This window comes from Lepidothrix coronata, unplaced genomic scaffold, assembly GCF_001604755.1.
Source record: "Lepidothrix coronata isolate B3197 unplaced genomic scaffold, Lepidothrix_coronata-1.0 Scaffold33, whole genome shotgun sequence".
In the NCBI taxonomy this organism is placed as follows: Eukaryota; Metazoa; Chordata; class Aves; order Passeriformes; family Pipridae; genus Lepidothrix; species Lepidothrix coronata.
Window position 1 is genome coordinate 2,507,438 of NW_016690213.1, and position 72,089 is coordinate 2,579,526.

The 72,089-nt window shown below is 41.5% G+C and overlaps 1 protein-coding gene and 1 long non-coding RNA gene across 2 annotated transcripts; both read left to right on the forward strand.

Annotated features, from left to right (window-relative positions):
* Positions 1–1,750: 1,750 nt before the first annotated feature.
* On the forward strand, positions 1,751–38,014 carry PKDCC (protein kinase domain containing, cytoplasmic). The gene is made up of 7 exons (XM_017811785.1): positions 1,751–2,634; positions 16,544–16,666; positions 19,730–20,001; positions 23,813–23,892; positions 24,734–24,841; positions 34,654–34,827; positions 36,754–38,014. The coding sequence occupies exons 1-7, from the start codon at positions 1,969–1,971 to the stop codon at positions 36,837–36,839; spliced, it is 1,509 nt and encodes a 502-aa protein (XP_017667274.1). The 5' UTR covers positions 1,751–1,968; the 3' UTR covers positions 36,840–38,014.
* Positions 38,015–59,304: 21,290 nt separating this feature from the next.
* Positions 59,305–67,459, forward strand: LOC108495658. Its single transcript, XR_001874189.1, has 3 exons — positions 59,305–59,451; positions 60,260–60,438; positions 65,786–67,459. It is a non-coding gene; the product is annotated as an uncharacterized LOC108495658 (long non-coding RNA).
* Positions 67,460–72,089: the final 4,630 nt, after the last annotated feature.

Genomic DNA, 72,089 nt, shown 5'->3' on the forward strand with positions numbered 1-72,089 from the left:
CCACATACTTTACTACTCATTAAGGACTCTCCCCAAAAAAAAAAAAAAAAAAAGGCCTCCCCCCCATGGGTTCCAGAAAGCATAAAACCCCGACTCTTCAACACCCGCAGCGTGCCTCCCCCCGACCCGTGGTCTCCGCACCCGGGGGGAGGGCAGGTGGCAGTGCCCCGGCGGGCGGAGCGAGTACCGCGGGGCGGCCCGCAGCGGGGAGCGGGAGCGGAGCGCCCGTGGAGGCTGGGCTGGGCGCCCGGGAGCCTGGTGCCCCGCCGGGTACAGACACACACCCCCAACCCCAGTTGTTATTTTTATTTTAATTGGTGATTACGCGCCCTCCCGTCACTTTTCTGCAGTGGTTAGTGTCTGCCTCGGGAGTCCCGCGGGGATGGAGCGCCCAGTCCCGCAGCAGTCCGTGCCTTTGCCACCCCGTGTGCGGGGCCGCGGGTGGGCTGTGCTCCCGGTTCCTGCGGAGGGCTCTCGGGAAGCAGCGACAGAAAGGCTCCGAGGCTGCTGGGAGAGACGGTCCGTCTCCACATCCCCTGCCGAGGCTGCCTCCGCCCGCCTCCTCTCGGTCTCGCCGCTGCCTCCGGTCCCCGGGCGCTTCCCCGCGGGTCTGGGCGCCGGCAGCGGCAGCTGAGGTTCCATGAGCTCCGTTTTCTGTCAGCACTGGAGGAAACGCTGGCGATCACAGCTCGCTGGTTCCCGTGAACCGCTGCTGGGGTTTTTTTGTTTGTTTGGGGTTTTTTTTTGTGTTTTTTTTTGTTTGTTTGTTTGTTTGTTTTCTGTTTTTTCTTTTTTTTTTTTTTTTCTGTCTGTCCGATGTGTATTACCGAAATGTCTCGTCCCTTTCCCTTATTGGCAATGATTTCCCGCTTCCATTGTGGTGAACTTTGCCTCGCCTGACTCTTTACGGCTTTTCTCTTGTTGATGGTCTCTCCTTTGTGGAAGTTTCGCGGGCTGATTGTATTTGTTAATTAGTTGCTAACAGCATCGTAATGTGGGCTTGATGGATAACCATGTCATTAGCGCTCACCCCTGCAATTCACATTTCCAACAGGGCAGGGGCTACCCCATGCCGAGCCCGTGATTTGTGGCTGTACTTTCCAATGGGTGACACGCACCCCCATCCCCTCTCTCCTCTCCTGTGCCGCGGCTGGAGGGGGCGCGACCGATGCAATTTTCACTCCGAATGACGAACCCAATAGCTCCCGGCTGCAGCCGCCTCCTTTCGCTTTATTTTGGTGGGGAAAAGGTATCGAGCCTCCCTCCTTTGTGTGGCTCTGTGGGTACGTGGGTGCTTGCACAACACACCCCCCCACACCCCGTGGCTGCCTGAAGGGAGGCGGACACAAGAGCATCCCACACAAACCGCTGCCGGGGCGACTGTCTCCGCGCTGCGCGGACACGCGTAGGAAGCACCACAGCTCCCACCCCGCCTGGCGGCAGCGCCCCGGACCCGCCCTGCCCGGCAGCCCCCGGCTGTAGCGCCCGACGGGGGGGGTCCACCCGCCTGCCCCGCCTCTCTCCGCGCCTTCCCCGCCGGGGGGCTCGGCCGAGCCTGGGAGATGTAGTCCCGGCTCCCGGGCTCGCCGGCGGCCGGCGGGACTTCTCCGGGGGACTACGTTTCCCAGGCCCCCCTGCTGCTCGGCCGGGCCGCGGGAAGGGCCGGGCTGTCAATCAGCGCGCGTCGGCGGGGGCAGCGGGACGGGGATCCCCCCCGCCCTCCCCGTGTCCCGCTAATAATAAGTGCTTCAGAGCCTTTAAAGCAGGGAGGCAAGTGTCATGCGGGCACGCCGTAAGGGGCTGAGCTCCGGCTGAGCGCCCGGGGCCGCTCTGCCGCCGGCATAGCCAGGAGTTAAAAAAAATAGGGGAGAAAAAAAAGGAGGAAAAAAAAGCCTCGGAGCTGGTTCCCGGGGAAGGGGCGAAAGGAGAGAAGCCCGAAGGGCTGGACAAGCCGTCAGCGAAGTGGCGATGAGGCGCAGGAAGACGGCGGTGGCGGCTGGCTGCTGCCTCGCCTTCCTCCTGGGCACCCTGCTCAACCTTCTCTTCATCCCCGGCTCCGAGCACCCGCCGCCGCCCCGCGATGAGGTGCCCCCCTCCCCGCCCGGCGCCCCCCTCTACCCGCCGGAGGAGGAGATCGGCGGCGGCCAGGCCGCCCTGGCGCGGCAGATCCGCGAGCGCTACGAGGAGGTGCTGCGCTACCGGCAGCACCGGGCGGCGGCGGCGGCGGGGCGGCGGCCGCTGCGGCCGCGGGAGCGGCGCCTGATGGACCTGGCGCCGCCGCGCACCTCGGCGGAGCAGCCGCGGCCGCCGGGGCCGCGGGGCCGAGCGGCGGCGGGGCCGTGGGCGGGCGCCTCGGCCGAGCTCTCGCTGGAGCCGCCGCTGCTGGGCTGCCGCGACATCCGCGATGTCAGCGGCGTCCAGTACCTGGGCTCGGGGTACACCAAGGCGGTCTACAAGGCGGTCCTCAACCGCACGCTGGCCGTAGCTCTGAAAGCTGTGGACTTCGGCGGGCACGACATCGCCCATTGCGTGCGGCAGTTCTCCGCCCTGGGGGACTGCTACCGCCTGGCCGCCTACAAGATCGTCAAAGAGATGATCCTGCTGCAGCGGCTGCGCCACGCCAACGTCCTGCAGGTACGCGGGTCGGGCGCGGGTGGGTCGCGCTGATTTTCCGCCGTTTTCTTAGTCCTGCCGCGGGCAACCTGTCGGAGCTTCCGCCACCACTCCCAGCGCGCGCGGGGAGCGGGCCGGGACCGTGATGTGGAGCTCCCGGGAATTTGCACACACCTCCCCTGCCCTGTTCCGTGGGGAGCCGCAACCCCGCCGAGAGGCGCGGTGGGGGCCGGCGGTCGCCGAGACAGATGTCCCTGTCCCTGGCACGGCGACTCCGCACCTCCTCTCCCCATCACATATCCGCGGGGAAGGCAAGAGGCGCGTCGATGGGCGCTTTCCGCTGGCAGCAGCGGTTCTCATCCCCCGTTGACAAGTGAATCGCCCTGGCCGGGTCCGGGGGCACGGTCGGGGCACGGTGCGGATGCGGCGCGTTCCCCCTGCCGCCCGCCCGGCATCCCCCCGCGGCGGCTGGCCCTGCGGCTCCCTCTCTGATCTCTCTTCCTCGTAGACAAAATGAATATTGAGGTGGGGAAAGGGGCGACGGAGAAGGCTGAGGAAGAACTGGGAGATCCAAAAGTACTCCCCAAATGCGGGAAATAAAGGCCGGCTTGAATGCGAGAACCGCAGGCTCCGGACACCCCCGGAGAGAAGGCGGCGGCAGGGTCACCCCGGCAGCCTCTGCTTGGGCTCCCGGCGGGCGCAGCCTCGGCGGCGGCGCCTGCTAATTCTACGCAGCCCCGGCACACGGGTCAGCCCACGACGTGCTCACCCAGGACAGGCCGGGTGTGAGTCTTGCTGGCCGGTGCGCCGGCACCGCAGCACTTGCCAGAAGGGGCTGCATTGTAGGACTGTTACACATCAGCATGAATCTCAGCGGGTCCATTTGGATGTAAATGCTGGTATGGAAATTCCTATTGCGTTTCGCATAGCATGAGCGTTGCAGTAGAATAAAAAATGAACGTTAGACCAGACGGTCTCACAGTAGGTGCTTTTTGAACTGAATCGGGTAAAGGAGTTTTGTGTTTCTTCTTCAGCAGCTGCAGCAGGAGTACCAGCTCCCCCACGAGAACTTCGGGTCCCAGCGATCAAAGCTCTCGAGTTTCATATACTGTTCAAAGGCTGGTCATTACTTATCCATGCCAAGAAAATAGATATTAACCAACCTTCCTTCCTTCCTTCCTTCATTCCTTCCTATTTCCATATTCTTTCCTCTGTGGTGCTAGGTCCACCTATAATGCATAGGGTGAACAACATCTTGCAATACGCAAATACCTGTGCTCTTAGGAAGGATGTTAGTTGTTCCTGTTATGCTCTGATAAATTCTTTTTGGAAAAGCCGTGCTTGGGTTCAGCCATCGTTACTGACTGTATTGACAGCAGGAAACACACCCTAATTGTAAGCTGTGAGAGGATTTTTCTTTCCCCCCAAGATTGTCTTTTTTTTTGGTCAGTGTGAGTTGGCCAGGTTGAACTCGAAGTGTGTATTTTTAAAGTCGTGAGTCATTTTGGTGGGTACTAGTGTTTCTTTCCCGTGTTATTTGTGTATAGTTTTCTTCTCTGGAAAAATTAATTTGTCATTCATTTGGAGCCAGCCCCCCCACCCCCCACCCCCCAGAATGTAAGGGGGTTGTGTTGTCTGTCTCTTGCATGTGTGGGCAAGGGGGTCCTCCAATAGTGCTGTCGAAGCTGCCCACAGCCCCGCTCCCCTCACAGAAAACCTTGGAGGAGTTGCAGTAATTCACTCCTCCATTCTGGGATGTCAGGTGGACTCTGGAGGGGGAAGCAAAGGTGAGATGTGGGGTGTCTTGTGGTGGGGGGCTGGAGCAGAAGCAGCTGGAAGATGTGCAGGCGCTTCCACCAGCGCTGGAAGAAACACGCCCAACCTCCGTGCTGGGAAAATGCTCTCATGGGCAAAAATCCTGTCTGTTAATTAGGACTTCATATTTACATGCCACCCAATTTAAAAATAGATTACATTTAAATCAGAAACATGTTTTCAATTTCGTTCTGATTTTGTGGTTGCGTTTTCTTTTGCCTGCCCTCCGGCAACATCAGCCTCGGTGGTGCTGCCAGGCTGGGAGCAGGAGCCCCTGAACATTTCTCCCCCTTGTTGTTTAACACACTGCATTCTAGGGGTGCACAGGGACGGATCACTGTGGCCTGAATGAGGGTCAAACGTATGATAAGGGACTGTAAAAATCAACCTGACAGTGTCTGTCTGGGCACTGTTGGGGCAGCACTGTGGGCCAGGAGCAAGTCTCTGGTGTCATGCGGGAGCTCTACAAGTGGTGCAGAAAATGGGCACCGGCAAACAACATGAAATGTATTGATTATGTCTCTGTTAAAATGTCAAAGGGGACAGGATTGGCCGACCTCATGATGGATTTTTAACTTGTTTTCAACGGAAGCAGACCCGGGGCTTAGAATTCACTGTCCAGGGTTTGCTGCCGAGGCAGAGGAAATCAGTTCAAAAATCAACGTCTTCTCCCCTCCCCTGCCTTTTGACAGGCGCTTCAGTTCATATTAGCTGGCGGACCGCACTAGCTACGGATGCCAAAGGCACGACACCACATCTATTGGGCCAGCAAGGGCCGGGAACTTTCCTGCTTTTGCTTCTTACCTCGTTTTTGCTCCTTTCCCCTCCCTCCCTGGCGACTCCCGGCGTACCCAAATAAGAATCGCCTGCTATAAATAGCAGGAAGGACATGCCACCCTCCTGCCACCCTGCCGTGCCGAGGGAGGGCAAGACTCGCGGGCAGCCCGCAGCAGCCCCGGCTGAGGCAGGTGGGGGGAATCGGGAGGGTTTGGGCAGGGCGGCGACACCCGCCCGGTCGCCCCTCCGGCTGCAGCCGGCGGGGTCCCCCCAGCCCCCGCCCGGGGCTGGAGGCGAACCGGGGCTGCTGGAAGCGAGTCTTCCTCCGCCTCCCCACGCTGCGGGCGTGGGAGGGAGCGGCCCCGGGGACCCATCCACGCAGGCGGCCGGCAGCCGCCCTGCCTTGAGCCCTTCCTGCCTCTCCAGAGCATCCCCGGCCCCGGTCAGGGGCTAGTCGGGGTGAGTGCATACTCGAGTTTCTTTTACTGGAAATAAAAGTTTTGTGTCGGTTCAGTCCTAGGAAAGGGGATTTTCCTGTAAATCTCTGGCAGCTGACAGCCTGAAGTGTAGTTTGTAAGATAACAGGCTTGTTCTTTACTGTCTCAGCAGTTCTCATTCTGGCCTGTCTCTTGTCAAAATCAGCTTTTTTTTTTTTTTAGCCATCCTTTTTAAAAGACTTGATTATTGTACAGAATATGATAGAAGGGAAAAGAGCTCTTTCCAGAAAGTACCAGTGCCTTCAGACAACATGCTGACATATTCACTGTGCCCTCCGCCTGGGGAAGGAGCCAGATGTGTCAGCTCTGGCAGATGTGGTGAATCAAGTCTAGCAAAAGAAACGCGGAAAACCAACAAGAGGGAGAGTGGTTTCACATTAGGCAATGCTGAGGCAAAGGCAGCTTGCCTTCCTGTTTTTATTTCTGTGCTCTGCCCATCACTTGCACGAAGGGCCAGCACTGGGCCGTTGCCCCCCTTGCCCCTGCAGTCTGGGGCTGCCCGAGGCTTCCTGGGGTGGCAGCCGCTGGAAAGGGCAGGTGCAGGCTGAAGTGGAAATATATTTGCTTTGGAGAGGGGAAGAAAGGGGTAGTTCATTAAAGTTGATTTTATAATGAAGGGCACTGGGGAAGAGGGGGAATTGGGTCACTGATTTATTGTAACAGAGGATTTAGTAGCCCGCTAATTGCTTTGCAGTCACTCTGTGTCAAATGCAGTGCCCGATCTCTTCCTTTCCCTCCATGCTGTGGTTTCTTTTCTTGCAGAGTTCAAATGCTGCTGTCAGAATCCTGGCTTTCTGTGCATTTTAGTGGGGAAGATGATTTAGTGTGCTTTAATTCCTCCCTGCCCATATTTGAGGAAGAAAAGAAAATCAAACCATTTGCAGTTAATTTCAAACAACGAGCACGATTGTAGTGACACAAAGGCAATGTTTGATTTACTGTAATAACGTAATTATAGCCCTAGAGTATCAGAATTAAGGGTGTTGCCATTCTTTCTTCCTTTGCATTGCTGAAGAGAAGGGAAGGTCTGAAACTGCAGATGTTTGGAAAAGTGCAAGCTTATTTCTGTGACAGCTATTTATCAGCACTTCCAGTGTGAGTTCACAATAATTCATTTAAGAAGGAGCTACCGCTTTCTTAAAAATACACACAAAAGCTCAGGGAAAAGGGTTGGCTTTGTCTGAGGCTGATGGAAGACACTAGCTGCTAACAGCACCATTGGCTTGCTGGCAGCCCAGACGAGGCCGGTTCATTTGGTGTAAAGTTTAAATGTGCAGATGAAATACGAAGATGGCATCAGCACTAAAAAAGTCACCATCCAAATATCAAAACAGTTTCTGTATGAATTGGTTCAGTTAGTTCTATTGTATTTTTAAGTAGTCATGATTACAGTGAGAATATTTGTTTCTTGGAAAATTATTTGAGTACAATAGTGCTGCAAATAATACATCACTTGCTGCTGACAAATAGACTTAAGATATTGTGCTAGCCAATCACAATATTTTTAAATACCTATTTTAAAATAAGATTTTCTTTTCTTTACATGTGATAATTAACAGAAGCTTTTACCCTGATGGTTTCCCTATACTTGTGCATAGCCAACAGGATAGGGCCTTTTTAATTTTAATGTGAGAATTAAAATAATAAAGCTTTTTATCCAGTTTGCTTATTCCAGGTGGAAGTAGACAATCTTTCCAAGTCTGAAGAAAGTCAATATACAATTAATTTCCGGTGCAAACACATTTGCATAGGGAGTGTATGGACTCTTGAAGATCTGGTCCTTCACCATCCTTCTTGCAGCAATCCACAATTGTTTTTGCAGAAGGCTGGGGGAAGGGGAGATCATCCTATGGTGGAAACAGCTACTCAGGGACTTCAGGGACTGCCAGCGGGTGGGCACTGAATCCCTTTTGTGATGGTAGTGGTGCAGGATTCCCAGCAATAAGTCTCGATCCCTGTCTGGCTGGACTTTGATCATCACATCTTTGAGAACTGCTAGCCTGTGAAAAGTGCTGCAATTGCTGGATGAGTACACAGAGAATTTGTGATTCTGAATTTTGGATGGGGCAGCAGAGGTTTCCAGCTCTTGGGGATCAAACCTTTCAAAACCATGTACCTAATGAGAATTAACCTTCCAGGCTGGAGCTGGGGTTGGTTGGGGTCTGACCAGGCACCCCACATATACTCATCAGTAAGGCATTGATGCAAGCAGGAGGGTCATTTTACATTGGGAATGCTTTCTAATGCTTTTCTAAAATAGCTCAGTTGAGCTTTTTCTGGGACAGGTTGGGTAAAGATGAATGAGGCCACTACACGGTGCAAGACCTGGCTGACACTGTTTAAATGGCATTTGTATCAGAGGAACTTCAGGTCTCAGACAGATGAGCCTGCCAGGTCTTGTCAGTGGCAGGAGAGGTTTGCAGCTCTTGCTGGCCACCTCTGGAAGTTGCTGCCACCACTGCTGCCTGGTGAGCAGTGATGGAGCTGCTTCTTTGTCCCAGTCAGTTCATTGCTTGACATTGCCATAGGTGCACCTTGAAGGAGATGAGACATCTAAGTCTCTTGGGCATCCTTCAAAATTGTTAGTGATGGTTTGATATAAGGTGTTGGGACTGGACATTCATGTGGGTGGAGAGAAAAAAGCAGGCAGTGCCACCTACTGATGGCTCGGTGGAGACAGCCCGCAGCTGGTAACAGATGTCCCCACAGCCCCAAGGAGCTCGGGTGGAGTGGAGAAGGGCAGTGAGAGCAGACAGATGCGGTTTGGCAAGGAAAGAAGAATTACACAAAGTGCTTCTTTATTGCAAGACTGCTTCCCAAAAGGCCCAGATGTTATCCTGCACTTTTAAGAGTGAAGAAAGGATCTGTTAACAAGAACTCCGGAGCTGCTGGAAGCATAGAGCTGATACAATTGCAAATCAGCTCTAACTGTTCGTGTCCCTGGAAGGCAAGCTGCACATCTTGATGCTGAAGTCACCAAATAACATTTTTTCCCATTGAATTGCTTGGGATGGCAGAGGGTGTTCAACTTGCAAAGCTGCTGGTGGGAAGAGATTTCCATAACGCACGTGCCATCACATAAGTTAAAAGGGCTACATTGTCCCTACTTTTGAAAGTAGTATTCATAAAACTAATCCCAGTCATTTGCTGAATGATTTCTATGGTTGCTTCTCAGTTTTATGTGCCACATAAATCATTCCAGAAGACTCTGGTTTGAATTTCTTCCTCCTTTATGGGGGCTGATGACTTGCGACCTCATCCAGTTTCTTTGAGGAGAGCCCAGCATTGCTTCTTCTATACAGTGGCTTGGAGAGATCACTGATCACCACAGGATGCTGTGGGTATGATCGACTTCTCCCTTGCTGTTTGCCTTTTTTCATGGGAGCAACAATGAATGAACAAGGCAATTCCACCCTGTCAATATCCTGGCCTGGAATTAGTTATGACCAGGACAGAATTGTACAGAGAAGCACATGGTTTTTATAACTTACCCTTTCACTCCCTGCTGCCTGCCCCCCTGCCCAGTGTGGGGTAGCTAGGTAAATCTCTTTTCCCTGGTATCTAGTGATAAGATGTGGGAATTGTTCAAAGCTGCACCCTGGAAGGTTGAGACTTGACATTAGAAAGGGTTGGCAAACACTGAAACAGGCTTCCTAGAGAGGCGGTCAATGCCCCAAGCCCATCAGTGTTTAAGAGGCATTTGGACAATGCCCTTAATAACATGCTTTAACTTTTGGTCAGCCCTGAAATGGTGAGAAGTTGGAATAGATGTCATTGCATATCTCTTCCAACTGACCAACTGAAATATCCTAGCCTATCGGACGGATCCAATCCAATCCTATCCTTGAATCATATGATTGTGGCCCTTTTGTACATACTCTGTCTTCTAGTTGCAGCTCTATTTGGAAAGGGCAGGCAGGTCTGTGGTGGTTGGCCAGGGAGACAGGAGATGACCCCTGGAAGGATATACCAAGGCTGGCATAGCTCTGCTCCTGTGGCCTTCTGCTTGCTGCCTGGATGCAGAGAGCGTTGGTGTATTCAGGCATTAGCTGGGGCCATGCTTGGAAGTGTTCCAGCCCTGGTTTGTTAAGTGTCTCTCTCAAATGTGCAAGCTGGAATTTTTAAAAGATTTTATTTGTGGAGTTTTGTTCCAAAACAGTCATCTGATGGTTCAGGTAGATGCCTTGTGGCATCTAACTTCTATTGCCATTTTTCATTTCTGTGATGGCCTGTGATGACAAAAAACTTGACAAAATCTTGTTCTCATAAGCACTGTGCTAATACTAATATTGACTCTAGACTGATTTTAAAGGAGTTGTTATTTTTCGTTGCACTTAGCTGAACTTGCTCAGTTTAGGTAATAGACACCAAATGTGGGTATTTTATATTGTTTTAGGCTGAATTTGGAGCAACTTAGTTTGTAAAGGCTTGCCTTTTTCTAAGACTATGTAGCTGCAGAGAGACTCCAAGCTTACTTTAAAGCTTACCATGATAAAGTCCAAAATGATATCACTCAGATACCTGAGAAAGAAGAATTACAGAGATGGATTTATGTTAATGAACCCAAAACAAGTTTTTCTGAATATATGATGCACAGAGGTTATTTGACAGTTTTGTAATGCAGAATCATGTAATGACAAAGGGTTGAACTTGCAGTGTGGTGGAACTGAATGCAGTGGGTGTGGATGGAGGTGAGGGGAGCTTGTGATCTGGCTATTTACAAGATAATGAATTATGCCTCCAGTGATATCAGCCTGTTTCCATTGAATTCATGGTTGTATGAGTGATCTATTTGTCTTCACTGGAAGACTTTACAAGAGTAGGCTGCTTGTCTGACTAAATATTTGCAGGGTTGGGCCTTGAGCTTGTGCAGTGCAATGCAAATTCAAAGTCCTGTAAATGTTTTTAGTAGAAGAATTTTCCACTTCAGAGTATAAGGAAAGCAGGGAGAGTAAAAGGGAGATAACATTACTAAATCATAAGATTATAGCCAACATAATCTGTGTCAGAGCAGCAGGTATGTATGGATATGTATACACACATATATATATAAAATATATGGAGATATCTGTGGGCCTCTATGGATACAATGACAGATATGGTAAGATACACATACAATTCTGTTTCTAAGTACTGCATTCCAATTTTTCTGTTAATGAAAATGTTTAATTACGTGTTCACTAACAGTGCCAGGTGTGAGGTTCTTGTACCTTCTAGTTCTTCTGGAGTTTAGTGCTAATCATAATAATACATTTATAAATAAAAGCCTAGACAGAGCTATGACTTTAGAGTTTAATATTTGAATTCCCCACTGCTTGCTCTAGGTTCCTCTATCCAGCAACCAAGGAAATCCTGCCTCACAGCTGTCAGTACACAGTTTGGGTCCTGGTCTCAAAAGGTTCTGCGTAGTGCTGGGGATACCCTGTATGAAAGTCTTTTTCCAGTGAAACTCAGCACTTTGCAGGGCTTGATTGCTGGATTTCAGTGGAGGAAAATCAATTTATTTCTTGTGTGCCATCTCTATATATTCTTAGCGGGAAAGTTGACATTGGATTGATCTTTATTAAGTTTAGACATTTCAGGGAACTCATCCTTTTTCCAGGGAGATGCATGTTATAGGTTTGCAGGTGCTTTTGGGCTGAGTAGGTGGGGCAATGTATAAAAGTATTATAGTCTATATTTTAAAAATATATAAAACACATTAAAATATAGGTGCAGATATCGTGTATACATTTGATATCAAAACACACATATGCATATATGTCATATATACATACATATATACATAGATATGTGCTTGTGTATATATGTATGTATATTTATATATGTATATACTATCAGCAATTAAGGGAAATACTTAAAACACGAGTTGCTAATAGATCTTAGTGACACAAATGTCTCAAATCATGTAGTGGTAAATCATAGCTATATCAGGCAGTGCTGGGGATTTCTGCTCTTGCAGGGACTGTTTGAGTGCTCCAGGGATGAAAGGTGAATCCAAGGACTGGTTGTGTAAAAATATTACATTCACTTAGCAATAAAGTAGCTTGTAAAATGTGCTGTTCTGGTTTTGAAACATAGCAACTCAAGCAAGTGGCTCATCAAAAGGTTACCAGTGCCAGTGGGAGCTTTTTATTTCCTCTGGGCACTGAAGCAGTTCAAAATACAGTCTTGACACAACCAGTTTTGATTAAGTAACCCTGTGTCCATATATTTTTGAAAAGAAAGGATGTGTGAAGTGTTGACTGCTGTTGCTCTTCATACGAGTGAGATTTTATTTAATTGCACTTTTCTATTGTGGACAGCACTTGTGCTGTACTGTAGTCAGTGTAGGCAAGTCCAAATTAAAAGAGAAGAGTGTTAGAATTCTGAAAATTGCTTCTGGTGTAATGCTGTTGAGCCTGTCACTTATGATGTTACAACTGGTAGTGGTGTACTTGAAGTTCTTGTTCCTGGACTCATGGAAATCTCACATTCATTAAAGAAAAAAAGGGGAAATTTCCAGTTCTTGTGATTGTAGAAGAAGAAAAATATTCACAATGTGTTGTAATTTCTAGGGAAATGGCATGGTCTGTACAGGGGCATATTGCCCTCCAGCAGCCAGGGCAGCGAGCCTGCCACAGCCTGGCAGTGGAGCCAAGCTGAGCTGACAGAGCCCCAACTGGGGAAAGTGTTTGGAGACCCTGGCTAGAAAAGGTGGGTCCTACTGTTTCTGACTGAGCAACCTCCATAAATGAAATGTAACACTTTGGCAGTGGTTCTGGCTTGACATTTATTTTTCTGAAAGTCTGGCCAGGGCACCTACGCCGATGCAGGAGGGCTCATCGTTTGCACAGACTTACCCTGCTGATGACAGCGTAATAAGCTTCATTTTGTGTTTTTATTCAGTAAGCATGTTGGCTTTTGTGTAGAGGATGACCTCTGCTTTTGCCCTCCCCCACTGCCCCAGCTCCTCTGAAAGGGGCACCTCTGTCCCCTCAATTTGTAGTAAAAGGGAATTGTAAAGGGAGGCAAACTGACCGGCTGTAGGGACATAGGCTCCTACAATTCAATATAACTTTCACAGAGGCTGACCTGTTGTGCCCAGCATGCTAAAAACTGTTGGTAGTCAGTGGGAGTTTTGGGTGCAGAAAGACTAATGCAGGATTGAGCCATTATGACCGAAAAAATCCAAACGGTGAGGGACTAATTCAGTAAACAGGACTACTCGAAATGAATTACGGCACATGATGTGAGAACAGGTCAACATTTCATATCTGGCGTACGTTTTTCTAAACAGATAGAAAGGCATCCCTGTATCATGACTGTTTGCTATTAGATTCTACACAAAAATATATTGGGATGGCATTTAAATGCAGTGACTCGAGATAGCAAAAAGATGTGGGGTTGTATTTCTTTCCATTCATTTAATTGGAACCATGCTGATAAAGCATATGAAAACCATCACTCTTGAATATGTCTGAAGTGTAGCTTTGTGATGCTGAGAATTATGTCCAACCTAATAGAATTTCAGATAGAAAAGATATTTTGGCTCATCTTTTGCTTCCAGCTATATTCAGTTTCCCCGTGTGGTTATTTTTCATGTTATTTTATGCACCAGCTATCTGTTTCTTACTTCACTGTCTGGGAATACAAACCATTCTGTCTCATTTCTGACCTTAAAATGGATTGGACAAAAACAAAAGGAAGTTAAAAAAAAAAAGTGTTTTGGGTGGTACCTCTGTACTTGTTTCTGGTGTTGTGTAAGTAATCTTCTTAAACAAATGGCCCAAGTATTACTGTCTGGGAATATTTTGCATCCACATATATATATTCTGTGTGCTGGGTGGTGGTTCATCAGGAGGGGATAAATGTAACCATTTTAGATGTTTAACTGGCTGTTGGGACTTGCCCAGTTTGTAATCATGGTAATTGCACATACAAATATGGCCATGTAATTACATGTGCATTTTTGTGTTTACTTTCAGGAGTTCATTTAGAAAAATATAAATGCATCCCAATAAATCCTTTATATCTCAAATTTCTGTGCTTTTATAACTCTATATAATTATGTAATAACACTGCATCTGGAGAGGCTTCACTTAAGTAAAAGCAATAAAGAGCTCAGGTTAGAGTATATATATTTTGAGTTAGACTTATACTAACTTGCTCGGTACTGTGTTTTTCAGCTTGTAAGGCTGATTAAGTTCAGCAGTAATTTCTTGGGAGAATGAAGAGCAATTTAGTATGAAACCAAAACTAGATCAGGTCATTTAAGCTTCCACAATGACTGAAATGATTAATGGGTCTTAATATAGTAAAATACACACTGAATACTCAGATACTCGGGCAGTGAAGACTTTTGCCAAGGTACAGATTGGACACTGAAATGAAAGATTTGCTTATGAGCAACGTTCCAACTCTCTGAGATCAAACTTAAATCATTATTATTACTATTGACATTCATGAACTGAGATAAAATAGATGCAAATAGGTACTGTAATTTCTACTTATGTGATAATATGCACATAAATAGATACTAAGAATAATTTCTCAATATTTTGTGTGCACAAACATATGTGTTTAATGTTTTTATAATCAAAAGGAATGGATAATTGTTGTTTGTCTTCTGTATTCCCCGAATTGTTTTCACAAGTGTTGAGAATGTCTCATGAAGACTGATACCTTTTTTGTATTCAGTATTACTTTGAACTAACAGTTATTGTGATACTGTTATTTCCCAGTCTGGATTGCTTGCTGATTTCCCTCATGGCTTTTTTCCCAGTGGATAGTATTACTGTGCTAAGGACAAAAGCTGAACTCTGCAGATGATAAAGAAACAGATGCTAGATTTTGACATTCAGAAGTGAGGGGTTTTCAAACCTACTGAGATTCATCCTGCCTCCTTAGTCTGCCCACACGCAAGAGACATGTGAAATAGTTGATAGGGACTGCAGAATCCAACTTGTCCCTGAGAAAATAGTATATATTGCGTTAAATATTTTATTTTAATTTAATTTATGGTTAGCTCAGAAGGCTTAAACAATTGTGCTGATGTGATCCTCTAAGATAGTTTGTAGCACGCAAAGATTTAACTCCTGTCACTAAGCTGCAGAAAAATGGTGTCACAGATGATAAGTTACAAACCCAAGTCTGGTCGGAATGGCTCTAAATTAAGAAATTATTGCTGTTGATATCTTTGTCTTAGTTGTGGCAGTAAAGACAAAGGTCTGTTTTCGTACTTCAAATGTTCATGTTGGCATCTATCACAAATTCTCTTTTTGGCATGTTTTAAAATAAAATATTCTAGCTCTTTTTTTTTTTGTTTAGGTTAATGTCCGTGTTTAAGCAGCTGTTTTGAAATACACTGCCATTTTTACACCAAAAAGAAAAATTGTTTACTTCTTTTACATTTTTTGGCACCCTTTTTTCCTTTAAATGTAGACAGCTCCAGTCAAAACTAGCAGCATGGTTCATAACAAATCCCGTATTTGCTGACTTTAGCCTGGTCTTTGCTTTTCTGCCTGGGAAGGTCACAAGCCGTAAGAATGTGCTTGATACTGGAATCTGCTCACAGCGGCTGTGTGCAGCCTCAGCCCGCTCCCTCCAGCAATGGCACTCGCTAGTCTGGCTCTGCTTTCCTCATGATTTCATGTTGGTCCCTGTTCTGGTCTGCACGAACCTGGCTTCTTCTGCAGGGCCATATCTGAGTCCTCTCAGCACAGAGGAGCCCCCTGTCACCTTTCCTGAGCTTTTTAACTAAAAGAGGTTTGAAAAATTAAATTACTCAAGGCAAGACAGTAGAGTAACAGCAACAGGGCATTTTTTAATGCTGCATTTTCACACAGGCCCTTTTATTGCATGTTTTATTTGACTGGGGGCAGAGATTACATTTAATTTTATTTCATGTGCATGCTGTTCTGGCTGGAAAGTTGCGATCAGATCCTTATCAGGCTCATTTAACAGCCTCTCTGTTAGGGTTTGGCAGGGAGTTTGTAAAAGGCTGTCCCTCAGCCCTGTCAGACATTGTCCCACTCCATATAAAGCAAGACATCTCTTCTCCACGGTCTTTAAATATTCTTCTTGTGCAACTATTTGTGCAAGTAAAAATCATTTAAATGTCCTTGGAAAGCAAATAAAAGAAGAAGCTGGAGCATAGCTGAAATTATCATTTAAATGCTTTTAAATTGTAGAAACTACTGGCAGATAGTATTTGGAGTATTTGCCCTGCTTCAAATGATACTGTACACAGAAGTCCATCAGGTATAGCAAGAGGCAATTTCTGTTTCTGCATTCATGGATATTTTAAATTATTGCTGTTTTTCTTTGTATGTGTTTGTGGTGGGTTGACCCTGTCTGGATGCAAGATATCCACCAGTGCCATACTCTCACTCCCTTCCTCAAATGGAGAGGGGAGACAAAATATAAAGAAAGGCTTGGGGGCCAAGATAAGGACAGTGAGAAGTCACTCAGCAATTACTGTCATGGGCAAAACAGACTCAACTTCGAGAAAAATTAATTTAGTTTATCACCAATCAAATCGGAGTGGAGTAATGAAAGATAAAACCAAATCTTAAAAAGACCTTCCCTCCGCTCCTCCCTTCTTCCTGGGCTCCACTTCACTCCTGCTTTCCCTATCTTCTGCTGCTCCAGTGTGTGGTGTCCCTCCCACGGGAGACAGTCCTCCATGAACTTCTCCAGTGTTGAGTCCTTTGCATAGGTTACAGTTCTTCATGAACTGTTTCAGCGTGGGCCCCTTGTAGGGTCACAAGTCCTGCCAGAAAACCTGCTCAAAACCTCCTTTGGGAATCCACATGCTGAGGTACGTTACATTGATATTACCTGGTTGTGCTTGTTTTCAGCTCTATGGCTATTGCTACCAAGACAGCAATGACATCCCAGACACACTGACAACCATCACTGAACTGGGCTCACCTTTAGAGATGATTCAGCTTTTACAGACTTCCTGGGAAGACAGATTTCGGGTGAGTAACAACTGTTTTATAAGAACTCTTAAGAGAGAGAGGAATACAAAATAATATTATGAAGCAGGAGTTATGTACTATTCAGTGCAATTCACATTTATTAAATGTTTGTTTTGCATATGATTACATCTTCATTTAGAAACAGTATTTAGTACTCCCTTTCTGCAGCATTTAAGATGTTGTGCTGTTTTGTCTGTTGATGTTATCTAGTTGTAGCCAGTTATATGGTTTTTACATAATATCTTCAAATATTTCTTTCTTGTTAAAGCTTGAGGGCCAGGATTTTTGGCATTGAGCATTGTGCTCTGCAACTGGGATTTAAACAATAGAAGGATGTTACATTTGTGTCTTGATCCTTATCACAGGTTTGTTTTATAATTGTTTTCTACTGCTTCCTGCTCTGTTCGTTTTTTTACTGGAGGAAGAGTGAAATAAATGTACACAAATCTCAAACCCAGTTTGTCCACCGCATTGGCAATTTACCAGGAGCATGAAGGTCACACTTAATTTGTCCAAAATGGAGCCAGACTGCAGCAATGCTTTGATCAAGACAGCACTGTCTTGCTTGATGTATGTTGGGATGTGTTGTTGTCTGAACTTAACTCCCTAGGACGTTGAAAGGCAGCAGCAGTCTTCATCTAAAACACTTTGGATTGCTTGGCTGCGTCTGTGCCAGAAAATTAAAAGTGCGCCTGACTGATCTCGGAGTCGAAACAGCAAGGTGCAGCCCACGTCTGTGCTATTGAATTCTTGCACTCTCTGAAGGCTGCGAGCAGGATGCCTGTCAGAAATGGTCCCTGGGCCGTGCTGCCTTCTGGATCGTGTCTGAGGACAGTGTGGGAGAACAGCCTTAGTCCCAGTCAGACCTGGCACAGAGACCCTGCTAGCCACTGTGCATGTGGGATTAAGTTCCTGTGCCCAGGAATGTTCCCTGGCAGAGTTTATTTTACTGATATAGCTGGAGCAAGTGTGTTCCCCGTGCTAAGCTTCAGGTCCCTTTTCCTGAAAGAAACATGATCTTGATAAGCAGTACAGGTACTCATCAGGGCTCCCAAAATACAGAACCACCTGCCTTTGTCTTTCTCATCCAGGGAATGCAAATAGCGGACTGTGACAGAAATTATGTACTAAGTAAATGACCAAGAGATATAGTAGATTATGGGTAATAAACAGAGAAGTTTCCTTCCAGCATGAATATTTCCGAGTGAGCAATTGCAAAGGGAGATGAAGATGCTGAGCTGATTCACAGAGGTAGAATTATAGATGAAACATTCCTGTGACCACTGTAATGAAGTCATGCTCATTAGTTTGTCTAGGATGCAACTAACTTAAAGAGGAAGGAAATAAAATTGTGTCTTCTTGATATGTGAGATTTGTTTGTGGTCCAGTCCTGTAAACGGCTGCATAAATACATGACCTTGTTCCTACAAATAGTAATTTCCTTGTATTGAGGAACTCAGCAGTAAGCTGAGTAAGCCAGGGATATGTGATACAGAGCAAAGCCTTCTTCTGTGTGCTTAAAGCTTGTCGTATGGGGGCATTTGCAGTCTCAGCCTGGCAACGGGTCTGCACAGCAGAGCCTGTTGGGATTGGTCACAGAGGTTGCTGGTGCAGGAACAGGGGCTTTTTGACATTTGAGAAAAGGCAATAATTTTGGATGACAACCTGTGTTTTTATTCAAGCTTTTTTTATTCAAGTCCCGGGTTTGTTGGCAATTGAAGATATGTATATTATAGGCTAGTTTGGGCTGGATGTGCTTTTTCTATACAGTGTAGTGAGGGATGACACATACATGAGTCCTATGTCCTTCCAGAGGGAGGAAAGCGTGGTTAAGTTTGGCATTCCATAACCAGGCCTATCTACACCTATAAGCATCTCCATGTGAACTATGGTATCCTGTAAGTAGGAGAAAAATGTTCTTGTCTGGTCAACCAGGAGCATGAGTATGTAGAAGGATGAGATAGTCCTAATGTCCCACAAGTGAGGGGTCTATGAGGGATAGTTTCAGATATGCTCATCTTTCTTATCAAGGATGTGTTTAGGTGTTCCTCTGAGTGTATCATTTATGCCCCAAGATTAAATTTGGATTTGACTCCTTTAATGCATGTGCCCTTAACATTGTATTTTAACAGAAAACAAAGATTATGTATAAACAGTAAAAAGCTTGCTAGACTGACTAAGACCTGTTATTAATTTAATACATAAAATAAAAATTCCAGCGTTTAACTGTGCTCATATTAATGCTATATTTGCATTAATAGGTTACATAGTGGATTCTAAAGGAATGTGTGAATTGAAAACAGTACTCTGGTAAGGGGGCAGAGTTCAGTGTTCATCGAATTTGCCGTCTAATAACAGTTCTTCAAGTTAAAAACCTGCAATTGAAAAGTGAAACATCAGCGCAGAGCTCCCACCACAGCCTCAAAGTGGTGCATGAGGGTCCATCAAGGCAGACCCGCCAAGGCAGACGGACATATGTGCTCTACCTTGAGGCATGCTGAAGAGTTACAGAGGAGCTGTGGAGCTCCTCTTTCTGGGAATTTACTTCCTTCTCCCCTGGAAAAAGCCAAACATCAGAGGAACCAGTGGAAAAAAATTATAAAAGCAGTCAAAAGGCATGATCAGTACAGAGGCAATACAGACACTGTCTGCAGTTGGGGCTCCAGGCGTGGGTGCAGGGCAGTCCAGCCAAAATTTCCAGACCTGGAGTTTGTAAAAGAGCAGGATCAGACTGTGTGGTCAAGGCCTATGTGTAATGTCTTATTAGAAGTTAGTGCTTTTATTTCTATTAAAAGTAAGAATAGCAACAATGAGCCCTGCTTCAAGAATAGTGTGGGAAAGCACTGGTAAAGAAGCTTATTTTTGTTTCAGGTCTCTAAGGGTTTTACAATCAGCTATGTTAATCCTGTGAAAAATACCTTGGTTGCAACACTCAGTTTTGAGGATAAATTATAATGCTTATATTAAGTCATACAATTATGAACACATCTTCAGCTAAAGTGGTTTCGTTATATACTTTCCACTGAGAAAATAATGCAAAGTACCCATGTTTTTGTGTTTTAGATATGTCTCAGCTTAGTTCGGCTTCTGCATTATTTGGCTCACTCTCCTCTTGGCTCTGTGACATTACTGGATTTTCGTCCTCGGCAGTTTGTGATTGTGGATGGGGAGCTGAAGGTGACAGATCTGGATGATGCCAGCATTGAGGAGAGCTCTTGCACCAGTAACAGTGACTGCTTCATGGAATTCCCTGCGAGAAACTTCACCCTGCCCTGTTCGGTTGAGGGACGGTGTCAGAGTATGAATGAAAAGAGGAATCTCTACAATGCCTACAGGTATGTGATTGGATAAGGTAGTAGAGAATTAAGAGTGGGCCTAAAGCTCCAGCATCCTTTACAGTTATTCACCTCAATAAGCACATGCTGTCTCAGAACCAACACCCAAGAGTCAGTGTAGCCGTGAGTAATTGTTTAATTTGTGAAAACACGTAGCATTTATAACTTTTGAAAAGTTTTGCATACTCTGAGTGTGATTTACCACTCAGTGTGTTGGCTGAAAGACAACACAGAATCAGACTGAATTCTTCACACAGGTAGAGATTTTCATGGGAGTGAAGCAGAAGCACTTGTGGAGCTGGGGGCCCACAAGCTCTGTGGTGGGATGATTCCAGCAGCTCTTCTTTGGTGTGAGTTAAGAAGGGTCATCATGTGTTTTCCACCACCAGCTCAGTAAAGGGCTGATTTCAGAGGGAGAATTAGAGCTCAGTTCACATCCTGCACTCTGGCTTAATGCTCCTCGCCTTGCCAAAGCCTACCATGGTAGGGTGATAGCAGCCCTGGTGCAGCCATGGGGCTGCCAAAACCACCCTCAGTTGCTGAAAATCTGGGGTGTAAGCCCAAACCTTACAAAGCAAGAGGTGGTCTTTTCACCCTCCCCTCCCAGCCATTGGTCTCTGTGGGCAGGAACTGGGGGACTCACTCCCAGTGTTGTGCTCACAGTGGGGGGACACATAGATGATAGGTCATGCCGGACCAGTTGGCCACACTGAAGAAAGTGTTCAGCTGATGCATCCATGTTTGAAATTTGACTTTAAAGGTGCCTCCAGATTTACAACTGAGCCCTTCTGGGCAGTGGTTTTGTGTTTGTGGTCTCAGATCTTCCCCACTGGCCATCACTCCCCTCGAAGGGGATGCTTGGGGAGCTGTGTCACTGCATTCCAGGGACTCAGTAGTGGGATGCTCAGTGCCCTGCTCCTCCTGCTGCTGCTGCTCTGTTTGAGCGCTGCTGGGACAGGCGGCTGCCTTGTCTGATCCAGATAGGAAGATGGAGATCTCAGAGCAGAGTCATAATGGTGTGCTCATTTCTTAGACTTCCCTTTCAAGTATCATGCCATTCACTTCCTGCCAGACCACAGTGAGGAGAGGCTGCTCCAAAGAGAGCCTTCCGCTTTGGTCTCAGGGCACTCACTGGCATGTGTGTTGCATTAGCTGACCACACTGAAATGGGCTGCACCACATGACAGCCATCTGCAGTTGTGCAGTGCAGTATTTAGTGTGTCCTGCAAAAGTTTCCATTTCCATTTGCTTGGCTTAAAGATCTTGCTTAGCTTGCTAGCTTTTGGTTAAGACTGTTTTACTGGTCTGGCTAAGAAACCTTTAGTAGGCACTCATCCATCTTGGTGGTAAGTGGGGATATGTCTGTGGTGTGGTGGGCTTGTGGCAGGTTGCTGGTCATGCTGAAGGAAGTGGTCTTTTTCTATTACAGTTTTTAGTATTGCCTTTGAACCACTCACCAGCATGTATTGCACACACAGTGCCCCAGTGTTTTCAACTCCTGTTTTAACATAATTTGATAGAGACAGTGGGGTTTTGTTGAACAGTGGGTGCATGTTATGGTAGGCTGTGACCACCCATGCTAGGGCATTAGGACAAACCCTATGCACTTGTCTCAGAAGGTGAAATCCTCACTTCATGAGGGGTAGGCTACTAAATTTCTTGTTTTCATGGATGCACTCTGTTGTTCTAGGCTTAGAGGCTAATCTCAGTAAAGGGTTGCTGGTGCTGTTAGGTAGAAGCAGCAATATGTCGAACAATGCATAAACCCCCTATAATTGTCAAACATAGCACGCCCTAGCCTTGAAAGCATACTTAGTCTATCTAGCTGGTTTCTTTATGAGGTAAATAATTAAAGGAGAGAAAATATTTGGGAAAAACCTCTACTATGCAAGAACTGGCCCATCATGACTTTCAGATGGTTACCTCCTGTCACAAATGTGTCTCTATGGGTTTTCATCCAAATGTTTGGGGGAACAGTTTTCAAAGCACTGGACAGTTTTGAAAGTAAGCATAATTAATATTTTGAAGTAGTAACCAATGGCTGAAAGGAATTCTCCATCATTGACAATCCTTAAATTAAGATCAGATAGTACTCAAAAAGAAACAATTTGTAGGAACAAATGTAAAAAGATCTGACAGTCTGTGTTATGCAGATCACAGGGGATGCCACTGGCCCTGGAATCGATGAATAACAAATGTTTCTGCAATTAAGTTGTGCAGACGCCAGTGTCTATACATGTCAGAATTTCTCATGTGGGTGTTTGCATTAGAACAAGTCATATATTTCTGTAGCCATGGAAAAACAATAACCTCCATGACTTGCTTCCAGCCAGCATTTAGCAAAGTAAATGACAGCTACTGAATTTTTGCAAAGAACTATTTACAATCAGTTGGACTCTGCTTTAGGGATAATCTCTAAGCAAAAACAGTGAGGTAAAATTTACTAGACAAATTATTCATCACAAATGTTGTGCTGCTCCTCAGATATCTGTATGTATTTATATTGACTGTTTTATACTCCCTGTTAAGGAAACCTACAAGGGGATAATCCCAGTTGGGAAAATCATAAATACTATTTTTGTAAGGGATGAAAAAGGGAGGTACAATTTCAAGGAAACATTCATTGTATAAGTAGAATTGCAGCTCAATAATACCTGCATCTATGATGAATTTTTGGTATCAGTAACCTAATTTCTTAATTTATGCTAATGTAGGGCATCTGCTGGTCTCCCTCGAGTATGAGTCCCTGGGGGTTTCCATTTGACAGTGTGGTCTCTGTGTATGAAAAAGCATTTACTTTGCTTTGCAAGTTAGATGTGAAGCATGGAAATTTCTCAGTTGCGTTCATGTTCTTCTCTTCAGCTAATATTTATGTCCAGTAGTGCTGTTTATATTGTTGATCATGAACTGTCCATCTCCATCTTAGGTTTCTATGACACTGAGTTTGTTGCAATATGTAGTAATATTGGAAGAGTAATAGAACTTTAAAGGAAGAATATGAAAATTAAATGTACTACAAGTGATGGTAAAGGCATATTGTATTTCTTTTGTAACTAAAAATACTAAAGTGGAGTGGTGGATTCTCCTTCTCTGGAGATACTCAAAAACCGTCTGGACATAATCCTAAGTAACATGCTCTGGGGGTCCCTGCTTGATCAGGGAGGCTGGACTAGCTGACCTCCAGTGGTGTTTTCCAACCTTACCCATTCTGTGATTCTGTGTGTGTGATTCTGTGATTATACATCCATCAGTGAATACCTACATGAATGCGCCTTGAATATAGATAAGTGATGAGAATAGAGAGGACATTCTGTATGTATTCCAGTGGAGTTAAAACAATAGAAGAAGGCTTTCTCCTGTCAATTAGTTGGAAAATCTAACAAAACTGTAGAAAAGAAAATAATAGTAATTTATTTGAAATGAATAGAAATATGATTTATGCACTTTCAGGGTTTGAAAAAAAACCAAACCCAAGACTTCTGGGATTGATTGCTTTTTAGTTTGTTAAAGTACAGACAACTTTGCAAATAGTCATCCATGGGACTTCACAGCAAATTGCTATATTAATGGAACATTTACATGTAGGTACAAGGCAGCCTTGTGTATAACAGCGTAGTCTAGGTATGCCAGACAGCTGTGTGAATAGTCTCAGCTATGTATTTATTTGACTATAGAATATGGTTATGTTTCCTGAATAGGTCACTGGCATATAAGCAATAGGAATTTTATTCCTTATGATGTTCAGGAGTTACCAGACATTTTTTTAATTCTTTAAAAAACAGTTTCAATATGGGTTACTTTTCTGTTGCAGGTTTTTTTTTACCTATCTTCTTCCACACAGTGCTCCATCCTCACTGAGACCATTATTGGATAAGATAGTCAATGCAACAGGTAATCACATAAAACATAGTAATGCCAAGTACTTAGTTTTTTAGTGTGAGTACCGTGTTTGAGATGGGGAGGGTGCTGTGTTTATGCTCACTGCAATAGAACCAGATTGTTTTTCTATCCACGGTAAAATTACTCCTGTACAGAGAAGGCAAGAAGGGCCCCATACACCAGAGAAATCCCATTTTGAGATTTTATCTAGGCTTCACAGAGGTATTTGCTTCATCCTGACACCTCAGCGCTGGGGTGAACTGCATCAGAATGCAATTCCTTGTGGGACCCGGAAGTACTTCTGTCCCAAAAAAGAGAAATTTTAGTGGTAAAACCCAGAATACTTCCCCATTGCCAATGATACAAGTGGTGGTTTATACCTCAGAAGCCAGAGGCAAGTGACGTTTCCGTAGATGTTTACTGATTACCAAGGTAGAGCCTTTGAGTAGTTGCATGTGCCTGTAAATCTGATTCAAGGGTTTTTCAGTGCATTGTTCCATTGTGCATCAAAGGGGGAAATTAATGATGCTGGGCTATAGCTAATTAACAAGCAAAGCTTTGGAGTTCCCTGTAGTTGGCTGAAGTTCATCCCTTGTGGGGAGCTCACCTCAGTGTTTTCTGCCCACAGGCCTGGGATTCCCAGCTGGATGAGCCAGCCTCTGACATGCCTGGGTCATGTCAGATGTGAAACCTGATTTGTAGTAACTCAAGGATTTCATGTCCACATCACAACACTGCCATGGAGCAGGGCACCACAGGTCTCTGATGCTTAGGGCTTTACTCAAATGCAACCTCATTTTGTCCTATGCAAGATACTTCTCATCTAACTCATTCTTTTTCTATATTTTTGAAGGAGAACTTCACTGGGGAATAGATGAGACAGCTGCTCAGCTGGAGAGAGTTTTGAATCTGTATAAGAGTGGGGAGTACCTACAGAACACAACCCGGATGCCAAAAGCTGGTAAATTGGTCTTTCTTGAAACTTAAAATCTGAGACTTTGTCTTTATTTTGAGGTTTGGAAGGGTAAATGTGCAGAAAACAGGGCTCAATGGCCCTTGAAATTAGGCATGTGATAGTATTTTATCTGCTTTTTGATTCCTGGAGCTTTCTCAAACCCTTCTCACTGAATGATGTAGTTGGACATCCATAGGTGTGAGCAGGCTGTAATGGGAACAAGGAAATCCAAAGGGAGCATTGCTCTCCTTGACAGATTTATGGAAAATGCATTTCATCACATCCACACATTGCTGTTGGGGGTATCAGAACCCGCCTAAACATATACTGCAGAGAATCTAACCAAGATGTGGTAACCCTCCATGGATTTCCTGGAACTTAAAAGTATTTCTTGTAACATAAGCACTTGTAGATGGGAAGAATAAAATTTTTACTTCCTTTGCGAGAGAAAAAAAGTGTGTCCCTCAGCTTCTGCTAGCAATAGAATAATAGAAAAAAAAGGACAGGATGAGAACAAAGCTGCATAATAGTATCTTTTTCATAAAATTTCTGCATGCTATTGAAACTGTGGTATGAGGTGAGCCACAGTCTTCCTAGAAGGGGTAGCTAAGGAATTGAACATGTTAAAGAAGATTATGTATGCTGAAAATGACTGTTAAGTCCAACAATTGTAAAAGCTGTTTTGCAAATTATTTTTGTGTATGTACAATATTCATGTCAAACTGTCAACATAATTGACAACAAGTTGATAGGAAAGTTATGGCTTTGCTGCAAAAGCTCAGTAAAGAGGGAAAGATGGGTTCTAAATGAAGATGAATGTTGGCACAGGGGATTTGAAAAGTTCAGTGAAGCATTTGCTCAGTGAAAGAAACACAGGAGTCATTCTGGTCATAGCTCTGTTAACCTCAAAGGGCCATGATACCATGGATGAATTTGACCCACTTATCAGAATAATTCAATATTTATTTTGTTGTAAAATTGGCAGGAAAATTGTTGCAGGTGTTCGTTTAACTTTCTAATTTTCAGGTTTTCATCACAATCTCTGCTGAGTGATGCCTGTCAACACAGCAAAATTATTTTCAGCAGTACAATCAGTAGTACAAACAAGTCCTTTGTTGAAGAAGTGCCAGGAGGGCTGAAGTTGTTCTATGGTGTTGGTTGATTCAAGATCTAATTGCTATATCAAGACAAGATGAAGTTTTGGATTTTAGAGGTCTGTCATGTTTATAAAGAATCTCAAGGAGAGAAGCTTTGGACAGCGGTAGTAAATGTAACAGTGCAGGTTTCTACTGATACGGAACAGAGCTCTGTGTGTATTTGGCTACTGTAATAATTACACATTTTTATGTTAGTTTAATTCTGTAGAACCCTGGATAATATAACACAGAATGTGCTAGCCATGTTCGTGGTTTGTTAACTCCCTGCTCTGCAAGGAGCCCTTTTTATTTGTAGGACACTGGTCATGGACTTAGACACTCTACAATGTGACCAAAGATGTTGAAAATCTCTAGATGCTCTGCGTGACATATTTGGCTAACCTACATTAAATACCTTGTGTGTAATACTGAATTCCTTGATAGGAAAATGTTCTCAACCAATGGTAACCCTGAGGAATCGGGTATCTTACTGGAAACTACACTTAAAAGAGATGTGTTCTTAGACCTAACTGCCATGTGTTTAAGATGTGCAGGCCTGTTTCTTGTTTGTTCTAAGGCTACTTTAACCAAACAGAGAAGGTGTTGTAACTTATTTCTATTTTAAGGCTCCCTTTGCTTGCCAGAAAAGTATGAAGTCATATCAGGAGGGTAAAAATACGCCTACATACCCATTTGTATAATTTTTATTCCAAACACATTCTTTCCTCAGCTGATATTTGACTGGTAATACCATGCTGGAATTAATTTTTAATGTCCTCAATCCAGAGATTCTGGAATTAGAATTTATTAATTAGAAATTATCCAGAGATAATGGAATGAGAAATTCTCCGGTTGAACAGTGAAGTTGCAGGAGAGGGTGACAGGTGTTCTTGCAAGGGAGTGGTGTCCAAGTGATCAACCTCTTCCACTGACAGGATGCTGCCAGCTGAGCGTGGCATCCTGGCCACCAAAACCAAGGCTGAACAGTTGAGCAGATTAAATATTTTGTATTAATCTTGGTGACTAGTAGAGGAATAGACAGGAATTAAATGGAACAATTGTGATACTTTCCCAAGATGTCAGCTGAGGTCCTCCTTTGGCTCTCTTTGGGCCAAAAAGTATTTTTAAGATTGTGGGATTTTATAAAATGTTTTCTTGTGTTGCTCTGCAGCATAGTGAAAGTTCAAGGAGAGTGTTTTTCAACCGAGTGCTAAATTAAGATAAAACTAGAGATGATCATTTGGTTCTCAGGCCAGATCAGAGTTAGTCAGCTTTGCATTCATGTGGTGGTGTGCCAAAATTGTGGAGGCACAAGTTTGCATCAGTTTTGCTCTGGATGATGGAAAACTTACAAGGTGACTTGCTCCCAGGATTTTTTTGCTTTCATGAATAGTAGAAATGGCAAGAACTGCCAGTCTCCTGGCATCTAAGGGCTTGTGACAAAATAAGACCTTTCTGGTGTACAATCTATTTTGAAATCCTAAAAGCAGAACTGGAGGAGAATTCAGATTCAAGAATTACAAGGTTTTGTTTTGTTTTTGAAAAGAAGCTACAGAAGGTTTATGTAATGGTGCTTCAGAATTTGCCTTAGGTCTAAATGCTTGGAATTACGCATTGTCTTGGATAGAGCATTGTAAATTTGTAGTAGGAAAAAGGAGATCGTGATCTTGGGCAAGTGATCTAAGGCTGTAACTAAAACATGAACTTTGAGGAAGCAGCGTGTTATCTATCTGAACTCACATTTTTGAAAGGAAGACCTCCTCCTGTGAACACCACAAAGTGAGAAAGGTGATATTGATAAGCAGTAGGGAAGTGACTCGAAGAAAGTTCTTGTCAGCCCTAGTGTTCCCATAAATAAAGTTTAACAAGATGACATAGTCATATTACAGAAGGCCTTGGATATTAAGCTTTCACTGTGCTTCAGTTGTAAAGATTTTATAGTGCTGTAAATTATATTATGCTCTGGACTTTGGTTTAGTATCTTGGAGTAGAGGCGCAGGAGACATTCGATAGCTATGTATGTGTTCTGTAATCATAAATCACACTACTGTTAATGTTGATATAGGAACATTGCAGTGTTTAAAACGACACCACGAACAAATACTTTTATATTCCACTGACTGTTGGCCTCTCTTGCTGTAGTCCAGAAGAATGTGAATTAAAACAGAAACCATGTATTTCTTCTGACATATTTTATCTAAAAGTGATTAAATAATTCCATTAATTATCCAGATTAAGAAGACTATAAAAAAAACCTACTGATGTTCATCAGTAAAGTCATGCCCTGGTATCAACATTTTTATCACTTCAATCAAGTGACAGTGATTTGTACTGAGTATTTGGCCCTTGAGCTAAGCCCCAGCCGTTCAGTTAGCTAAGAATTTACTCAGAAATGCATGAAATCAGCTAACACTAGTAAATTGGATAGCTTTGTTATTCATTAAAGCTAATAGATGACCCATTATTAGGTCTGGGGGCGTGCAAACCCGCAGAAAGGCATAATTAGCTGCTGTTGTTAGCTGAAAGTACATTCTCAAAGCTAAAAAAACTGAAAGGCTGGACATAAAGCAAAGACACTTTGTTTTCTTTTGTCTCAAGACAATTTGGCAAGATTATGCTGTATGTAAATATTTACAGTACAACAGTGTTTTGAAAAAAGTATTCTGCAGGGTCACTATAGCAACCTGCTTAGGAAATTGTAAATCCACCCAAGAATTACTGAAACTGGGGGGGATGTGTGTTTGTGCACATCTGTGTGATAGAGAGACATTTTGCAAGGCTGCTGGAATATTGTTGGAGGCAGTTTGTATATCCTGTGGCAGGCTGCAATGGAAAGGCTAAAAGTATGCTGCTGATGGTGCTTGAAGGTTCAGCTGGGAACGTACTGCAGCTCAGTCCTTGCAGCCCAGATTCCTGCTTTATCTGACACTTGTGCCTTTCGTATTCCTTTCCCAGAGACCTCAAGGCTGAGGGGGAAAGGTGCACAGGGTGTTACGCATGGGCAGAAAGTCAGCCTCTACACCCTGCCTTGCATGGAAGGCTCTCACATGAGTAGCTGGGCAATTCCAGCACATGGGAATACGGGAGCAGGTTCCTTTGCACCCAGATGACACAGGCAGTACAGTGGGGCTGTGTTGCTCACATGTGTCTCCACCATGGTGAAAGCCATGTGTCCTGTTCACTGAGCAATGTGTTCTGCTGTTGCTAAACTTCATGTCCAACTTAGCAGTGCACAGCAGAATACCTTCTGATGAAGTCCTCAGTTCCTTTCCAGAACACTAAAGGCCAAATGTCTTTTATAAACCCAGTAGGCAACTGTCTTCAAGCTTAAATACCATGCACACATGACCCTAGACAACTCTTAGTTTGTCTACCATCAGCATCATTGTTTTTTACGTGTATAAGTATCTGTAGGATCATTTTAGGCTAATTACCTTCAGTAAATCAGTGTGTGCTGCAGGGGTGGCTGTGAGTATGGAGCAGCTCCATAGCCCGCTGAGCAGCCCTGGGATGGGGGGCATGAGGCAGGAAAAATGCTCCAGCTGTGTCATGTTAACAGGAATAAAATGTAAGGGAACATGGCGTTCTTCTCCTTATTTATTTGTGTTTCAGTGACAGCTTGCATACCGATTTAAATATGGCTCTACTGTAAGCACAATGGAAGCGCATAAAAAGAGACAAGCCTCACTTTGCTTCCAGCCTGCACACAGGAAGCAGTCAAAGGACAGAAATACTCACCAAAGAAGTAGGGCTATCTCCTGGTCTGACAGCAAACCCATGTCCTGCCTGGCCAGCGTGTCTTTCCAAACAGTTGGGATGCGTCAGAAATGATTGAAAGCAGAGACACATGGGATACGCCTACCCTCTCATTTTCTCAGACATACCAAAAAATAGCTTTCTGCAGCAAACTGTGCATAGGGCTTTGCAGGGCTCGTTTTCAGAAGCGTGTTTAAATGTGAGGTATTGAAACATGAGGAAAATTTCAGCATAAAATGAAGCGTACTAAAAACATAAGTGTATTATTGTCTGTTTAGGATGTGATTCTCTTCTCCATAAGCTCCCTGGGAATCAGAGGGGACTGTTTGTAGAGCAAAACACTGCTCAGTACCACTTTTTGCTGATATTGGCAAGATCAGGTTCTTTCAGCTTTCTTGTAAGCAAAGCAATTAAAAGCAATTCCAGAGTGGACTGCCAGTGTTCCTCTTGAGAGCGGAGGAAAAAAGGAGGGAGAAAAAGGAGCAACATGATTTCTCTCTCAAGGATGAACATTGCTACGTTTGTGTCATTGACCCACGGTGTATTGGCAGGTGATAACTAGAAAAGAAAACTGGGCAAATCTCCAACAAGTAGCTGTAGTTGGTAGTAAAAATGCAATCTGGCTGCTGTGGCTGAAATAAACGGTCATTAGGACTGATTAAAGTCAGATTTAGGGTGATTCAGACAGGCTAACAGGGGGAAACCACAGGCGGTTTCACATAGTTTATTATATACTTGTGGAGTTCTTTATATAATTCAGTCTAGTACAGTCAAAATGAGTATGTTTATAGATTGTAGTTGACTTTGGAACAATGTAGGTGATTTTTCATGGAAAAAAGTTTAGAATAAGAATTTAAAGCATTGGCTTTTTTTAATAGCTGTTACACTGGTCAGAGATGCTGCAAATTGCTTTAAAGATGCCTCTCTTACTTGTCACAAGAAGTAAGTGAGCTTGGTTTGAGTATCACTGTGGCCATCATAGGGGCTGGCTAGCATGCTAAGAAGCTTCTGAGAAGATTTTGGCCTGATCAAAGCGAAGTGTTTTGATTGATCAGAAAAACATTTTAAAACTACTGAAAATATCACAAACCCAAACTTCTGAGGATTGACCATATTCAGCATAGGAAGATATTTTGAAGTTTAAAAATGTTTACACGTCAGAAAAATGTTTCGCAGTAGGATTTATTTGTGTAACTGCGAGCTTCTGTATTAGCTCCCATATATTAAGCTGGAGTAAATCCATTATAAGAGACATCAAAATCAAGCTTACTGCACTGCATTTCTTTGCTTCAATCCTCACAAAATTAGTAGATGCAGGAAAAGATTCTTTTTCTTTTGTGATATGAGTAGGAACTTCTTCCATTTCTCTCATCTGTTCCTTGCCATTACCTTGATAGACTTTATGTACTCTGTGTCAAGCTATGTGTATGTACGCAAAAGTGTAAATTTATGGCTGCATTTATAGTATTAGGCAAGCATTTATTGGTTTTAAACACCATTAGTCTGGAAATCGACCAGAACTTTGACCTTTTTATGATGTGATTTACTGCCGTGAGCCTTCAAATTCCAAGGACTCCATTTAAGCAAGTTTCAGGTCTTGGCAGGACAAAAACCTGAGCTGGAGCTGTCTTTAAATCATTGGAATATTGCTTAATTGAGTGAGTAACTGCACTGTATCGACTAAGATGATAATTTAAAGTGAAGGGGAAGCCTAACTCTCCAGAGGGCTGAAGCTAATGTCATTGCTGGGGCACATCTCAAGGGAGGAGCATCCTTCGGGAGGGTCCTTCTAGTTCATGTGAGAGGAGCACCATTCTTTGCAACTCATACATATGAGAGCTAAAGGGTCAGCTCCCTAAGTAGTCACTGTGCAAGCAAGAGATTTCAGTGATTCACTGTGCAAATGGGCAAGGCAGCTACCTTGCTGTGCTCGAGACAGAGAGAGTTTTGAACACAAATACGGTTTTCTCAGACCGGCCCTTGGCTGGTGTTGCAATGAGTTTCTGAGCAGTTCTGACTGTAATAGATTAAGAGGAGATCCTGTGTTGGCTTTCCAGGGCAGTGGGAGTGCCTGGCTGGTTTGGGAGCATGAACCAGGGTGCACGGCCATCGTGTATCCCACTATCTGCTTCTTCTGGCTGCCTTCCCATCGAGATGCTCCTGAGGAAAGGCGATCCTAGACAGCCATTCCTGCTGTCTGCCGTGCAAGTGAGGAGAGAGGCTGTCTTCCTGCCTTTCCCCCTCACTGCATCCCACTCCCCTCCCTGTAGGCAGCATTGGTAGGAGACTCAGATCCCCAGACTGCAGGCATTCAGCGGTCCGTGCCAGTTTGAGGGCCTGCCAGAGGCTGCGTTTTCGGAGCCTGTATGACTGTGTGCTTTCACTTAGACTCCAGTGGCTGTATTTTCATCTGTCTGGTGCTTGATGATCTCACAGCCAAAGGAAAATGCTCTTTGCATGTGGGTCATGCTGCTGTGTACCTGTTATCCTGCCCTGTTCCCATGAGTCATTGGAGATGGTTGTGGCTTTCCCTCGTGTAGGAGCTTGCAGGGAGCAGCAAGGAGAGTAGAGACAGCCACAGGACTCTGCTGCATAGTGAGACCACCCTGAGTACTGGCATGGCTGTTTCCATCCTCTCTTGCACCCGCAAACCAGGACCTTGCCATCACTATTGCAGTTATTGTTGGCCCAACTCTCTTGATTAATGTGTTCAAGCTGCCCAAATGATTTACTAGGCTTGGTCACCTTGAAAAAGTCAATGGAAAGGGGGAACTTTATCTCCTACCTCTGACAGAGCCTCAGGTCATGTAAATCATTGCTGCTCTTTTGAAGTCAGTTTGCATCAGCCAAGAGCCTAACCCTTGACAGCAGTGTCAGGAGCAGTGGTGAGAAGAAGGAAGGTACTGTTGGTGTACTGAGAAGCATATTTGTGCTCAGAAGAGTTTAAGATTGGATAATAATTCAAAATGGGGATCTTCCAGATGGGCTTCTCGCTTGCATGGAGAAAAATACACAATGTGATATGAGGCTGATCTGTGTAGTGCCATGATGATGTGCTGAGGGATGCTGCAGCTCCCTCCCAGCCCCAGAGCGGAGCCTGTTGGACTCCAAAAGTGCCATGGGGAAGGGCCAGGCACGCTCCTTGCTGACACAGAGAATCAGGCAGCTGCTTCATCTTCTGCTGCCACAGCAAGGACCATCCTTCTGTGAATGTCCACAGTGCCGTGGGACTTGGCACAATGCAATGTTGAGTTTTGCTTCCATTGTGTGCAAAGAGGAGTTGTGAATAATCATATTTTATATCTAGTCAACATGGCATGTATGCTGATACAAATGGTTACATATGGTGCTAACTGCAGTGAATTGATTTTTTTGCTTTTAATTTGTGCATATCATTTTACTGACCTTGGCTGTTAGGTACAAATCAATACTCAGCAGTTGCTGTATGGAGATAAGAAAATATTATTCTGTTACATTTAATTGTTGTTACACTACAGTTGATACAGAAATTGGGAAAAAAAGGGACTTTACCCATCCAGACAGCAGCAGTTTGATTTATGCTCTGATTTGTATTCAGAAGAAATGCATATATATTTTTGATGGAGAAATGACCATTTGTAGTCTGGAACTACATTTTGATTTTTTTTTCTTCTTGTGCACGAATCTATGTTTGAATTATGAAAATTCTTTTGCTTTTTATTTAACTGGGACATGATCAGCTCTGATTTTGCTTCTTGGTTAGGAATGTTTCTTAAGATACTTTTAATGAGCCAAGGCTTAAAATAGAATGCATTTACTACATTTATTTCCCACTGTTCCAGCCTGTGTGGTGTGAATGAGCACTTGCGGAAGTGTACTTCTTTTCCCAGTTGAAATACTGACAGTTTAGAGTAGTAGACACACTCACTTTTGACTTGGTGGTGTTTGTACAATGTGCTGTATGAAATATTAGCAAGCTGAATCAGCAAAGGCAGGCTGAAAATGCCTGAACCAAAGTGACTTAAGAATAGGCTGTGAGTCAGAGTAGGCGGCTCTGGTTTTCATAATAGATAAAATTAGAAGAAATATAAAATGTATTTAGTTTTTTGAATAGGACATGGAGGGAGAGACAGGAGGGAACCATTAATTTGTGCGTCTGGATGCTAAATAGAAATGTTTATAATGATTAGTTGAATTTGCTGATGCATTCATTAGAGAAACCCCCATCAGCGGCTGGGAAAGTGAGAGGAGCTGTGAACAGAGAACAAGAGGCAGCTCATAAAGGCAAGTGAGACTGAACGGCAGCCAAGGGAGAGGAGCAGTCGGCGGGGCAGCGCAGAGGCGCTGGGCGAGGACCACGCTGACATGCTCCCGCTACTTTTTTTACCCCTTCTCTTCAGAGGTCCATCGAGTGACTCCTCTTTTGTCCTAATCTAAGCAAGCAAAAAATGTTTGCTTAATTAAAAGCCTGTCTTTTCTTCCTTCTCTAAAGGAGCCGGAGAAAAATAGCATGCCCTTCTGAGGGAGAGGGAGGGCTGTGAACGCCTGGTCAGGTCTCACCCCGACAATCCTGCTCACTGTTGAGAAGTAGGACAGTGAGTCAGTTCATTCAAGTGGATGCTGTTTATTCAATGGGACATTCTTCCTGTAAAACTCCTAATAAAACCAAAGCCTCGCCTATGCAGTGGGGAGGGTTTTGTGCACAGACTGTTTATTTACAGACACTTCCTGGAGAAAAAGGTGAGAAGAAGAAAGGAGGAAAGGAAAAGGAAAGTAAGGTGCAGAGCTATAAACACGTTTGGGAGTAAACCAGGGCTGGTAGACTATAACCCGTCAGCTTTTCCATCATATATCCTGCTCCTAAGCTGTTATAATAAACCTTGTCTGTTAAAAACAAGCAGTTCACTGGAGTTTTCAAAACGATTGCTTTGCTCTGGTTATTTGCAGAGTACAGACGGGTGCCTGAAGCTTTTATTCCTGATGAGAACTACAGATGCTGGCCATCTTACCATCATAAGGGCTGCCTCCTCTCCGTGTTTGACGTCAATGAAGCCATTGAGATCTGTGACAGCTACTCCCAGTGCAAAGCTTTTGTCCTAACTAACCAGACGACTTGGACAGGTAGGTCATGGATGCTGTGGAGCAGAAAGCAGCATCCAAATCACCTGTTCTAAGTGATTTAATGCAGATTGAAGAGTGTGTTGTGCTGGACTGTGGGAGCCACAAGCATCTAGAGGTAAGGTAGTTTCTGGAGCTTCAGCTGAGGCAGTTTCATTTTTGGTGAGCCAGCTGTCAGGGGAGCAGAAACCTACAGACAGACTCATAGGAGCTGGCTCTACTGGGCTACAGCACATGGACCATAAGTTACCAAACCACAGGATCTGAAATTTTATTTTAAAACACAGCAGCAGAAATGAAACCTGTGACCTGTTTCCACAGTTAAATGTGCAGGACACGGTCCAACATCTGGAATTTAATAAATCTTTCCAATCCATATGGTTGTTGCAGTGCGACACAGAACTAAACAGGTTGTGTTTATCTAACTGCGACTTCCCAGCTGATATCAGAGATGCCCTAGCACTGATGGGAACACTGTGCTTCTACGAGTAGAGCTTTGGCTAAAGGACAATGAGAAGAGAGTGTTTAAAGCCTGGTAGAGGAGGAAGTAGAAATAGAGGTAGAAGTAGAAGTAGACCTTCCAGGGGAAAATCCTATTTGCTACCATTTTCTTGTCTAACAGAATACACTTGTTGAAAAGAGAAATACATTTTCCAAAAGGTCTGGGGGCCTGACAGTCCCAGTGTGGTTCCCCTGAAGGCAGGCAGGCGGTGCCAGTTGACATCAAGCGTAGAATTGGCCCCAGCTCACTGCTTCTGCACCGGACTTGTGCCTATTTCAAGCAGCTCCAGAGCTATCTGAGAAACAAAAATGTTACAAATCACTGCTAAAAATTTCCACCAGCTGCAGCTCCAGAATGGATGAGGGTTTCAAAGAGCTGAATGCTGCAGCCGTCTCCCAACCCCACACCCCTTCCCTGTGTGCCCAGGGCAGCTTCTTGCCCCCACAGCTGGGCCCGACCAGCTCTGCTGCAAACTGCAAACTAGCCCTGAGCAAACTGCACCCCACAAGAGTAAAGAAAAAAGACGTTTCTGTGAGGTACAGAGGACCAAATCCATGTTCTTTCGTACTCTTCCCCCAAGATAAAACCTGCACTGAAGTCAGGGCGAGTTTTTCTCCTACAATGGCTGGTTGTGGACGCAGATGTGGAAAGTACCTCTGTGGTCTTTGCTGCAAGGAAAGGCAATGATGATGCAGGTCTGTGGGGCAGCAGGAGCTCGCTGGGAGGCAGTGATGTGAATAAGGTGCCAGGTCAGTAAGTGTGGGGAGATAGAACAACTGTGCTGTGGCTCCCACAAATACCAAAACTCAGCTCCCACTGGCCTAGGATATATGTGTTGCAGGTGCCTTTACACTACCCATGCTGTTATCACTAGCTGCTACTTTTTGTGTGAGGAGTAGAAACCTTGTTCCAGCTTGTGTAAAGCCCAGAGCTACAAAGTGATCAGCAAGACCTATTTTGTAGAAAGTCATGTTTAATGTACATTGCACTGAGAAGTTTTGGAAAGATTCATGTGTGCAGATATGATTCTGCTCCTGTACAATCAAATTGATGGCCTTCATGTAAGCCCTTAACTCAAGCCTGTCTGTATCAGTGGGAGAGTCTTAAAATACTTTTTTAAAGATTATGTGAAATTTGTATTAATATCTTTAGACCTTTCCTTCATTTACTGTGTTAGCTGTGCATAGCTATATCTTGACCGTAATTAGGTAAGAGTAAACATTCTGAAACCGGGGGAAATTTGGTATCATTTTAGAAAAAAGCATTTCAGATTTATACCAGCTGAAGTTAAGCAGGACTTCAGTCTCGCATTGCCTGAAGAGTGCATAGGTTTAACTGGAATTTGCAATGTCAATATTTTGACATAGGCAACCTTTTACTCACTTGTAAATATTTTTTCCTTTTCCCCTCTTTCCTATTCAATGCAGGTCGGCAGCTTGTCTTCTTCAAGATGGCCTCAAATCATATTGTGCCTGATCCTGACAAAATAACATATGTGAAGGTGACAGACTGACACCTAAAGTGGCTCAGTCTGACACGTGAGTGATAAGAGCTGTTTGTGTATAAATATAGGCAGCTGTTAGGTAGAAGATGGCTGTGGCTGTTGAAATAATTGCACTATTACTCATTCTAATCTATAGAGTGCTAAAGGAAACTTTAAAGAAAAAACCTGCGTGACCAGGATGAATGTGCAATAAAACAACATTTTGAAAATGTGATTAAAAAAAAAAAAGAAAAAGCAAAAGCAAAGCAAAATACAAGATATGATACACTGTTAGAGTATAATTTTGGTTACAAATCACCTGGCAGCTCTAGCTTTTCTAACCAAGGTTACCACAACATTTCTGACCTATACATATGTGTACAGGGATGAAAGTTGATAATTTCTATGGGAAGTCTGTATCCTCCATGCTGACATTTATTTGGGTACATACAATCACAACAGAGTAACTGGAGCGTATCAGTTTGTATGCTGCATAGCAAACGTTACTGAGGACAATCAGCATTTGTGTTAAAGCTATCGAATATGCAATGCCAGCATATTTGTCAAACGGAAGGAATTGGTTATGTTTAGATTTGCAAGACTGTAACTAATTTTCATTTTTGCTTCCAATGTTATCATAAAGTTTCATTTTTAATTTGAAAGAGCCATTTTGTAGATCCAGCAAATCACATAAGCATATGAAAAGTCCCACTGAAAGGGTAGGGACTTACCCAAGTGCTTTGCTGGATAGGCCTAAGCATATGCTTACAATTAAGCCTGTGCTTAAGACTTTTGTTGAATCAAGTTTGAATTGTTCAGGAAGCCACATCTTTGACAGACTGCTGAAGCAGTCCAGCTGGTGGAACAGTACTAATTTAATTACTATCTTGCAGTTATTCGTACTTTTTATCATCAGATCCTTGGTTTTCTAAGGCATCGCTTGCTAATTCTTAGAGTGAATGAAGGAAATGACCTTAATGATGTCAAATGAATGCTAGCCTTAATTCTATATAAAATGCATCTTACAGGTATGGTGTGTCTAGAGAATTTGCTTTCAGTGAAAGCAATAAAGTAAATGCTAAAGTGACCAATGTCATACTGTTTTGTAGTTTGTACAGTCAGGAAAAAATGTGCTTTTGTTTTTCAAATTGTTTATTTTTGTAAAAAAATAAAAGTAAAAGATAAATAAAATTTCTTTTATTCTTGCCTTTTTTTTGTGTGCGTTTCAAATAGATGGTTAAATCCACTGAAGACTTGGACATAACGTATTGTATGTAAATTTAAACCTGGGATATTTTTTTCCAGAAAGGACTTTTTCCAGAAAGCTTCTTCCAGTGACTCCCAGTACAGGGTCTGTTTTTGGGGTACTTGCTGGCTTTGTCTGTGTGGTTGCCTGTCACAAAGTGAGTCATGGTTAGAAGACAACGTTTGATCAGCCTTTCCTACTCTGTGCTTTGTGCTATGGTGGGACCAGTCTTTTAGCATTTGGAAGGGGCAATGATGAGAGCAGAATGCGATGGAATTGCTCGTTGGGCTAAATGGTGTATTTTCTTTAGCCAGGAGGGTCAGGGAAGGAGAGTAGCAGAGCCAGGGCAGCAGTGTGACCATACGGGAGAGATAGTCCGACAGTGACAGCAGCAAGTCTTGTCTCACCATGGTTTCTCTGAGGTCACTGATGCCCTAATGGCTTCTGGCAATTGGCTGAAATGACATGCTATAGTGGCTGTAACTCACAAATTATCAAACTCCCAGCCGTAATAGCTCAGCTGATTGTGTCGCCGTGCTCTTAGGAACCCATCAATCATACTGTGGTAATAAACAAACACTACAGATTCTTTTTAAATTGCTACATAAATCATGCCAACACATACTGTGCAGTTCATTGAAGTGATATGGGTTGTTGGCACTGAGGTGCTGGTATGTATTTTAAAAGTCTTTAACCTCCTGTGATTTCCTTCCCATTAAGAACTGCACCATTCCAAAAATACTCAGGATTTAAAAACAATGTGAACACTTAAATTCTTTAGTTGCATTCCTAGGTAAAAAATACCAACATTTAAAAGAAAAAGAAAGTGTCCAGGGTAATACTTTAATGTTGTAGTCAGGTAACTTCAAATAATTTAATTCCATCACTTTCTGCGCACTGGAAAAAAATGCTTCTTAAGTCAGGAATTGTTTATCCGTAGAAATAAAACAAACTTGCCAAACCAATTTACTTCAGCTTTTGCACACAGAGATCAAGTAAGCAAGAAAGAAACATAGCTATGAGCCAAGAGGCTGGATTCTAAATTTTAGCAGTAATCAACTTTATACAGGCAGGTTTATAATTCTGAGAGTAAAGCTTTCCAGTGGAAATGCTGATTAAAATCTTAGTAAGAAAGGTATGATACTACAATAATGGAATTTAACAGCTGTAATAAGCACTGGTAAAATTCTGAATTTATGTGGAGAAGGTGACTTGACAGCAGTAGGTCTGATTCAACAAAGCACCTGACTGGCACTCATAGCATGGAAACCCCGGAGAAGCTACAGAGAAGGAGGAGGAGCAGGAAGCAAGGCACAAAGTGAGTTGGCAGGTCTGGGCCAGTCAACCTGCTTCAGATTTTCTGTGGAAAAGGCATTTATGTCTGGTTTTCCCCCTAAACTTTTGACTGGTTTTTACATTTCCTGGCTTCCTCAAGCCACAAGGTAGAAATATGAAAGAAGACACCCACAGGGCTTTAAACGATTGATGTCTGCATCACGTGTGCACATGCACGTGTGTGTATGTGTATACGTATTTATGTAAGTGTCACACTGAACAGGGAGAGCTTATTTCCTCAGTGAAAAACCAATTGGCTGTGCACAAAATGAAGTGCTAAACAGGATGTTGAGTTCATCTGGAGAGGTGAGAGCTGCGTGAAGCAGTGGGTGCTGCAGCTCTGTGAGGGGCTGTGCTGAGTGTTTGGTCCAGTCCAACAGCACAACGCCCTGGCTGGTCTGTGGCTCAGAGCACCTCCAAGAGCTGCCCAGTGTCTCCATAATGATTTGGTGAAGGGGTGGCTTTAACCCTGCCACTGTGAGTGGACTCCAGGCAGTGAAGCAAGCACTGACCACATCACCTTTGGCCTGACATCCTGAGGGTTTTAGGGGGGACATGCTTTGGTCTTTGCTTAGATCAAAATAAAAATGTGTTCTTCTATTTTTCTCTATTTTGTCCGAGCCTACTGTTTCATCTCTGGTCATTTTTAAAAGCTTTCTCCCCAACTTCAGTGCATCTTTTTAAGTGGAGGTCTCATTTATTCACTTTCGGGAACAGGTGGTTACGACTCACATCACTGGTATCACAAAGAGCATTCATCACCATGAGACAAAGCCAGAAAACAAGGGGGTCCTGTTGTCAGCTGAGGAGTTCAGGTAAGTTTGTATAGAGAGTGAAGGGGATTGGATGGGCAGTGAGATACTGGTGAAGAATCTCAGAGAGATGTTCTTCCAACATGAGATAAAGGAGTTTAGTGTTAGTACAACTATTCCTAACGTGCTTTTCCATGCCACTCACTGCTTCACTAAGGCATTTTGCTTAGTCCTTCTGCCAGCTGTGACCACCCAGTTTCCCATAAGATTTGTAAAAATGGCAGAGTGGGAAGCAGGGAGGAGTGCAATTAGCATGAAGGTAGGTATTTCTATTGCCAGTTACTATATGTGGTTTTGTAACCGCTGGGGAGCACTGTCCTGGAACGGGATCTGACCATGGTAGGTACACAGTGAAGACCTTGTCCCTTTCTCTGAAATTTACCTTATCAGTTTGTACCACAGCTCATGATATGTCTGTGTAGCCTTGTGTTCATACCAGGTGAGCAAAGGAGTAGATATAGGGACTAATCAGTCAGTTATAGGCAAGCATCCTGAAAAACATAGGCCCACATGGGCTTTCTCTGCTACGGTTCTGGAGAGCAGAGCCCCAGCAGCTCCTCACAGAGCTGTCCTGCATGGCTGCTCTCCTACGTCCTGTTGTAACAGACACCTGGGGACATGCAGGAGCCATACACTACAAGAAAAATTGGAGAGAGACAAAATATGTCCCATTATTTCACTGATGCTGACCCTATTAATGTTTATAAGACCCTGAGCTTTCATGCACTGTTGCTATTTAGAGAAAAAAAAGACACTCTTGTTGACAATAATTTAGATTAAGCAAATGATTTAGAGGACTCATAATTCAAAGCGTATGGAAGGTGATAGTGAACATTCAGAGATCATGTTATGTTGCCTGTCAGGAAGTAATATATGAATACAATGATGTTCAAACTTTAGTAAGGAGAGCTTTATCTTGTGTTTTTTAGCACTTAATTCTGTGAAGACTTACTGCAGCCTACTATAAAAAAAAAAAAAAAGAAAAGAAAAAAAAGGAAAAATGGAGTGGCAAGACCGTCCACAAGTTTTTTCCGGGAAAACATATCCCTAACCTTTTGGTCAAAATGTGAAATGGTGTTGAAAGAAGTCAAACAGATTGAGGTTGAAAAGACTCATCTGAAGTTTTCATCAATTGACTGTGGAAAAAAAATGGGGCTCGAAGAAGAGGAACATTTGTGAAAAGCAGTCAGTATATAAAGACTTCACAATGATACTCTGCTTAATGTTTTGAGATGTGATCATAGGATCCTTTTTTTTTTCCTTTTGCCAAGAAAACATTTTTTTTTTCTCTCTCTGCATTTTAAGCAGGAGTGAGACCCGTTGGGCTGGCTTGGGCTGACTGCCTCTGGAGCTCCCAGGGCCTGTAAAGTCCCTGTCCTTCCTTCAACACAGACATGGGCCTTGGCAATTTAACTCATATGAGTATGTTTCTTGCAAGTAATAACAAGTGATTTTTTCAGGTTCTAATGGATGCTTTTAAGAGATACATTTTAAAAATGTGAAGGAAACAAGCCATTGTGTCTCTTCCCTTTGTAGTTCTGTGCAGTTAGCAATTGCCTTTGTGTAATAGGTGCCCTACTTCCCTATGCAAACTGAGGGGAAATATAATTCAGTAGGAGCCACCCTATTATGGAACTGACTTTGATGTCAAGCCAGAGGGCAAACCTACACCTTTATTAGAAATTGTGGCTTTTAAACAAAAAATCCCCACTAACCACAGTTTTTCAGCAGATGACTGTGAGGCTGAGAAGGAAGACTAAACTATCGGGTGGCTACTTGAAATGATAAAGCCAGAATCTGATCTTACTTAGCTTGATTTTAGCAGTGAAATTCAGTTAATCCTTGATTTATGTTCACACAAAATAGAATCAGACTGTTAGATTTTCAAGTACCTATGGAGTGGGAACTCAGTAAAACATACCTCTTGGACCTAAATATTTGAACCATACAAGTGAGGAAAAATACACTGATTTTCCCATATACGCATGTGTGTGTGAGCACATGTGTAGGTTCCTGTGAGATTTAAACAGTGACAACATGACAACTTATCCTACTTTTGGGTGGAAGCTTTAGCAAGGTGCAGCAAATTAAATTTAAGACGTTATTTAATAGATAATGTCATGAAGGGAATATGAGTTCTACACCTTTACGCTCACCGTTTAGTAGGTATAATGCCTTTCTTATTTATTATCTTTCTGCTAACTTCAAGTATGCCCTAAGAACAATTTCCAGTTTTCAATATTACAAGTACCTGGCATGTATGAAGATAATGGTACAAATTGGTGTTTGTGAATTACAGCTTTCTATAAATACACTGGAAGGAATGCAGAGCAGTCAGTCAGACAAACAGATGACCAGGGACACACTGGCACTTCTAGAAGTGAGTGTACTTAATGTTTTATACAAGACCTTGGCTTTGTGCAAGTTCATGACCTATTAAAAACCTCATATGACTTACTAGCAGGTATTGCCTCATTCTTGGTAACAAGCTGTTGATCAGCATGAGTGCTACTATTTTTAAATGTTTTACCATCTTGTCCTTTAATTCCCAAGAGTTACAAACCTAAAGCCTGTTTAAAGAATGGATTTCAATTAAACGTCAGGTTTTCATCTGTGCATGTTTCTGATTTCTGTTTCATTACAGAATTTTGGTAAATGGCAACTCTTAAGCAGAAAGAATATTATAGATAAAGGCATAAAATAATGCACATTTTGTCATTCAGGTAGTGAATTTGTGAACAGACTCTGCACTGTCTACCAGGAGAATTGAAAAGTTTAATGACTTAGATTGTGGGTCAGGGTGGCAGATGTGAAAAGAAATCATCATTTTGCTGCCTTATATTGCAACATATGTTCCATGACCTATAATTATTCTGATATACACTCCATTCCTTAAAGACTGAGCTCCTAGAATTGTGTATCCATATGTGAACAAACTCTTCTTTGCCTCTGTTTACCAACTCTTTAAGTGTAGTAATGCTGTTGCAATTCAGAAAGCAGTGTAGCTGTGGTGCAATTGATTCTGCATGTATTCCTTGCAGTTACAATCAATCAACAGCAGTTCATGGCTAAAGTTAGCAGTAATTCCAAAGTGAACCTTGATGCTAAACGAAAATATCACAGGATTGCAAACATATCTCATTCTAAAAGTAGTAGGAAAGGGACATGAGAACTATGTAGTAAAAAAGGTGTAAGAAAAACAGAAATGCCATTTGTATAATAATGTTTGTATAATTTGCTGGAGAGGAAAAACAAATATGCAGTACCAAAAATTCCACCCCACATCTCAGGAAGACATTAACTCTTACCTCTCTGAAGTCACCAGCCCAAGTAATACCAGTTCACAGTTCCTTCTGTACCTTTTGCAATTTATTTCTGTCCAAATTTCAGTCTTATTCTTGCTCAGAAATGGTAGACTTTTTGTGTGGGACAGAAGGAAACTGCAGCAGTGCAGTGACTACTCAACCAGCCTTGGTTCTTGTTTCATGTTCCAGTTCCCTCACCAAAGTTGCATAGAACATGCCTTCAGCTTGTTTGGGATAAATTCCTTAACTAGTAGTGTTCCTAATAAAAATTACTATACATTATTTTCCTATGATGAGATAAAGCACCCTCCAATGCCATCTAGTGATGCTGATAGAATCCTATTCAAAAACCAAAATCTTGTGCATTCCAAATAAATGTTATACATGTGTATACTTATGCTTTCAGAGCAAACCCAGAACAATTTTTCTTCAACTAATTTCAGCAGGTTTTACTAATTTACTCAGTTAATTTACTATACTACTAGTATATTGCTTTTTTTTTTCTTCTAAATTGCTTGGTGATGTAAGAGGCAACTGAATCTGCTCCAGCTGGGACCTTGGTGCCATATGCCATGTTGATTGCCCTTAATTTAAACTCTATCATGGGACAGACACTGTGAAGCTGCCTGTTCAGTACCTTCCAAGGGGAATGAAGCTCACTTTAAAGCAGAGCTCCATATGCAGTATCCTACAGAAAAAAATGCTAATAATTAAAAAAATGCACATTGTTTATTGTAGGAAACTGTATATGAATGGCATCAAATTTCTTTTGCCATGTCCTCCCAAAGCTGTTGAGGCTGATAAGATTTCATATAGCCACAGAATATCTGGGGAAGGGAACACAGAAGGAATAGAGAAGGGAATGGCAAATTTGCTGTGTTTAATGTATTGGACACCATCTGTATTTTATTCAAATAGGGTTATATATTTTGTGAAAATAAAAACCAGCCTCATGAGTCAGTGTGTGCAAGGCAGTCACTTGAATATATATAATGGGAAACATGTTTTAGGTTGGAAGTTGCAAAGGGAAATCAAATGTTTGAAGTGTCAAAGTTGGAAAAATATAAAATACGCCTGACACCGTAGCTATTGAAGCCAAAACGAATAAATCATCATCTCAGGAAAGAAAACCCCACCAAGTTCTTGGCTATAACCTTCATTTTCCTATACTCAAATAAAATTACATACAACCTGATAATTTAACCAGACTTGTCAATAAGAACTGATGGCTTCAGCAGACACTATCACTTCATGCTTCAGTGTAGACTTCAGAAGCATCCAGTAATTTATCTAAGAAATAAATTTAATGTCAAACTTTTCTCTTCAAGTTGATACATAGAAGAACCTTACACAGTGAAGCTGATGTAAAATATGCTATATTACAGAACACTAGAGTGAAATTAAATTAATGCCAGCTCAGTAGTTTATTCCCCATATACAGCTTTTCCTGAGCGGTTATATAAGAAGTGTTTTAGTATCTTTCTAAGTAGTGCAAGCATGACTTCCAAGAAGGAATTTGAGAGAAGCTTTGAGGTTGCAATAATAGGAGCCTGAGTTTACACTCCAATTTCAGTTACAGTTTCAGCATTGACTCTGGTCAAGTTTTAAGCCATTTTCTCTTCATGATGGCTGTCAGAAATGTGATTTTCAAACATAATAAGCCCTATCTGTGCCTGTCTGTGGAAAGTTATTGGGACATGGCTTTGTGCGCACCAAGGTTTTATTTGTAACAAATAAATCTCTCTGATGGAGAGATGAAAGTTTTTTTAGTTGCAACTTGACATGCAATGATTTGTGCAAAGTGAGGACATTAATTTACTGTTTTAGGTGCGTATGTACATATTTATTTATTTGTCAGAAGGAATAGTATCTGGAAATTGCAAATCAAAATAATGACATTTTTATTTGCTGAAAATAACCTAGCTGGCCTTTTACTTTCTAAAATACATTAGCTGGTCTAAAGTTTCTGCTGTGCATAGCCTGGGGTGAAGGCACCAATGAGGGAAAGAGTGATCAGCACTGGATATGGCATCCCAAATCTCTCTTTCACTCTGGTCCTAGATACATGTTGCAAAAGGCTTTTCTTACCTGTTTAGGCCCTGTACAGGTCTCAGACGACCATGGGACCCTGGGGAGCTGTCAGAGTGCTCCACCTACTCTGTTCTCTCTAATTTCTCTCTCTTTCCCAGCTGTGACCCATAGCAAGAAGTGCAGCTTCTTGGCCATGGCTTTACACTGTGAGAACACCCCACTTGACCACCACCATTACTTAGCCACGTGAAGTATGTTTAGATGTACGTTGGACTTGCCCTGAATGATGCCAGGTAAGCAAACTGGGCAGATGATACAAAGCCTAGTACCTTCCCCCACACTAAGCAGCATTTGGATTTTGAAAGATCACGTAAAGTTAGGTATCCAAAGCTGTGGTGATACTGAGAGTCTGTCATCCAGGCATCTTTCATCTGTTCCAAAATGGAGTCTGACTAATAAGCCAGTAACCCCGGCTGCGATGTCTGACAGTGTCCAGCAATTGACCTTGAGGGAAAGAGTAAGTACAGACCTGACCTTTCTTCTCACAGTCTCCTCCTCTCTGTCAAGCAGCAGATCAGGATTTCCATGAGGTTAAATTATTAAACCAACTCCGGTCATTGCCTATAAGAGTGTCATATCACTTGTCCTGGCAGCTGTGGCAGGACCAGTGTCTCCTGCTTTGAAAGTAAGCTTCTCAGTTTTGTCTTGGTGCATATACAGCAGCAGGAAATTGTTACTCTCCGACTAAATACTTTTCTATTGGCGTGATATCTTAATTAAATCTACAAATGGAGCACTTTGGTGTTTTCAGTAATTTTTTTACTCTGTGAATTACTTTCAATATTTGTTTGTTCGTCAGCCAGAAATGCTGTCCAAGAGAAGCCGGAAACAATGCTCAGTTACGAATCTTGATATTAGCACATACAGTCCAGATAAGGCCATTTAAAACAGTTGTTTGGCAAAGCCCCCACAAAGAAGGTAGGGTTTTTCACCAACCTTGGAGATTAATTTAAATATCTAGCAGTGGATGATATTGCTACATGTAGATTAGAATTTCTTATTACTTACCCCTACAACAGTTAGTTTGGAAAGTTTCTTAAGGCATCTCTGCTAATAGAACTAAAAAAGGTGCAAAACTACAATCTTTTTGGCATATATTACTACTATGTAGATCTGGACTAAGCAATAAGTTTCTAATTTTTCCGGGCATAGTTTGTAAAAAACAACTGAGGCAGATTCAGTGTGATCCGATCCTGTACTGCAGGATCTCCAATCTCAGTTGCTGAGTTCTTGTCCACAATAACCTTGTTGAATGAATGGATTATAGCTTGAACTAATTCACAAATTATGGTGAGGTAACTGAACACTGAATTTGGCTATTAACTTCAAATGACTCTGTGGAAATGAGATATCTATTGTGTATAATTTTTAAAATATTGCTGTTAAATCCCCTGTTTGGAATGCAAGTTTTAAAGCATGTTCAAAAATTTCTTTTTTGAGGTCACCTGTTAATCAAATATACTTCCTAGAAGACATTTATATGCATGAAATTGTTTTCCAATCTCCAAATGCACTTAACGTGATAAACTTGAGAAGGTTGGTGATCAAAGGTATTAATTACTCTGCTTCATGTGCTGAATACCTTTGCTGTAAACAAACATAAGAGATTTGATCAGCTTTTCAATATGGGTGAAGATTCTCTGAACAATTCTTTATCTCCAAATGTCTAAATTTCCCAGATATAGTTATCCAGCTTTCTGGTAAATGTATAAGGCTACTAAGAACAAAATACAGAGGATTTGGACAAGATGAGATTCCCTTACTCTTGAGAACAAATTACATTCTGTCTCCAAATCAGAAAAATATTTGGGAAAAACTGTAGGAGTGCAGAAGAGAGAGGAGGAGAGAGTGAAGCCTGCCTACTTTCCTTAAACTGTTATGCTCACTCCTGGGACTCAACTCGGAAAGCTTACTGCTGTCACATGAGGTGCATGAGAGGCAAAGGAGGCTTAAAACATTTATATTCCGGCTTCTTTAACTTGCCTTTCTTAGTCCTTTTGGTTTCTTTTTCTCTATCACATTAACTATCATTTTTATACAGCAGTTGTATGTGAATTGATGACTTAAATTGGTTTTGTCATGAAAAGGTCAAATTCCTACTGCCAACCCATCCTTTCTGAACTGGACTGCAAAATGAGGGCTCCTCACGCAGCCTTTGCTCTCAGGCAAGTTCTAGCCCAATACAAACAAAGCTATTGACTTCAGTATGCCTGCTTGTATGAATAAGGCCTGCAAGATACAGCCTGTACATTCCAAATTGCCTCTTTTTTGTACCATTCACACCAGGGATTAATATCTATGAGAGGCTTTTGTGAAGCCTTCACCCTCTTGCCCTTCCACAGCCCAGCAGTAGCTATGATTTCAAGGATGCAGATAGATTTTTTTCCTTCATACTGCCCTTTGTAAAACAGCTCTTAAGTTGAGCTTGGAGAAACTGAAAATTTTCTTCCAGTCTGTAATTTAAAGCCCTGAATTACCTTTACTGGAATACTGATGGAAGGTCAGAGAGCCACTGCTTTTCAGTTCCCACTGCCAGTTGATAGTTCCCTGCCCTCTATCAAACTTTCAAAATTAGAGAATGGCAGTGGCCTCAGAATACAAGCTGTCCATTAGCTCACCTAAGAAATGACGTGTTGAATATTCATTGTTCCCTCTTGCAAAATGTCATTTTTCCATGAGTACTGCTTAAAGCAGTTCAGAGAATACATTTGCATAAACCGTTTGTCAGAAACAGAAGACTCTTTGTGAAGAACTATTAAGAAACCACATAATCTACTTTTCTGTTCTTATGCAAGTTCTAGGGAGAAGACAGAGCTCCTTTGTAAACAGAATCTGAATACAAGTGCTGGGTATGTTTTTTCTGCAATCAAGACTCCATAAATAATAAAATTGGAGTTCAAAACCAGAAGTACCTGAAATTGTTAAATGTAATGTTAATGATTTCCTGGCAGTATATGAGATTCAGAAAGTTTAACACTATTTATACCCATATTTACTGAGCTGAATTCCCCCTCCCCAGTTCTACTAAATAAAGCTGTAATTAATCTGCAGTACAAATTCAGATATCTCCAGTTCCTGGGGAAAAGCATTTTTATAATACATCAGGGGAAGTTGATTCTGTAAATTCAGTTGCGGGTTTTAATAGCCTTCATAATTCATTGCTGTGTCAATGATTTTCTGCATTTATTGCCCGTCTGAGCCCTTTTGTCTAGATAGGTGGCCTTGAAGGTTGCTTTTTTTAAAGATACCACCTTTCCTCCTTAACGTTTCATTGCCCTTCTCCAGTAGCTGATCTCGTGCACACTTAAAGAGGCCCTCCAGCACCTCATGATCACACAGATTGAGGTAAGCCAGATAAGTCAAGGCAAACAAAGCCCAAGTGTGGCACACTGAGCAGCCAAAGAGATTACTGCTCATGCGATTAACATCTTTTCATGCCCCTTCTTCCACCGCAAGATGGTCTTGTTTCCTTTTCACTGGACAACACAGCTCAAGTATTTACTTGTTGCATTTCCCCACAGTGAATTACTCAGGCGTTTCTACCATTCCCTGAGAGCCCTGTCTGTGCTGCTGAGGGAGCTGCAGGGGCAGTGCTGCTCGGCAGGGAAGCACTGGCAAAAGAGCTCTGCATGTGCTTTGCTGGGCAGTCTCAGCAGAGAGCACGTTCATGTAATCGCCTTTCTGTTTTATTAATGGATAACTCCTTGTTTGAAATGAAATATGAAACCTTTGCAGATAACATATGCCCTCAGTGCATGGTGACAGTCAGTTGGATTAGCAGAATGCAGACAAGTTACCTGCAATTATTATCAACAAAAGTCATACGGACTAATTATATATCACCTTTAATCCCAGTGTATCGTTCTCCTGCCAGCATTCATTTACATTGGCCAGCCATGCTAGGTGCTGAGTGCCTCCTGATACCAGGCAAAGTCATGGTGCCCTGGTGTTTCCTGGGGCAGTGCTGGACCTGGCTGGAAGCCCCACAACACTGTTTTCTGTGTGCCTGGTTTTCCAGCTGATTAGATTCCAGAATCCAAATAGAAAATAAATAACTTGATAAAGTTAAAAAAAAAAAAAAAAGTAGAAAGGGAAAAATATCATAACCACCCAACACCAGAGGTCTTGTTTAAATTACCCACATTTAAATGATTGTATAATTATATTTTATAATTGCACAGTTCTTCATCCAGCACAGTACCCACATGCAAATGCTCTGTGAGACTGTATTGCACTACAAACTAAGCCCAAGATAAAGTAGATAGAAATATTCCTCACTACTCATTCCTTATAGTATAACCCAGACTAGGGCCTCAAATCCTTGATCCATGAACTTAGTTAATTGCACCAAATAGCACACAGTCAGCAAGAGGAACTGAGATATCTTTTCTTGGGGGCTAAGGATAATAATTCCTATTGAATTCTGCAAATGTCCTCCCTGGATTTGAGATTAATTTATTTGGCTCACATAATGTTTGTGTGATCAGAGTTTACCATTTCAAATATTTGCGGAAAGTGGATTACTGGAAAACTTGACGAAACACATTTTGACTTAAACATTAAGTCATTCCTTCTGACCGTATTGGTTCACACATTCAGTGTAGAAACAGAGCCAAACCAATCCAAGGCCTTTTAGCCAACCAGTAGGCAGCACAACCCAAATGCACTTACCAGTAATTCCAGTTAAAAATTAAAAGTGTATCTGAATAAGTGGACTCAGTTGTGAGTGACGTGCATGTATTGAGAAAAGAAACAAATATCATTCAAGTCTTATGGGCTTGCCACAGCTCTGACTGAAGCTGAAGGGATTTTTTCCAGTAGCTGTAGCTTCCTCTGTAGCTGTCTCCTGCTTCCTGTGCTCCCTCAGCGTGCTACCACCCCTGGTGGGGTTTGCCAGCTTGTGGCGAGAATAGATTTAAAACTATCCACCAACTTCCTTTATCAAGCTAACCAAGGAACAAACCAATGAAAATCAGAATACCATTTGGTGGAAATAGGGTCTTTAATTTTAGTTTACGTTGTTCAACATCTTTGTCGGCAGCATGGAGAGTGGGATCGAGTGTGCCCTCAGCAAGTTTGCCGACAACGCCAAGTGTGGTATGATCAACATGCTGGAAGAAAGGGATGCCATCAAGAAAGACCTGGAAAGGCTTGAGAGGTGGACCCATATAAACCTCTTGAATTTCAACAAGACCTGAAAGAAGGTTTAAATATTTAAAAATGCATTGATGGCAGTCTCAGTATTTTTTTCATGATCATTAGTTCATTATTTATTGGTTCATTTCATTCATGAATTGCTTTTAGACACAATGAAAGAAGTATTCACCTTATACTCTGAAGGTTTTCAACAGCAGATGAGTCTTAAGCACCCATTTTTTCTTACCAGCATACCTCTGTTCTGAGCTCTGGTACATAACAGCTCAACCAGTACTAGTCAACAAAGTTGGCTTGATAACTGGTGATGCAGGCAGAGGACTGAACAATTAACTCTAAGGTTAATAATAAAAGCATATCCCACATACCTATTCTAGCTATAGATCTGAGAGTTTGAAAACAGCTTTGTGCTTTAAGCAGATTATTTACTTTTGATTAGTAACAGCATTCAGCTTGGCATCCATGGATTCAACAGATAGCATCCTTGCTGGAATGCAGAATTGTTCTAGGTAGTATTCTTTTTCCCATGACTGGGATGGATCAAGTGGCTTCAAACAGTGGGCTGCTCTGTGGCAGTGTGCGAGCTTTACTTTTGAGAAGTTTATGAGATAAACTGGCTGGACATCAGTATTCCTTCTCTCACAAATATGTTAATTGGACATATATTTGTACTGAGAAAATGAGTTACTAAAAAGCAAACACTCCAAATGAACAGTCTATTTGGTGGCTTGCTGCAGAGAAGGCTGATTAATATGGCCCACAAATGCAAGAGGTTCTGGCAAATAGGATTACAAAATCCAAACTAGGTGCAGGATGGTTTTTACAGAATGGAGGCCTGCCCAAAGCCAAGGGTTTTTGCAAGCTCTTGTACCCATTCTCTCTTTCTAGTCTGACTTGTGTCCAAAATAAGGTGCTGGCAGTCAGCAAGTTGCTATGTATCTTGCAGAAGCACAAACTTGTTAGCTGAGTGATGACTCCAGACTCAGCATTCCCTCAGCTCTCACTTGTGACAGTGATTGCCAAAGCTAGTGGTGAACCAGATAAGGTCGGAGGAACAAGCAAGAAGTACTCCTTTGGATTCCTTTTGAATTTTTGAACAGTGACACATCATGTGGCCTTATGTTCCTTAGATAGCCTAAGACTGTGCATTCGCTAAGGAAGAATGCAGAGTCATTATTTCTCACTCTGTTTTCAAGCATGAAATTAAAAACTCACATGTTGTGCCAAAATTTAAGGGTTTGTTACTGTAGCAACAACCCGAATTACTAAGATCACCTTTTTTCAGGACCTGGTGGAAGACTAGGCTAGCAGAGTTGCTGTAACCTGGGGATCTCCCGGATTTAAAAGGAAAAAGAAGGATGAAAGTGGCAGGACAGTGGTTGTTCTGGTTTTTAGAGAAGGTTAAGACAATGCTCTGGCAATAAAGGGAGGGAGTGTGATCTACTGGAGACATCTCTGCCCAAGCACTTAGGGAGGCAATTGCTTAGGTGTTGCTTGAGCCTCACCATCTCTGCTGGCTCTGTTGTGTTTATGCTTGTGCCACAGGGAAGCATTTAAAGCTGCGACGGATCCAAACCAGCCTGGTCAGCTGGTGTTGTGGATGAGGGCTTGGGAAAAGGCAAGCCACTTTAAACGAATTCCTCCATGACAGATGCAAGGTGGGTGGAAACATCACCGGAAAGTGGTAGATATGTTTATTTGGCAAGAATTCATTCTAATAGTCCCAAGACACCCATGATATTTCATATCTAAACAGAAGAGTAACTGCCACATGTTGATTCTAGGACATCGCTTCTACCAGCTAAATTTACTACTTTTCCAGTCATTGATCTATCTGGGAATCCTTTTCAAATTCATGTGAATTTTATTAAATGTTGGGTAATATGTGACCTCATCAAGTGAATGCAGTGTCCACTTGGGAGACTTTTGTTCTATTCAAACTTTTGTTGACAATGCAGCGAGTTCTGCTCTGGGCTGCCAAGGGGGCGGGCAGCCGGGGCTGAGCGTGCTTTGATTGATTTGCACAATAGGAATGAAAATATTCCTGAAACCCTTGAGATCACTCAACTCCTCCTGTCAGACTTCCATGAAATATAACATGCAATCAATTTAGCTTACAGCCATATTCTCCCCTTTCGGCCCCCTCTTTCCTTTGGTGTGTCAGCGAAGATAAATGAAAGAAGCAATAAGGAGTACAAACAGCAGTAGCACCGAAAGCAGCAATTGCTTGTGTAGGGGGGACTCAGGGTGCCAGGCCAGAGCAGAACCCACAACAACTTGACCAAACACAGGAATGAATGAAAGGTCCTTTTGAAAGGGCAAAAGAAAGACCGCGTTGACCTCTTTGTAGAAAGAGGAAACTTCAAAGGGTTTACAACAGTTAAAAGACCCAGTTACACGCAGCAAAAATGACTTGCATTGGACGCTAACACAGTGAAACTAAACAACTTCACAGTAAGAGATATAGCAGAAGGTGGGGTAGAGGGGGCATATTTTCCACTAGTCACTGGAAAAATGTCTAAAAGGCTAATTCTGTCAGTTTGGTGTTAGGTGTAAGGTTATCTTGAAAGCCATACATGTGAGGAGAACAGAAATTTAGTCAGAACTTCTAACAGGCTTTGGAAAAGTCAGGCACATGTTTTCTTTTAATTTTTCTCATCTAGAAATGGTCCCATGATGTGCTTCTTTTGGAAACATTTGGCAGTTCCTTATGTATGACAGAAAATGTGTTTGAGGAAGTTAGAACTAATGAAACAGGGTATTTAACAGAGAAAGCTTCTGAATGATCTGAGTGTTGTATATGATTTATGGAAACAGTATTGAAAGAGGGAAAAAGTGCTAATTACCTGAGATAGTTGCATTCTGCTGTTTTTCTTCAGCCGAGGTTCAGGTTTTTTACTTGCTCAAAACAGCTTGGAAGGTATTTGATCCCACATGTAGTTTTCAGCAAGAGAGAGGGCTGCTGACTGCAGTGGGATTGTTTGTGCTTAGGGTTAAGCAAGTGCATAAAACCTTTTGCTAGACAGCAGTCTTGCAGGACTCTGGCTCTGAATTCCAAGGATTTGAGAGCAAGTCACAGCACTTCAATGAACAAAGACTTTCCTCTTTAATCTGCTCTAGTTGGGAAAGATAAGACCTCAAATGGAATCTACTTCAAGACTAGATTACACATTAAGATAAGCGTAGTACGATAAGGACCAACAGACACAGCTTCTGTAAGGGCAAATTGTGTTGCTCTATCTTTCAAGAATTCCTTGAAAAAAGTGCATAAAGTAAGAGATGAAATGTATCTTTCGAACATAATTCACATGGAATTTCAAAAGACTTATGACAGGACCCTTTGTGAGAAGTTTTGAAATAAAATAAATAGCAAGTCACGTTGCCAGCCAAGAAGATGCTTAGAATTAATAGAAAATAACTGATTTTAAATTAAAAGAGCAATGAGAAAATATGTTGGACTGCTGTTTATTATTTGAATTATTTTGAAAAAAGAATTTTAATGCAATTTGTTAACAAATTGTTCTGGATCAGTAACAACTAAAGATGACTGTTAGACACTCCTAGAAATACTTGTATTTGCCCACAGCATTCATTCTTCCATCCATCTATCAGCATTCTGGCAGCTGTAATGAAAAGCAGTATGTATTAGAAAATATAATAAACTTCTCATTATTATAATGGACTTTGATCTAACATGGTTCCCTGAGGAAACAGATATGAATCATTGTGAGTATTACAGCTTAATAAATATACCTTTCCAAAATAAACTAACAAAGGGAAGGATTAGAGAAATACTTCACAGAAGTAATATCTCACTGTAATAATGATTTGATAGAAAACTACCAGTGATACATTTCTGGTTGCACCACAGTTCAGTTTTGGATGCCTCAGTGTAAGTAGACATGCTAGGCAGAGAAAGCCTCTGGAGAAGAATGACAAAACAGGTTAAAGTTATCTGAAGATTCTCATGAATGATTACTCCAGCTATAGGCATTTGACATATAAAGACGGGGTTAACAAAATATACTTTCTTAAATTTAAGCTTTCGATTTTTGATTCAAAATTGGGGGTTACCACATGCATGGTCAAACTTTTTCAGCAGGAGAGATGGGAGCCCATTTTCATGAGAGCTACAGACACTGTTCTTTGTAGTTACCTTCTACAGGCTTTTTACAAAGTAGTCCATGTATCCCTTTATCTACAGCCCATGAGCTGAAAATGACTGGCTTAAGTGAGACTAAAATGTGATTTCAAACATAAAATAATGAATGTCAATGAGAAGACTGGCCATCCATTTCTTTCTTCTTTCTCCCACTGTATAAACATTTCAAGGCATCTGATTGAACTCAGATTCAAACACTCAGGACATCTAAATTAAAGGAAATACTACTTTATCTATTTTTAATAGTAGTCAATCTGTGATTCATTGACACATGTAACTAACTGCTAAAACATGAACATAACAATCAGAATTGAATATGGGTCCACTGTGGTTCCTGGGTGGAAAAAGGTTTTGGTTAATTCAGCTTTTCAAATCTACACAGGAACTTTTCAGTTTTAGGACAACTCTTCAGTTTGGTAAGTATTCAACTTTTTTTTTTTTTTAATGTCTAATAAAAAGGTATCTTCTCTAAATCTATATCTATGTAGAAATCATGTCCATAAATATTTTGCCAGAGATAGTAATTCCATAATATAATTTAGTAGAAATTTGTCCTATACTCAGCAATATAAATACTCTGGTGAATTTATACTCTAGTCTTTACTGGTATATAAGACCATATGTTTGGAACAAAGTATCTGTTTATAAATCACCATTTTTTCAGAGTGCCATTGATATCAAAGCTCAGAATGACTAAGACATTAATGCAATATTTGTCTGTCAGGTTGATTTCATTTTTCTCTGAATATATCAAACCAATAAAGTGAATGTGCAAGATAAGACTTTGTGAATGCCCTGTATTAAAGTACTGTATTCATATTAAATATGGCATAAAACAAGAAGCTACTGCCTTCTTTTCTGCCTTGGTGAGCTTTTATTTTTATACTGCTAGATGGATAGGAATAAATGGTACATGCTTCAGCCTGTTGACTCAAAGTCACTGATTATTCTTATGTGGATAACTGCAGTAGCATGAAGATTGATTACAGTAGCTCATAAGCAGCAGCTGCCATTTACAAATGCCAGCTAGTGCTTCTCATGGGGATTTGTGATAGAATACAGAAATAAGCCAGAATTACTTCTATTAGCTGAATACATGACTTTTTTTCTTATTTTGCAGTCACATTGTGTTTCCCCAAAATAATCTTTTTTAAAACACTGGCTGATTTCAAGTAAATTTGACAGAGGTAGCTGATATTTAGAAGGCAATTAAATTCTTACAAGTAGTGTCAAAGTTGGTGATGAAGTATGAGAGACAGAAAGAGGTTTTTCAAGTGTCCTGTCTAAAGGAAAGGCTGTCACATATATTTATTGTGCATCAGGGGATGTATACAACAAACAAATCTAAGTCCTCAAAAAAATCCATGGTTTTGTAATTGTCAGATGCAAGCAATGCTTTCTTTAGCCAACCCGGTATATGTGTCAATTCATGTCGTGTATCATCTTGTGATCACACAGTTGTGGCAGCTTGGCTTTTAAGAGACAAGCCATAAACAAATTTCTCTGTTTTCATACAGATGCAGTTCACTTGATTTAAAATTAACAGAGTAATAATAACTAGGTGTTTTATTTAATAAGGTGAGTTCATAGTGGAAACATCACCCAAGTAACTGTTTAGTTTTTAACCTGGTGCAGGTTTTTTAACAGTGTAGATACATGTGTGTGTATGGATCTATGAGTGTGCATATATGTGCATACATTTTATACAGTGTATATACTTTAACCAAGACTATCAGTTTGAGAACTTTCTTCAACCTGTTTTGTTTTAAACAGGACATATTTCTGCCAGCTTTACAGTGAATATTATCTACTGGTGACTTACTCCATTGGTTTTATATCAGATTGCTCATAGATTAAAAAGCTAATCAGCAGGAGGCATAAGTGCTGCCAAGTTTTTCAATTTTATCACAAAGTCTTGTGATATTTGTTTTTTACTGTACCTTAGCTGCTGGGATAGGAGAAGTTTGTGGGAATCTAAGTTTCCATTAAAACTAGGAAATTTTAGTGGAAACTTAGACATACTAGCCTTTCAGGGTGTGGATATAAATTCAAAATATTAAGCAAATAACCTCAGAGGGTCAAGATATGAGAAGGCAAATACAAATATTTTTCTTTCTTGAGACATTCTCATGATATGTCATAATTTTCCACTGTCAATGATGAATGGAGTGTCAGAATTTTTTCATCAACATTAAAATGCTATGGGGTACCTTCAGCAGAGATGAAATATAGACATTTGGTTTTCTTCATGAAGAGATAGATCAGCATAATCAATATGTGGGGCTGAAAAACAAGAAAAAATACTATTATGGATTCAGCAGAATTATTGCCCTTCATATATGACAGTTGTCAGAACTATTAATCTCCCGCCTGAAATCAGATTGCTGAAACTGTATCAGCATCCTTAGCAAATACAAGCATGTGTCTCTTCTCATTCAAGACAAGCTTTGGTGTATGATTTTCCTGATGGTGGTTTTACAAAACTTTGTGTTTCAGTGAAAAATAGAAAAAGACTGAAAAGCTAGGAGGATCTGAAAAACAAGGATATACCTTGTGTGCAGCCCAGGGAATAATAAAATGGCAAAGCACTGATGGAAAAAGAGATTCATAACTTTGAAAAGTTTCTGTTTTTTGTTTGTGGGGAATGTCTAATCAAACTGTATAACAAATAGAGAAACTTTACTCCATCGAGTGCAGTGGACAAAGATTAAAAAAATAATGTCAATTTGGCTGTTTAAATGGTTAACATAACCTCATAATCCTATGCAAAGTGGTAGTGGTTTGCTAAAGAGTTCACTATTTTCTTTTTATGTTCTTGTTGCGTGTACTCTAATTCCTCTCAGTTAAGAGGACACACTAAACTTTAAGAAACTGTAATAAATTGCAGCAATCTAAAAAACTTCAGGACTGTGCCATCAGGAGTAATGACCTAGCAGAAATAACATGTATTTTAAGAAATATTTTTAATCAAAATCACAGACAGAAAACCAAGTTTAATGTACTCAGCTGTAATTTTCCAGGAGTAACAATTTTCCTCTGCTGTGAAGGGTATTCTGGATGAAGCCACCTAAAAGGACATTGGAGCCAAACCTTTAAACAGAAGGTAATCAACTGGTGAAAAAACCCCAGAAACTCTCTGTTATTTCCCTCACACTAGTTATTCTGTCTTTGGCTCATCCCCAAAATAAGCCATGTTTCCTGAGATATAACTCTCCCTGGCTCCTGATGCCGTCTCTCTCTCTCTCTCCCCCATGGATACTCTCCCCAGTGAGAGTATCACATGGATATTCTCTTTTGCATTTTTTATAGCATTCGCATCTCTAGCTGTAAAAGATTAAATTAAAAGAGTATTTGACCTGCCTTCTGTGGTCAGTGCCACTCTAGCAAGCAATACATCACTGGAGGAATGTCAACTTCATGACCCATTACTCAAATGAGGCGCCAACTAAGAAGAGTGAGTTGAGAGATCCAAAAGTTTTAAATTTATTGTCATGATACATCTAAAAATAATAAAAAAATCCTCCTATGGTACAGGGAGTGGGAGGCAGAGGAAAGAGAGTGTAGAAAGTCTCTCAGGTCAATCAAAACTTTAAATAATATGACTCTGGCAAACAGGTTTTTTTCACATGAGATATCTAATTTTGCTAATTTGATTTTCCTCCTTGTGTAAAAGGCAAAATGTTTTTTATTGTCCCTCAGTACAGCCTTTAGACTAGATTTTGGGCAGACTTACAGTGTCAGATTGGATTTGGATGGATGAAGATATACCAATCACTCCACCCTTGTGTGATGAATTGTTAGGAAAAAGGCTTTTCTCCAGAGGGTGGTTGGGCACTGGAACAGGCTCCCCAGGGAAGTGGTCACTGCCTGTCTGAGTTCAAGAACCATTTGGTAAATGCTCTCAGGCACATGGTGTGATTCTTGGGTCTATCCTGTCCAGGGTCAGGAGTTGGACTTCAATGATCCTTGTGGGTCCCTTACAACTCGGGATATTCTATGATTCTATGGTTATCCTGAAGCAAGGAGGACCAGTTTGTGACTCAGCTGCTACCCAGCTGCAGTTTTTCAGGCCGGATTGTGTAAGCTGGGTCTCATTTCAGGGGAAACAGTTGGGGCAGCAGTAGCTCCGGAAGTTTAGTTTGACTGTCCTGTACCTACCACAGAGTAGCCATTATTCCTGCTTTCATACTCTTTCCAGCCTCAGATTTTCCTCATATCTTTCCTGCAGCCTCACTCTCCCTTGCCCTGTGGTCCTTCTCTATCGCTCTTTTGTTCTTATTTCCATTTGGCTTTTCCATAAAAATTTCTCTTTTTCCCCCCTTTTTAAATCGTGCATCCTACTGACTCATCTCTTCTGGGCTACTTCTTCAGGTACACATATCCTTGAAACAAATCTGGGAAAGGAAAGAAATAACTTCTTCGTGGACGTGGACTCTGCTGGCACAGTTTAACCCTACTGCCCCACTCAGTCTGATACATCTGCATAAACTTTATACTCTTGCAGAATGGGTATTTTTAAGGATTTCTGTAGCCAATAGTAAGTGAAATGAGTATTAAAAAAGTCCCAAGACTGACATGTGCTTCCGGATGCTACTAGAAGGCATACAGGGAGGAGGAAGGACTAATATCTGTAAGCCAGGGCACAGCATTTCAAGCTTTAATGTAGAAACTGAAGCATCTGGTTTCTGATGAAGAAAGGCTGAAATACGACATTTGATGTACTCAGAGGTAGATCTGTTTGTGCTACTGCTCTTTTAGAAGGCTTAATGAAAAAAGTACAACCACAGGAGACTCAAAAGTAAGGCATTAAAAGGATGAGCAAAGGACAAGATTTCAGCCTAGTTTCTGATGCGTGACATGCTACGGAGTGCTCTAGTATGGAAGAAATTCCAGAGACCTTCAAGAAATGAAGGAATTTTAAGAAAACAGTAAAGATTTCAGAGCTGCACTGTGTTACAGTATTCTCTTTTAAGTATGCATAGTTTTGCAGCTTCTGCAGTGCCAAGGATTTTTTTTCATAAACTTTGTATTTGATCTTATGAAGTATATAACTATATATTATCTCACATTAATACATGGTAATATAACTACACATGGCATTTATGAATTAGTTGATCAGACTTTTGAGGAACCCCAGCCCTGTGGAATGGAGAAACACACTGTCTGTGCCAAATACTGCCATAAATTGTACCCGTATGACTCTGATGCTGCTTGCAGCAGTTTTGATAGGATTTTAAGTATAGGAGAGAACTGAATTCAGACTGTTGATATAAATATCTCCTTGTACATGTGTAACGGTTCCTACCTTTTTTTTTCTCATCAATTCTTCTATGACCCTTACTCAGATCACAGTCCTGCTGCAGCCATTGCTGGGTTATTTTCCCGAGCTGCCAAGGACCCAACTGTGCTCATTTGGGATTTGTCTGCATGGAGTTTCCTGTAAGATTGAGGCTTTTGCTGCTTGGAAAAAAGAGAGTCCAATTCATTATGTTTGACTGGCACCTAGGAAAATGAAGCTTTAACTGTAAGTGTATTATTCTACTAGTAATAATTATAATAGTAATTATAATATTATTGCTATTACATTTTCCTACTACATTATGGTACTAAAATATGTTATTATATTTTTTATTATTACAGTAATTTACATAGTTTCACTGTATTGAAACCAAGCCATACACACACACACACATATATATATATATAGATATTTATATGAAGAGAGAAACACTTTTTGAAACCTAGTTTCATAGCTGCTGAAAATAGCTCATTTTCCAAGCTCTGGCTTTTTGGAGGGATAATCCCCAGCACAGTAGTAAGCCAAGACACTGTAGGCTGGAAACAAAAGTATATGACTCAAAAGAAAGGCTCTTATTCATGGCAGAATTACTGCAGCAGCTCACACTTCTGTGCTGGGACAAAGCAATCTCCAGAAGGGTGTGATCTTGGCTGAGGAGAAACAGTCTGAGTCCAGTTCTCCACCAGGTTTGGTTTGTGGTGTCTCATGGGCTGACAGGAAGGTCAGTCCCTACGCAATAGCTTGCCCTTCCCCGAGGAGCTGTGAAAAGCTGTGCAGAGCTCACTCCTCCGGCCACAGCCACAGAGGAAACAAGCTATTCACACACAGGCTCGCTAACACAGAGGTCCCAAAGCAGCTGCTGGCGCTCCCTGCTATTTTGGCACCTAGAATCCATTTTTTTAACGGTACTCTGTAACAGGTATGAAGTGTATCTGAGCATTGCAATTTATAATGCCACAGAAGGGGGGAAAAAAAAAAATCTTAAAAATGACAGCACAGCAGTGGAATACTTAGCTTAAACTTTGGCAAAATAATTATCTTTGTGCACTATACATAGTGTGATTTATAGTATGGCTTCATGAGAGACCAAATGAAACCCTGGGGTGAATTTTACTCAAAAAGAGCAAAAGTAAGATTAATGAACTGGAATTTTGCACATATACCATTCCACTGGACAGAGACGTCACTTTTTATGCTAGGAGTCCCACCTATATATTTATATTTTAATCCATTGATTCTTACATATTTTGCATAATTAAATTTGCATATTTATACATAAGTATTATGAAGATTTATTACAGTGCCTCCCAGACATGCCAGATGCTTTAGGTACAGTTCCACATACACATAGTTCTCTGTTTCAAAGAGTTTAGAAGCTGGAAATGGAAGCTCGGAAATGTCTACACTCAGGTATGGCTTTCCTCAGTTTATGTGCAAAAGTGTTTGCAGGGTTGGGCCCTGTACAAACAGCTGAAGTATGAATATGGCAGTCCTGAAAATCATGACTCTTGGACTTATTTGAATGCCATTTTTTTACCATTTTGGAATCAGAAATCAATAGATTTAATACTCTTCAAGTCTAACTTGGCTTGGAGATTATTCAGGGATGTAAATTTTGGGGGGGAATACTCTGGAAATATCTTAATTTTTCTCTCCAAAAGCCATATCAAAATGCAGCGGTACAAAGGGGACCTGAAAGCCCCTGTGAAAGAAATTGCTTTGGCAGGAGTGCGCTGAAATATGGCCATAGATGTTTCTGCAAGGAACCTTCTCTATGGAGGTTATGGCAGTACTCAGGATGGATTTTCAAGAAATTCCCATTGGTTCTTTGATCGATACATCTGGGGCATAGTGGGGGTTCTCCAGTCCTAAGCACAGTGGAACTAAGGTAATTTTCAGGGTGGTCAACTTAACTTTATCTTCCTCAGAGTGTGAAGTGTCTCCAGGAAACGCAGCACAGAACCACAGGGAGTTTTTCCACACTGAAACACCCTTTGTCCCCCACCCCAAGAGTCAAAGCAGAACCATGTGCTGCCCACAGAGCCCACCCGTCCCTCCACTGCCTGTCACTGGGTCGTTCCCCTCCAAGAGTGCCACTACACCAAAGCTGGTGCTCCTGTACGCCATAATTTGCCTGTGAAAGTACTTTTTGGCCAAGCCTAATGGATTTTTGAGTGGGAGGGTACAGCTGGTCCCCCGGGTGGTGGTGGCACTCACAGGCCTATGGTGTCACCTGATGATTGCAGGGGCTGGCTGGAGCCCCAGGGCCCCACTGGCACCCCCTTTCCGCCCTGTTCGCACTCACTGGGCCTTTCTGAATGTTCCTTTTTCCCCCACACTAACCCAAATAAACAGAAGTTTCCATAATGATGATGAATGTCCACCAAAGGCTAAAATAATGTGCAAGTTTCTAATTTGTTTTTAAATATAGCGATTTTATTTGTGAGGTTTTTTGTGTGAGCCTCTCAAACACCATTAAACTCATACTCAAATATTTACAATGTGTTTATACTTACCGTGTTCACCTCTGAACAAATTGTTTGACCTTATTTGCAAATGTGTTACAAGAACTCCCAATGACAGATGATCTTTCATAGGAAATCACAACATGTAAGTGAAATTGAAGCTATGCTGCTGCCCCGTGCAGTATATCAAAGTGTTCGGATCTCCCTAAAACATAAATTTGTGGTGCAGCCACCCTGGCAGACCCTGGGTGGGGATGAAGAAGGGTCCTCCTTTAACCTCTGGTGCACAGACGCGCACTTCAGGGGTCAGTTTACACCATGCAAGATGAGGGCATTTGACGTGCAAAACCTACAGGGCTGATGCTACCCAGTCACTCAAATCACATAATTAATGTGCTTCTGGGTTCCAATAATAAACAATTCTGATGCCTACTCACTACAGCCAAACTTCCTTGGCTAAATAAACAGCTTTTTGCTTAAAAATGTCTCTTATCCAAAATGAAGTTTTCCATCTATCGACCAATCCCACTATGAGCTTGTGTTTTTATGGTTGGCAGGGGAGACAGCAACTAATCTAGTTTCCCACTGATTATGTTAAGATTGAAAGAATTTATTAAAGAATTATTTATGTTTCTCTACCTATAAATTTTATGCTGACATTTGCTCACGTTATCTCCAGACACAGTAGTCATACTTAAGCTATGTCATTTTAGCTAACTAAATATTATTCTATTTATGGAACTAATGGATGGTACGGGAAACATGAAATAAATATTGAAAGAAAATTTAGATCACTCAAATGATATATTTTTATATCCGAATGTCTAAAAACAGACATCAAAGAGCAAGAGGGGGCATATCATTGTGTGTCTTACCCCATTGAGGAACTGAAAGGATCATTTCAAAGCATTTCCCACTTGCCAATAAAATGGTTTTGGTCAGACTCTTCTTTTGTTACTCAACAGCTCTTAATAAGATGGATGCACTGCAGGGGAAGCATTTTCTTCCGCAGGTAGTGCTGTGGGCAACTTACAGGTTGAGAAAAATGGTGAAGAGCTCCTTCAAACCCAGTGATCCAACCCAGTCCTTAAATCCACAAATTTTGTGTTGAACCATTTCCATGGGTATCACCGAAACTGCTGTAAGTCAGCAATCCTGATTTACAATATCTGTGTCCAGTAAAAGAATCAGGCCAATTACAGTTCCTCGAACAGGAGCCTAAGCAATGTCTGTTCCCAGTTTAGACACAGTCTAGACATCATTCTTCAGCCATCCTAAAGCCTTTCTGGAAAGACAATATTTCATAGTCATGTAATCATCGGCTCTTTGTTGACATGACCAATATGAAAGTCAATTGGTGTCAGCTGTAGTGGTGATTTTGTGATGGGAACATCTACTCATTTTTTTCTGAATGAGACTTAGTCTTGGCCACTGTTAATAGGGCACGGATGAAAGCTCCAGATCCTGTTACAAGTCCTTTGAGTAAACTAGTTACTCATAATTTTTTCACATAGTTTATCTCCTTTGATTTGTAAAATTGCTTCCAGTTGATGCTTTGAGTCCAGGTGCCTTTTGAGTAATAAAAAACCTTTGCACCAACCCCCAGACAAATCCAAATGCTCCTTTCTACCTATTCTGATAGTTTAGGTGATGCTGTATCTTCCCCAGCCCTTCACGGTCCTTGAATTTTTCATGTCTGTTAATTAATCACTCTGACACACAGAGTTCTGCCACACCAAAAAATGTTGTAAATATTCTATATATAGTCCTCAAATAGGACTAGCAACTAGGGATTTCTGCTTTGTTCTTTTATCACACATATGTTTTACTTTGATGTAAACATTGTTTCAAAAACAGTAAAAAGAGCTTTTTCATGTTATGCATAGATTATTCCATAAACATATGCATCCTGTCAGACACAGTAATAATTAGAAATAGCTGTAGTTTCATTGCTGACTCCATAGTACTTCAAACTTCTTAGTTTTTTAAAAAGTAAAAACCAGATGCACATCTTTGATTCTGAGCAGAAACTCTCTCATTTCAATTAATTTCCCTGTCACTAGGACTCATTTAGTGCTCATAAATAATAAATAAATAACGAACCAAATAAACTCACTACATTTTTAAAATTTTACAACATTAACATTTCACATACAAAATTCAGCTGGGTAAAGGAATTGAGGCTGGTTAAATTTGAAAATGTCCCACATAAAAATTAAAGTGAAATTCAGAAGTGTTCTTACAAAATGACTGATATTTTGTTGTTGTTCCTGAATATTTTTTTACTATTCAGACAAACTGATGACATGTATAAACCTCCATTGTATCATAAAAATGTAGTCAAAGAAAATTTTATCATAAAAAAATTGAATTAAAAAGCTTTCAGAGGGATGGTGCATTTAAATGAGTCTTATGTGCCACGCAGAGAGCTCTGTGGATAGTAAGATTGGAGTACTCTGTTCAACACTGACATATTTATTTTTAATAAAACATTTATTTTTAATAAAACATCTAGTACAGGCTGTACTAGATGATCTCTTGATAACAAAGGCAAAGTTTAAAGGTGTTATTTGCTCTTACACCTGTTCATGCGTTGAACATCCTAGCTAGTAAGTATAGCAATGGCAGTAAGAGAGAAGTAAAAGTGTGGCGTTTATTTAAACCTGACTATCACAGGTAGCAGTAGATTAATTTTCATCATGTTTAATAGATTGGACTCAAAACTCAGTGAACTCAACAAAAATATCCACAGTGCCTTCAGGATGGATCAGGCATTTTTATACTGCCTGGTGTTAAAGTTCAGCGCAGCTACAAGGAAGTCATCTTGGGCACCTCTGCAAAATGTTGTAGTTTCAAGCTGCACTTGTCTCTTACAGCTCCCCAGCTCAGGGCCGTGCCACGTGCCCTGGGGAAGTGTTTTGTCCTACCACTAAGCCAAGCAGAGTCTCCTGGCTCTAAAGTGGATGGCTTCACCTAGAGGTATTGCAGCTGCTCAGGGTAAGAGGAGGGCCTGAGTGTCAATGGGCAATTGTGCTTGTCAGCTTTACATCTTTCACTTTCAGCCCCTCCCTTTTTTTCCCTACCTCTTTTATAAACAAACTTTTCAGGAAAATTCTGCTTTGCAAGGAGCTGTGCCAAGTGACATGCTTAGTGAACTGTGCTACCCTGGATAATTAAGAAGAGCTAAACTCTGGGTTTGTTACAACAGCTTTAGCTACAGAGCTATTATTGACACTGTGTAAGTATCAACAAAATAATTGCCCAGCGATCATACTTCAACTTTTATTTCTGAAATGCATTAAGTGAACTACTTCTAATGCTAATGTCTCTGAAGATTAATTAAGAGGGTTGGAGAGGAAATTTTTTTAAAAATACAGTTCAAGAAGTAACTTTTTCTACCAGATGTTTCTAATGTAGCTCTAGGAAACCAAGTGTCACATCACCTAAAAATTAGATTTGGCTCAGTGGGAATTTCCAGTACAATTTTGTTTTCTTCAAAATTATACCAGTTAGTGAAGAACAGAAAAAAATAGCTTTTCTTTGATGACATCACTGCTACAGTTTTCAAAAAACATTTAGATGGATAACAGATAATCTGACTGTTATGAATTTCACAGTGTGCTTTTGACTTTGGTGTATTTGAGATAATATCACATCTATCACAAAGAGCTTGACAGAGACGCTTTCTCTTTAATTCTCCCTTTACAAACAGGATTTGATCTACTTCCTCTTCTCCCCTCTGAGGCCAAGGAAATTCTTTCTGTTCACTCTTCGAGCATCCAAGTGTATGTAAAAAATTATTTTTGGTGTCAGGTATGCACTGATGTTCCTCTGAATAAGCATTTTGTGCTAGAAGAAATAAATTAAATGCTATAAAATGAATAATGCTCCCAGGATTCCTTCTGCTGCTTAGCCCTCCAGTGCAAGTGGTGCCAAGCCTGAAAGGTAAACTAGAGTTTTCCCAGCTTGTTAAACTGAGTCCTGAAACCTTCTGTGTTTGAGGCAGTGGGATACTGAGTACTCTACCACTACAAGCTCTTGTGGTTTTATGACCAGATGGAGATGGGATTTAAATACCAACAGGCAGCAGGATACCAAAATTTAACTAAGTATCTTAATAGATAAGTGGATAAATCTGTGATTACATGTTGCCAATGGCTCACTGTTCGTTGTTCAGAAATAAATGCCCCTAGCAATCCTTCAGCAGTAATGATATCAGCAATACTTATCAGAAACAGACTGATGCCTTTGTACAAATGGTGCTGATAAAGAACTCGCAAAGCAGAGCAGAGCAGAGAACAATTCAAACAAGTGGAATGAACAAAGGAGTCTATGGCTTATCTTTCATGGCATTTTCCATGGCTTCAGAGTATCTGACAGTGGAGCTGATGGGAATATATACTTTCCATGACAACAGTTACATATGTCGCTTGCACTTTCAATGTCTCTGCTGGAGCAGAGCATGCTCAGTCTCCTGCCTGCTGATGCAGGATGGGGCAACTCTGGCACATGGGATAAGCCACCACTTCAGCTATACTGGCCCCAGAGTGATAGGTAACTTAAGGTCCTTAGGATGGTGTCTTGGGATGGTTGTTTTCTGCAGCTGCACCTGTTTGTCTCCAGATAAATCTAATTTTTTTTTTTTCTATAGTCACCACAGTTCTCATTCCCAAAAGAGCAGCCATAGCAGAAAACCCCAGGGTCACCATTTGTCACTCTTGTATTTGCTAGACCATTGTCTTACTTCATTTGTACCATGCTGTGGGTTTCCTGTAAGAAAATACTAGATTTTATTTTAATCCTCATTTTTATGTGATGAGCCTCACATTATGTCCATCCATATCCCTGCCGTTCCATGAACAGTTTGTAAAGATGGACTTGGGACTGGAGCCTACATTGCTTTAAATAATTAAAATAATCATGCTTAAAATAATCTTGCCTCATCTTCTTTCTTTATAACAAATATATTGAGGTCACAGGGAATGACTCATTTCATTTACACTACCTGAAAACAGCGGAGTTTTTCTCTTTCCTTGTCTCTCAAAACTTATTCTTGCTCTTTCTCCTTCTGCTTTTGTTGCCTTCTTTCCCATCCTCCTTTTCTTTTTTTCACTATAAGGTCTTTGCTGTGCTCATTAACACCGTATCTGAACCTGTGATGGCTTGCTTTTTCTGCCTTCAAAATAATTGAAACAAATTTACTGTTGATGTTGTCTGAATTTAAGTTTGCACCTACTCCAGAGGGAGTTTTGTACTGCAGTAAAGCAGTTTCATAAGAGCAAAGGTAGCAGAGTGCAAAGCCAAGAAGCATTTTGTAAGATAGCCTGGATTGAAAAAATAATGATCCTTTGCTCTTAGCTGTAGTGCTTTATAACAAAACGCTGAAAAAAATATTGCAGCACAAGGAACAGCCTTCCAGTGTTCGTTGGATGCATTCCTATGAAAGACCTTCTTGTCAAATCTAAGAGCTGACACAGAACTCCTATCTGAGCCTCACCTAATATATAAATTCCTGTTGATATTGTACTGTGGAATAAACAAACTCAGACAAAGCAATATCCAGAGTAATTCAGCTCACACACACACAAACAAGTTAAGAAACTGGGATGATTTACAGTTTACATTAAACTGAGAGTCAAGTGGCTTGAGGAAAGCTCCAGCAGAGAATGCATGTGAAGCAGAATAGAGCTTCATTGGACCTCTCTATTGGTTGAGCACATAGCACAGCTTTGTTGGAGCTGTTGTCCTTGCATTCTTGTGTGACTGATAAACAAAGCAATCTTACATCCTGGCTTATGAGGATAAAATTACTAGTCAGCAAATGAATGTTACTTCCTTGGGCAATAATAAGCACTTAAATATGTGCTACCTGTGCTGGGGATCCCAGAACTGGATGCAGTACTCCAAGTGGAGTCTCACAAGAATGGAGAAGAGGGGCAGAATCACCTCCCTTGGAATGCGGTTTGCCGCCTGGGCTGCAAGTCATGGCTCATGTCCAGCCTCTCATCCACCAGCACCCCCAAGTCCTTCTTGGCAGAACTGCCCTCAGTGTGTTCATCCCCAGCCTGTATTGATACCAGGGGTTGCCCTCACCCAGGTGCAGCACCTTGCACTTGGCTTTGTTGAACTCCATGAGGTTTCCATGGGCCCACTTACCAATATTGTCCAAGTCCCTCTGGGTGGCATCCTATCCTTCAAGCTTGTCAACTGCACCATATGAAAATGGGGAACCGCATTGCTACCAGTGACTATTTGAACTACGACTTCTATCTCCTGGTTTACTTTATATAATATGTTGTCAACAGAATAAGCCATTTTTAACAGTTTGATCAGGAATTAAAAGTGCAGTTAGTAGATATGGAGGTATATGGAGGATACCTCTGGTCAGTCTTCCAGATATGGTTCTCGCTTACTGAAAAGAATGAACTGTGGAAACTTCATCCCTTTTGCTTTTTCAGGTGGGTGTTAACTTTTCCAAGCAGCTGTCTGCAATATGTGTGGCCCCATATCTCATGAGAGGCATTTTTGATACCCTCTGAGGTTAAGGTTTCAAAAAATGTTATTGAAAAAATGTCCCTACTTAGAATATTTTTACTTCGAATAGTTATAAAAGGGGAAACCCATGCCCTGAGTTTGAAATCCACGTTACTTTCCATGTGGTTCACACATGTGTAACATAGGCATGTTTTTATGAATCGTTTGTATATTCCTTAGCCAGACTCCTGTGTTTAAACAAATGTGGAAACAACACAATACAGCTGTATAAGGAATTTTTTGTTCATAAGTAAGATCTATAGATTTTTAAAGCTACACTTTCAGCAATAAAGAAATTGTCCATATTCCTGGAATGCACTTCGTGTCTCGATAAAATCTTTCATTGTTTTGGTCTGGAAAGAAAAGACGTACAAACTTTATAATGATGCCAACTTAGCAGTGCAAGAGTAAGTAATAGTCAAGGCTGAAGGTGTTATTCATTACTAAAATATCAAAACAGGCCTATTTGGCAAGAAGATTAGTTCTAATATTGTTTCTAAAATTATTAACATCTTATTAAATGAACTGCTTCAGAATTTAGGATAGTTGAACACTAAAAAAAATTACTGAAAAGTGAAATACAAAATAAATGGCCTTTATTGGCAGTTCCCTCCAAATATTTTTTCTATCTCTTCCCTTTTCTTTTAGACCATGAAAGGAATATCTTTGGATGGTTGCAATAGCATATGAGAAAATAGCCTCCTTTCTTGTACTGGATGATTTATAATAATACTTCCTGAATTACTGTACTCTGAATCATCCAAGAAGTAAAGACCTAAAAACTGAACACATAGCCACTTGCCAAAATAAAGTGCTGAATTTGGACAAAGTGAATTTCAGGTGTCAGATGTAAGGTGCTCTACAAGATACATTGTCTGGTGTCTGCTCCACTACTAATTTGATGAAAAGATGAGTCAAGTTCAAATTCTGTATTGCCAATACAAAGAAAATTAACTGCCTTTTGCTGGCATATCATTCAGTCTTATTGCTGTCTCTCAGACACAGTGTAAAATTGTGTTCTGCTCCCAGTTTGACTGCTTGGAAATTAATAATTTCTAGCCCTCTCAAAGAGGTGCTATGCACTACCTTCCCAACAGTGTCTCTGACTGTGCTGATGACTCTTATGTTTCTTCTCTGCTCAATTAATGTCTGAAGCAAGACGCCCAACATGTTCATCACCAGGTTTGGTATATAGGACAAAATTTCTTATTCCCTTAAAATTTCTTATTCCCTTCTTGTCTCAATTTCCCACTGAGAAGATATTACTGGACTTCTCCTCCTGTAGGGTCCTTCATGAAAACTAGTAAGGAAGCTTCTTGCACAGACAGTATTATTTTTGTTTCAATGAGGTTTTAAAAATCTGGTTAGTATCAGACTTCCAAAAGAGTAGAAATATTTTTTCCATGGAGTGTGAAGTCAACCAAAAATATAAATGCCCACATGAGCTCAGTTAATGAGTTTCTATCACTAAAATAATCAGCACTTATTCTACTTGATTGATCATTAAACATACTTTATTAAAAATATTGGTTAATGAAGATGATCTTATACTCTCCATGGAAAGAGAAGACTTCTTACAAAATTACTTATAAAATAAGAAATAAAGTAAATGAAGCCAAAATTAGAGTTTGCATTTACCTTCCACAAACTGAGCTTAAGCAACAGTAAGCATTTGTGTCTAAAGGATAGTTACACAATTTACTTCCAGGGAAGACTGACATTTCTGAACACTTCTGACATCATAGCACAGGGACTCATGAAAGGTTTTACGTAGTCTAATATACACTCTTTTTTGCATAAGGAAAAGCAGTGTTTAAGTTGCAATAGTAGATATACTCCATGCTGATGTGCTGTTTTAACCCTCAGCATTTCTAATGGCAGCTAATGTGTAGCAGGGTAAATAGATCCACACAGGCTAGACATTGACAAATTATTTTGCTCAAAGTTTAAACTGGCAAACTCAGTCTTTCAGAAGGAATTGATGTTTTTCACCATGTAGCACACCCTAGATTTCACCACAATTATCACTGACAGTTTTAGGAACTGTGCGATCAAACGAAGGCATGAATTGGATGAATCTCATCCAACTGTGTGGAATTCAAATCTGTATTAAAGTTATTCTAGAAAAAATAGTAAAACTGGTTTAGTGGAGGATTTTTAGTCTTGCATATGAAAAATGGATTTCTCCATTCCATAGTTGCATCATGAAAAAAAAGTGATGAGAGGAAAAAGAAATGGAGAAAATTTCCCACATTTTTAACAGGTAGAAGTCCTGTCAGTGTTACTTAACTCCCTTTTTTTACTCTACTTAAAAGATTTAGGTCAGTTTAAATAAATTTTTAAAAAATTAATTTAAAAAAGAAAGCCAAAGCATGTGATTTTAGAAATACCTTAATTAAATGTTTTGACTTTTGTACATAATTTGGGGCATTTGGATTTGGTGTTTGTTTTTTATTTTTTTCCTAGCTGATATATTGCCAAAGCTGATTGAGATTTTTTATTTCTTAGTCTGCATTTTTAGCCTGCTTTTATGTGTCTGTATGTAATATAATTTTGTTTTTATCTAGTGTTACGCATAGATGGAAAAATGTAATATACTAATGGAGGCTAAAAAGTGTAGTGACACTGGTACCAAATGAGAACAAAGGAGAGAACTCCCCAGTTTTTTCCCCAAAGAAATAAATTTTCTCATTTCTTCAGAAGAACCTAGGCATGAGGGCAAAGAAGTTTTACCTCACCTGACAGAAATGTCTTCTAATAAAGCTTCATTTTCTTTTCTAAAACTTTTAACAAGGACTTACTTACACTGCTGGAAAAAAAACTACTAGAAGGAAAAACATCACTCCATTATTCACTGTTTCCCCTTTTCATTTGTGC

Bases quoted from the DNA above. Each gene is read 5' to 3' on its own strand.
- PKDCC (XM_017811785.1), top strand. From the start codon at position 1,969: ATGAGGCGCAGGAAGACGGCGGTGGCGGCTGGCTGCTGCCTCGCCTTC. The intron at 2,635-16,543 runs GTACGCGGGTCG...GCTTGTTTTCAG, and splicing joins GCCACGCCAACGTCCTGCAG to CTCTATGGCTATTGCTACCA. The intron at 34,828-36,753 runs GTAGGTCATGGA...TATTCAATGCAG, and splicing joins TAACCAGACGACTTGGACAG to GTCGGCAGCTTGTCTTCTTC.